The sequence below is a fragment of the Macaca fascicularis genome, chromosome 17 (assembly GCF_037993035.2).
Source record: "Macaca fascicularis isolate 582-1 chromosome 17, T2T-MFA8v1.1".
Taxonomy (NCBI): Eukaryota; Metazoa; Chordata; class Mammalia; order Primates; family Cercopithecidae; genus Macaca; species Macaca fascicularis.
This window is the reverse complement of record NC_088391.1, coordinates 77,476,075-77,548,163: the sequence shown is the minus strand read 5'-3', so window position 1 is coordinate 77,548,163 and position 72,089 is coordinate 77,476,075.

Genomic DNA, 72,089 nt, shown 5'->3' with positions numbered 1-72,089 from the left:
ACACAATTGCTTTTCATGTCTTGATGACTGTTAATAAAACAGCGTGTGCTTCACCATTGAAGCAAATGACTCACAGAGAATCTCAGAACACATGCTGAAATGCCACCTTTTAATGAGTAAACGATTTCTGAGTTAGGATCCTCAGAATCTTCTATGTAAATTGAAAGCATACTGCATACTTCCTTCTCAAAAACAGTTTCACATTCTTAAATTATATTGAATGACCTCCGATGCCTAGAATAAAGATAGCCAGGATTTTAATTTGATTAAAAATGTTGACTTTATTATTATTATTATTTTCCTCAAAAACAGTTCATCTTGGAAAATATTACTTTGGAAATGTTTATATTTCTCTTGATTTTATTATATAGACAACATAATAGGTCTTGGCATATTTATTATTGTCTAATTAAGTGCTAGTTCTAACTGCTCTAACCAGGACATGACTTTTGTGATGGCTATTAAGGCAAAAACCAAGATGTACTTTTTTCTCACCTGAAAAATGGGGATAATAATGGAAACCAAAGTGAACATTAAAAACAACAATGTATGTAAGCATAGCAAGTGTTTGAAAATAAAAGGTAGGTTAGAGGAAGGCATCATTTTAATAAAAGTAATCTTAGATATCATACATGCAGATTTAATGACACCTTTTTTATATAATTAGCTATTACAAACTCTCAACGATAGGATGTTAATGTAAATTAAATATAACTCCAAAATTTCCCCTACTCCTTGAACTATTCTGGCTGTCTTTTAATTCAGATGGATTGCTGTGATGCTAGGTTGTAAAAACAAAATAGTACAAAAAATATTCAGAAGGAATATTGATATTGTAATAATCCTTGCATTTAGAAATAACTCAAATAATACATTCAGATATAAAGTGATGGGCTATTTGTAAGAAGATACATGTTATCATGACTTTTATTCACCTTTTCAACTAATTAATATTACAGAACATAAATTTTAAGAAGTACCTCCTGATACGTATCAGAAAATGTTTACCCTTCACTCCTGTCTTATTATTTTATTTTTATCTCCCATACTTCCAAATATTATGAACTATAACATTATTTTTTGTAATATTTATTATATATTCATTCTTTAAAATTTGATTTTTATGCTTTACATTAGGTTAATTATAAAACTGAAAAAATATTATAACAGTAGATTTGTTATTTATGAAAGCACAAATAATTATATGGTTTTCCTGAACTCATAAAAAGTAATATCATAACATATAACTTTCAAAGAAAAAAATGAAGTATAAATATTCAATACTTTTTCTTTTCTTACCAAAATTTCTCAGAAGTGCTCTGAATGTCTTTTCATACCTGAACGATTAATTACTTGTGTATTCCCCTCAACATGGTTTGCCTCAGCATCATCATCTTTAAACCTCTGTAAATATATCATTTATAAATCCCAACCCTTTATTAATACTATCAAATTATATAGATGTTCTGATTTATTTTGTTTAACACAGAGGATACTCATTCTGAGATGCCTGTCATTGCCCTGTTTATTTAAGGGCCCTGTTTATGTTTCAAGGACAGACCTTGAAATCATGATTTAATCTTTTTGAGGTTCCATTTTCACTTTACTAGAAGGTGTTTTTAAATGTGGTCTTTCTAAGGAAGAATGTATTTAAAATCAAATGCTTTAATGTATGAATACTTGGTTATTCACGGGTCTGTACTCATAGATTCAACCAACTGTGAAATGAAGATAATCAGGAAAAAAACTCAATGAAAATAAGACTACAATAATAAAAAATAATACTAATTTAAGAATACCGTGTAACAACTATTTACAAAGCATTTACATTGTATTAGGTATTATAAGTAATCTAGAGATAATGTTGTATGTATCTGGGAAGATGTGTGTTGGTTATATGTAAATACTATGCAAATACAGAGCAAGAAGGTGACCGTCTGCAAGACAGAGAGAGAGACCTCAGAGGAAACAAAAATATGCTAACAGTGCTTGGACTGCTAGCCTCCAAAACCAATAGAAAATACCTTTCTGCTGGTTAAGTCAGTCAGTCTGTGGTATTGTGTTATGGCCATCTTAGCAAACTGAAACACTGGCATTGCCACAAATTGTTGACAAACAGGGACCTGTACGTTTTGGAAATAGAGAGAGGTTTACAAATATGTAGTATTTTCATTTTCCACAAACCTACCGGTGCTAAAGAAGCATCATTTTTGTGGAGGTATTTGAAATGTATTTATTCTTTTACTCATTTGTTTACTTGCTGACACTCTAATTAAGTAGTATTTTTCTTCAAAAGTTACAATATTCTCTGGCAAAATATATTTTTTGTCTACTGTGAGAGCAAAAGAGAGTGTGTTAAAAATAAGAAAAAAAAAGAGAGAGAGAAAGAAAAGTTTAATCCGCCCACCTGATATGCAAAGGAAAGAAGAAATGTATGAGAAAAATGGTTAATGAAGAGGAAAGATATAAACATTTAAACAAGGAGTAGCAGTCCCGAAAAAAAATTAAGAAAAAGAACCATTTTTCACATGATTGTAACACCGTGCTTAGTGATAAATGCAGTAAAGTTTTCAGAAATAACAGCTCAGTAAAAGAAACCAGTAAAGACCTGGTGAGATCAATTGGTAGATTTGAGAAGTGGCTTAAATGTCATTATAAGAGGAGAAAACATCCTAAAGAAATTCCCAGTTGTCTGTTTTAAATTTTGTTATTTTCATGTTTAGCAGTTTGTATATTAAATTCTTGTCAATAAAGTACTTACAGCAGCCTCTTTTAAAATTATACTCCCTAAGTTTTAAATGAAGTCCCAGTTGAAAACAGAAATGCAAATACAAATTCAAAACACATTTGATATTAAAATTATTAATTATGCAAGACTATTTGCAAAGAGAAACAACAATCTGATAAGTCAACTGGTACCCTGCAAGGGACTGAGAAAGAGTAAGTAATGGCGCAGCATAATTTTATTCATTACGTTTATCCATAATTATTGTATATCTAATTGTATCTGCAACAAGTAAACACTGGTTGTGACATATCTTCAGAGAGCAATTCCTCAGCAAACATGACCATTTTACACAGGAGTGAGGGGGTTACACAGCCAACTTTCAGAATGAAGACATTGTCATAGGGTAGGCTGGGACTGCCTATCTGAGAAACAAGTATTTTTCTGTGTCACATTCAAGGATTTGGAACTTTAGGTACTCATGAAGTCCAATTGTCTAGTCGGTTTAGTATGTGTTATTAAGACTATTTTGCTCTTTAAATCCATGTTGAATAGTCTCGGCTATTTTTCAATAACCACTGAATATTTGTAAGTTTCCAAGTTTCACATTTGTAGTTCACCTTCCCCTTTTTTTATTTTGTTGACAAAATAAACCTATACAATAATAATTAAATGACAAGCATATTCAAGTTATGGCTTGCAAGGCATCATTAAATTGCATTTATGATATAACTGTTAGTTAATGAGCAATAAAAGAGTATAAAATATGGTGTTCATGTTTGGAAATATACATATCCAGCAAAATTAAGTTGGAATGTCTTAATTTTATTAAGACAAAAACTGATTACTATTATTAACAGCATCTGCTATTGTTGTCCGGTTGAATTGTTTTACCATTTAAGAAGACTGAACTCTTCTTTGAAGTGATAATTTGCAATAAAAAGTCATCAATAGGAAAATACTTTACTTCTGGGATGTGATTAATTTGAGTAAAACAACCCCTGTCATACTAAAGTAATGTTAATACAAATTTTATTTTTTTAATATCTATTTTTGTAAACAAACAGTATGTTTTATTGCCATAAGAGCTTGAGTTTAAGAAAGTTATTTCTATTTATATGTGTATAATTATACAATATGATAGAACTGCAAATTACCACCAGGATCCTGTGGTACACAATGATACACAAGGATACACAAAATTTTGTTTTTCCTTTAATTAGCGCCCTTACCTTATTTGACTTGAAATTAGTCATTGATACAGTCAATATTAATCCTCTATGATGACCTTTCCATTTTAAACTTTTTACTGACCTATAGCATATTCTTTTCATATACTTATTTTTCATACACATTGTATTAGTCCATTTTCACCTTGTTATAAAGAATAAGTGAGATTGGAAGTATATACAGAAAAGAGGTTTATTTGACTCATAGTTATGCATGGCTGGGGAGGTTTCAGGAAACTTAAAATCATGGTGGAAGGCAAAGGTGAAGCAAGGCACATCTTTCATGGTGGCAGGCAAAAGACAGAGTGCAAGGGAAACTGCCACTTACAAAATCATCAGATCTTGTGAGAACAGTATGGGGCAGCAGCCCCCATGATCCAGTCACCTTCCACCAGGTCCATTCCTTGACACGTTGGGATTACAATTAGGATTACAATTCGGTACAAGATTTGCATGGGGACACAGCCAAGCCACATCATACACACACATGTGAGCATGTACAAATCTTAAATATAAAGCTCAGTAAATTCTCAAAAGTAATTATAGCCATGCACCTTCAAAATGTGCAACAAATACAATCAAGTTAGCAAGTTAAAGCCCCCTTATGACTTCTCTCAAGTATTACTTCTCCCACTTTACCAGCATTCCGATTTTAACCCAAATTATTAGCTTTTCATAATTTGAATTTCATGTAAATAGAATTATACAGGATGAATTCTGTCCCATCTGTCCTTTTAAAAGAAATGTTCAGGTTGTAACATAAAACTGAAGTACATTTGATTTCATTATCTGTCCTGCAGAAATACTCAAAGATACAATAATTCACATACATTTTGTTATTTCTTTTCACATAGTAAACCTATTGTATTTTCATATTATATACTGTATGTAGCATGAGATAAAATGTCAACATTGATCTGTAAATGAATTTGAGTTAGTTATTTTTAACCTGTTTTCCCAATTTTTAAATATTGATAGATAATATAATGGACTTACCGTGTACAACATAATATTTTAAAGATATGTATACATTGTGGAATGACTAAATCTAGCAAATGAACATATGCATTACGTCAATCATTTTGTCATGAGAACACTTGACATCCACTTTTTTGCATTTTGTCAAGAATACAATCTATTGCTATTACTACAGTCATCAACTAGTGCAATAGATCTCGTAAAGTTACTGTTCCTGCCTAACTGAAATTTGGTATCCCTTAACTAACAACTCCCCAACTGTCTTCCCATCAAACCTCTCTATCCCCTGCTATCCACCTTTTTAAATTCCAGATTTTAAATGAGAGAGATAATTAGGCATTTGTATTTATTTGCCTGGCTTATTTCACTTAACACTTTATTCTTAATTGGTATTTGGCTTTATATTTCAGTTACTAACTATTATGAATGATGTGCTAAAAATACCCTTTTATAAATTTTCTACAGATTTATTTTAGGTTCAAACGTACATGTGACGGTTTGGTACATAGGTGAACTCACATCATGGGGATTTGTTGTACAAATTATTTCATCAGCCAGGTACTGAGCCCAGTATCCAATAGTTATCTTTTCTGCCCCTCTCCTTACTCTCATCCTCCACCCTCAATTAGGTCCATTGTCTGTTGTTCCCTTCTTTGCACTCATGATTTCTCATCATTTAGCTCCCATTTATAAGTGAGAACGTGTGCTATTTGTTTCTTGTGTTAGTTCACAAAGGATAATGGCCCCAACTCCATCAGTCCCTGCAAAGAACATAATCCCATTCTTTTTATGACTTCATAATATTCCACAGTGTACATGTACCACATTTTGTTTATCCGGTCTGTCATTGATGAGCACTTAGGCTGATTCCATGTCTTTGCTATTGTGAATAATAGTGGTGGAATGAACATTCACGTGCATGTATTTTAATGGTAGAATGATTTATATTCTTCTGGGTATATACTCAGTAATGGGATTGCTGGATGAATGCTAGTTCTGCTTTTAACTCTTTGAGGAGTTTCCATACTGCCTTCCACAATGATTGAACTAGAATACACTCCCACTAACAGTGTGTAAGTTTCTGTATTCTCCACAACCTCTCCAGCGTAGTTTTTGACTTTGTAACACTAACCATTCTGACTGGTGTGAGATGGTATCTCATTGTGATTTTGATTTGCAGTTCTCTGAAGATCAGTGATATTGAGCTTTTCTTCATATGCTTGTTGGCTACATGTGTGTCTTCTTCCAGCGTAGTTTTTGACTTTGTAACACTAACCATTCTGACTGGTGTGAGATGGTATCTCATTGTGATTTTGATTTGCAGTTCTCTGAAGATCAGTGATATTGAGCTTTTCTTCATATGCTTGTTGGCTACATGTGTGTCTTCTTCCAGCGTAGTTTTTGACTTTGTAACACTAACCATTCTGACTGGTGTGAGATGGTATCTCATTGTGATTTTGATTTGCAGTTCTCTGAAGATCAGTGATATTGAGCTTTTCTTCATATGCTTGTTGGCTACATGTGTGTCTTCTTCTGAAAAGTGTCTATTCACATCCTTTGCATACTTTTTAATGGGATTGTGTGTTTTTCTCTTGTAAATTTAAGTTCTTTATAGATACTGGATATTAGACCTTTTTCAGATGCATAGTTTGTAAATATTTTCCTCCATTCTGTAGGTTGTCTCTGTTGATAGTTTTGTTGTTGTTGTTGTTGTTGTTGTTTGCTGTGCAAAAACTCTAAAGTTTAATTGGATTTCATTTGTCAATTTTTGTTTTTGTTGACATGTTTTTAGTTTCTTTGTCATGAAACCTTTGCCTGTGTCTATGTCCTGAGTGGTATTGCCTAGATTTTCTTCAAGGGTTTTTATAGTTTTGGGTTTTACATAGAAGTTTTTAATCCATCCTGAGTTGATTTTTGTACATGGTGTAATAAAGGGGTCCAATTTCAATATTATGGATATGGCTAACCAATTATCCCAGCACCATTTACTGAATAGGAAGTCTTTTTCCCATTGCTTGTTTTTGTCAGTTTTGTCAAAGGTCAGATGGTCGTAGGTGTGTGGCCTTATTTCTGGGCTCTCTATTCTGTTCCATTGGTCTATGTGTCTGTTGTTGTACCAGTACCATACAGTTTTGGTTTCTGTAGCCCTACAGTATAGTTTGAAGTCAGGTAACACAATGCCTCCAGCTCTGTTATTTTTGTTTAGGATTGCCTTGACTATTCAGGCTATTTTTTTTGTTTCATATGAACCTTAGAATAGTTTTTTCTAGTTTCATGAAGAATGTCATGGTAGGAATAGCATTGAATCTGAACATTGCTTTGGGCAATATGGCCATTTTAATGAAATTGATTTTTCATATTCATGAGGATGGAACGCTTTTCCATTTGTTTCTGTCTTCTCTGACATGTGACCATTATGGAAATAAAATTTTCCACATTAAATTTTTAAAATAAAATCATCTAGAGGGAAAGAGATTTTAAGGATTTGGCTATATGACTATGTGGCTGGAAAATCCATAATCTGTGGGGGAGAACAACAGGTTGGAAATTCAAATGTCTATTTTATAGTCTTGTGGCAGATTGCCCTCTTCTCTAGGAAACCTCAATTTTGCTCTGAAGACCTTTAACTGATTGGATGAGGTCTATCCAAAAAATGTCATTTAATCTATTTACTTAAAGTCAGTAATCTATTTACTACAACTAAAGTTTGACCAAACAGGTACACATCATAATCTAGACAAGTGGACACTTTCATTAACTATCACAATACTATGACATTTTTGCTACCTATAACAAAATTTATTTCTTTCATGATATAAATTTTGGATTTTTTAAATTCTTATGCTTGTTTGTCATTTGATATATATTTTAAAATTTTAGTACCACTTTAAGTCCTCTCTTTTTATTTTTCCTATTAATTTTTGGATTCTTTTGTATTTTTTATACTTCAAACTTTTAACATTTCCAGTCATTCACAGACATTACATGTTATATTGTCACTATTTTAATGGTTTCTGTTAATAAAAAATAATTCTTCATATTTGATAGCTGTTGTTTTATTTGACCTATTTAGAAAATTTGGCCAAATGGCAAAATAATGAAGATTTTTCTGTATTAACTTCTACTGTCTTTATTGTTTCATCTTTTACATTTTTATATACAATCTATAAAGAACAAATTTTGTTTGTGGGATGAGGAATTGGTCATGTTGTTCTTTGTAAACTAAAAATAAACTTCTAAGACCCCTGCCCCTGAACAGATCACCTATTGGTCAAGGGGATCCCAGAGAAGCCTTACAAATGGAGATCCCAGCCATAACAGGACCGGAGGTCAGACATGACTCATTATACCCCTCCCTTTTACAGTTTAGACACAACTGACCAGCAGTAATGCTAAAAGAGCGATCATAAAGCAGAAGAAAAAGACTTATTGTGACAATCAGATACCGAATAATCAACAGGATCTAAGGCTATGTCAAACAAATGTTAAGGCATGCATCCATACGTGTAAAGAAAAAAACTATATTTTGACTGCCTGGAAGTGGTCATATATCATGGTTTACATCCTGTGCTTAAATACAAATTCTTACCATGAATCTTCACATTTTATCATGAGTTTCTCAAACTATTAATATATTGATATGGTTTGGCCCTGTGTCCTCAACCAAATCTCATCTCAAATTATAATCCCACATGTCAGGGGAGGAACCTGGTGGGAGGTAATTGGCTTATGGGGGTGTTTGCCGCGTGTTGTTCTCGTGATAGTGAAGAAGTTCTCAAGAGATCTGATGGTTTTTAAAAGTGGCAGTTTCCCTTTCACACACTCTCTCTCTCCTGCCGCCTTGTGAAGGAGATGCCTGCTTCCCCCGTTTACCTTCTGCCATGATTGTAAGTTTCCTGAAGCCTCTCATCCATGCAAAACTGAGTTAATTAAACTTTTTTCTTTATAAACTAACCAGTCTCAGATAGTATCTTTATAACAGCATGAAAATGGACTAATGTACATACTAATTAATACATATCTACTAACCTTTAAAATGGGACTAATTTATTTCCAAATTACAAAGTTATACTCATTGTCTTGTGCATAAAACATTTTAGCTTACCTGTTGTCTTCTACGTAAACAGATGTTGTGTGAATGTATTTCCTTGCCCTTAATCTTTATATTATACCCTCCAATAAAAAAGGACAACATTGATATGAGCAGTCCTTCACCCTTCTCCTAAACTTTTTTGTAAAAATATTTCAGCTTATAACAGAGGTTATAACAAACCTAGCTTAGATGATGTATGTTCCAGAGTCAATCTTCAAACTTGGCTTTCAATAAACCCCTATCAAATTATTTCTGCCTCAACAATTTTAATTTCAGTCAACAACTTTTATCCTACTTTGATCACTCAATGAACCCTACACAATTCACTACAGAATTTTTCATCTTTTCACTAATTTCCATCCCCAACTTGTCAAAAATAATGGGTTCCTGTATGCATGCATCATTTCCATTGGCTAAGTTTCAAATCCCTGCACAATATCACAATGACATAACTTCTGTTTCTTCATACTAGAGTTCTTTCTCCTCTAAGTTTTCAGTTGCTACAAGACATTCTAAGTGTTGCTCTCCTTGATAGTGTTTCTGGGTATCAGGGTTTCTTTGAATTTTCATATAAATATTAGTTTGGCCTTATCAGATTCCACAAAAATTTCTCCTGAAAAATCTACTGGATTAATATCAAATCTAAAAATCAACCTGGAAAGCATTGTCACCTTTAGTACTTAAGGCTATAGGTATAATTATCCTATGAGTATTTTGCATTCATTGCATGTACATTTTAAAATATAGATGAAATTACATGAGATGTAATCTCTTCTATAGGATTTATTACTTTGAATAAAATATATGAAGATTAATCTTTCCTGCATGAAGTTGCAGCATGTTTATTGTATTATTGCTCTGTAGCTTCAATTAAATTAATTAGATAACTTTAAAACAATTCACTTTATGTGGAAAAATCTGAGGTAATGTAATATCAAGAACAACATGATTTAGATGTCAAAATGTATTTTCCTACTCAGATCATCCTGATATAGGTCTATAAGTGACTTAATTTGGCTTTCCGCTTATCATCCTTCTGAAATATTGTTTTCTCAAAATCATCATTTTTTTCTAATATAAAATACTTAAAATATTTCTATGAATTTCTAGCATTTTTAGCCTTTCTGACATTCTTGTTTAAATGGTTTTATTCTTATGTTGATGGATTTATTAATTTGTAAATTGCTGCCTGATATTCCTTTAAATTTTAGGTTAGATCTCAGGGAGAAGTGTTTACTTTCTGCCGTCTTAATCCTGTATTCTATGCAGTTCTTAATTCTACTTTTGCTTTTCTACTTACTCATTACATTTTGGTAATAATTATAGCTTGTATATCCAAATATTCACTACAGCTCTTTCTCCTTTCTTCTTTTCATGTTTTTGATATTTTTATAATATATGCAATAGAAAGAGACACAGTAACTACAGTAACACAAAATTTTGTATTAATGATCCCTGAGAATGCCTTGAAAATTATTTGCAACATATACATATTATCATCAAAGAAGCCACACATTTGGCTGCACTGAAATATATTATAGAAAGTGTGCTTACTGATATATTTAACAGCATAATCTTACATGAATATTTAAAGTGTTAATATATTACATTAGGCAATAAAAAAGTAGAATAAACTTGCAAGAAGTTACTGTTATAATTTTTATACATTTCACACTGAATGTTTAGTGAATTTGAGCCAATTTCACCACTTTGAATACGTTATTGAACAATAACAGTGCAATGTATACATCTTTTAGTTAATAAAATCTACTCTGATCACAAATAGTAAAACCCCAAATAGAAAATAAGCTTAATCTCATACAGCATTCTAAATCTATTTTGTTTATTTAGTTTTTTGTGTGTAGTTCCAAATATACACCAATTTCCCTCAGATTCTGGAATTTATCTTGTGCAAAAGCCATAGTAAATGCTGTAAATTTAGCATGAAACTATTTTTCTTTTTGCTGTTCTCATTTCATCATGCTTCATCTCTTCTTTTCCTATATTTGAACTTGAGAAAAGATGAAGGTAAATTGAAAAATTGAATACTGTCTAACATTTCAAAATATCCTTAAGAAAAACAAGACCTTTACCCAGGTGGAAGAAGGAGTTGAGATTTAGTGGATTCTGCAATTTTTATTCTCTAAAATATTTACAGATATCATCTTTGGTCTCACTGTCTTGTTTTCTTAGCAATAAACTTTCTGTACTACTTGAGATATTGAATCCAAGACAAGTGCAAATTCCATTCTCCTTTTCACATTCTGTTGCCTGAAACGCAAGGTTGTGAATCTTCAACATTTCTTACAATTTTCAGCATGATCTAGGCATTGTAGTTGAGTAGATATTCATTGATAGTGTCTTCAAAGCACAGTATTTTCTTATTTTCTTCAAGGATATTATATTATGGCAAGTATTTCTTCTTTCAATATTTAATTCCATCAAGTAAGCATGCCATAGTTTTGAAAAGCAAAGTTGAACTTACACATGCATTTTATTAAAAAGCTTTTCAAATACTGACAGATAAACGCCTAAATGACGATGTTGAAGTAATATAAAATTGCCTTGCATTCTCTTTCCTTTGTCCAGTTTTTCAGTAATCAAACTTCTCTAATAATTATTTTGTAATTTTTTATTGAAATATAAATATTTAATGCTTTATATGATACCTGATGGAACCTGTTTTCTTAAAAATTAATATAAGTTGTTTATGGCAGCTTTGAGAACTCCATTTAGCAGGTATACACATGTAATCTGAAGAAAAGTGTGAGAATATGTTATTTCAAAAGTTGATCAGTAGCATTCTATTTAATAAGATGATGTTATTAATTATTCAGAAAACATGATGCTATGTAAACTAATTCTCGTGCTTTCCTATTCTTGATGGTGATATGTATATTTGTAATCAGTGTTAATTTTAATTGAATTATATTACACTTGTTTACTCAAGAACACATTTATTTGAAAGAAAATTTCTCTAATCAAGTGTGAGACATGCATCTGAAATTTTAGTAACTATAATATCGTGGTATTTATTTTAAACTTTGGGATAAAATCCAACCTTTTTTGTTGTTGTTGCTTTTTTTGTTGTTGTTCGTTTTGTTTTGTTGTTGTTGTTGTTGTTGTTGTTTTGAGACGGAGTTTTGCTCTGTCGCCCAGGCTGGAGTGCAGTGGCACGATCTCCACTCACTGCAAGCTCCGCTTCCTGGGTTCACGCCATTCTCCTGCCTCAGCCTCCCGTGTAGCTGGGACTGTTGTTTTTTAACGGAGTCTTGCTCTGTTGCCAGGCTGGAGTGCAGTGGCACCATCTTTGTTCACTGCAACCTCCTCCTCCTGGGTTCAAGTGGTTCTCCTGTCTCAGCCTCCTGAGTCACTGGGACTATAGGAGCACGCTGCCAGGTCTGGCTAATTTTTTTTTTTTTTTTTTTGTATTTTAATGGAGACGGGGTTTCACCATGTTGCCCAAGCTGGTCTTGAACTCGTTAGCTCAGGCAATCCACCTGCCTTGGCCTCCTAAACTGCTGGGATTACAGGTGTGAGCCACTGCGCCCGGCTCAGGTTTTTTATTTTGTTGCTCAAATTGTCCCAAGCTTTTATTGGCTCTTCCAGTTGACTTAATGGAGAACGGTGTTAAAACCTAAGATATAGTTAGGTTGATTTTTTTTCTTCTTTGGTGTTTTCTTTATCAGAGCATGGCACTAAACCTAGTAATCAAAACTTAGATTTATAAGAAACTGGTGAACTCTCTCCTATCATAGTGGCTATACTATTTCCAACTGCCCCCATCAAATGGTAATGACTTCCCTAGGCTTTTGTTGGACTAAACTTCTTAATTTTTCCTTTACTTCTAAGAATAAAAGTTCACTGGATATAGAATATAAAGCCTAAAGATTTCTGCCCACACTTTTTTCTTTCTTGCATTGTTTCCAATGAAATTTTCACTGTAATTCCTCTGCATATACCCCTATAGATAAGGCATTTCTGTTTGTTTGTTTAACTCTGACTTTGATCCAGATTTTCTCTTTATATTTAATTTTCTGCAGTTTGAATATGTTATGCCTTAGGTGCAGTTTGCTTGATATGTATTCTAACGGTTCTACGGGCCTGTGATCTGTAGTTTTGTGTTTGTCATTACTTTGGGCAAACTTTAAACATTTGTTAATTCAAATAGTTATTCTGCCCTTTGTCTCTTTCTTCTCTTTCCTCGTTACCATTTTGCATAAGTTGCACATTTTAAAACTTACCTGCAGTTTATGGATATTCTTTTCTGATTAAAATGACTGGTGTTATTATTATTATATCACTTTTTTCACTTAAATTTGGGTAGTTTCTATGGACCAATCTCCAAGCTCATTTATTTTTTTCATGGGCAGCTCAAGTCTACTGGTGACCCCAACAAAGGCATTCTTCACTTCTGTCAGAGTGGTTTGTGATTTCTAGCATTTCCTTATGTTCTTTCTTACAGGTTTCTATATTTTTTCTTTAGCTAACCATTTGTTGTTTCATGTTTTCTGCATTTTCTATTTGTTATTTATCATAGTTATTTTACATTTTCTTCCATAATTTCAACATCTGTGTCATATCTGACTCTGATTCTGATGCTTGCTTTGTCTCTTCAAACTATGTTTTGCACTCCATTTTACCATAACCTATAATTTTTGTTGTTGTTGAAAGCTAGAAATAATATATTGGAAAATAGGAATTGAGGTAAATAGCCTTTTAGAGAGAAGTTTTATGTTTATTTGGCTAAAAGTTGGCCTGCATTTAATGTTTGCTCTACATTAGATTCCAGAGGCTTCATATTTTTATACCATGTTTTCCTTTCCTTTTTTGACTTAAAGCTTTTCAAAGCACCCTTGCATCTCCATCTTACAGCTCTTTCATGGTAATTTACTATTACTGTACTGGAGCCCTATTCCTGTGGTGGTAAGGTATCGAGGGAGTGTATTATTGGATTAGTCCTGTCTCTCATTGCTATAAATAACTAATTAAGACTGGGTAATTTATAAAGAAAAAAGATTTAATTGACTAACAGTTCCACAGACTGTACAGGAAGCCTGCCTAGCAAGACTGTAGGAAACTTACAATTACAGCAGAAGGTGAAGGGGAAGCCAGCATGTCCTACATAGCTGGAGAAGGAGAAAGAGAGAGCAAAGGGGGAGATCCAACACACTTTCAAACAACCAGATCTCATGATATCTTTATCATGAGATAATACTAGGACAATGGTGCTAAACCATTAAAAACCACCCTGGTCATCCAATCACCTCCCACCAGGCTCCACTTTTAACAATTAAGATTACAATTCAACATGAGATTTGGGTGAGGACACAGAGCCAAATCATATCATTCTGCCTCTGGCCTCTCCCAAGTCTCATGTCTTCTCACATTGCAAAACACAATCATGCCTTTCCAATAAACCCCCAAAGTCTTAACTCATTCTGGCATTAACTCAAAAGTCCAAGTCTAAAGTCTCACCTGAGACAAGGCAAGTCCCTTCCACCTATGAGCCTGTAAAATCATAAACATGTCAGTTACTTTCACAAAACAATGGAGATACAAGCATTGCACAAATCCTTCCATTCCAAAAGACAGAAATTGGCCAAAGTGAAGGGGCTACAGTCCCTAAGCAAGTCCAAAACCCAGTAGGTCCATCACTAAATCTCAAAGTTCCAAAGTAATCTCTTTTGACTCTATGTCTCACATCTCCAGACCACACTGATACAAGAGGTGGGTTCCCAAGGACTTTGACAGCTCTGTTCCTGTAGCTCTGCATGGTATAGGCCCCATGGCTGCCTTCAGAGGCTGGTGTTGAGTACCTGTGGCTTTTCCAGGTGCATGATGCAAGCTGTTGGTGGATCTATCATTCTGGAATATGGAGGATGATGGCTCACTTCTCATAGCTCCAATAGGCAGTGTCCCAGGGGGACTCTGTGTGGGGTCTCCAACCCCACATTTCTCCTGTGCACTGCCCTAGTAGAGGTTCTCCATGAGGGTTCTACCCCTGCAGCAGACTCTTGCCTGGACATCCAGGTGTTTTCATACATCCTCTGAAATCTAGGTAGAGGCTTTCTAACTTCAGCTGTTGCCCATTGTCTATTCACAGATTTAACACCATGTAGAAGCCACCAAGGCTTATGGCTTGTACTCTCTGGAGCAGTGGCCTGAGATGTATCTGGGGCACTTTTAGCTGGGGTGACTGGGATATAGAACGCCATGTCCTGAGGCTGCACAGAGCAGTGGAGCCCTGGGTCTGGCTCAGGAAACCATTTTTTCCTTCTAGGCGTCTAGGCCTATGATGGTAGGGGCTGTCACAAAGGTCTCTGAAATCCCTTAGTGGCATTTTCCTCATTGTCTTGGATATTAACATTCAGTTTATCTTTACTTATGCAAATTTCTGTAGTAGGCTTGAATTCCTCCCCAGAAAATGGGTTTTCTTTTCTACCACCTAGTCAGGATGCATTTTTCAAATTTTTATGCTCTGCTTCCCTTTTAAATGTAAGTTCAGTTTCAGATAATCTCTTTGCACACACACATGAGGATATAATGTTAGAAGCAGCCAGGCAACATCTTGAATGCTTTGCTACTTAGAAATTTCTTCTGCCAGGTACTCTAAATACTATCTTGCAAGTTCAAAGTTCCACAGATCTCTAGAGCTAAAGCATAGCAAGACTGACCTTTACTCCAGTTCCCACTTGGTTTCTCATCTCCATCTGGGACCACGTCAGCCTGGACTTCATTGTACACATAACTATTAGCATTTGGGTCACAACAATTTAACTAGTCTCTAGGAAGTTACAAACTTTCCCTCATCTCCTTGTCTTTTACTGAGCCCTCAAAACTGTTCCAAACTTTGTCCATTACTAAGTTCCCAAGTCAATTTCACATTTTCAGGTATCTTTAACTTAATGCCCCACTTTCCTGGTACCAATTTTCTATATTAGTTCATTTTTGCATTGCTATAAAGAACTACCTGACTCTGGGTTATTTATAAAGAAAAGAGCTTTAATTGACTCACAATTCCACAGGCTACATAAGAAGCATGGCTGGCGAGGCCTCAGGAAACTCACAATCATGGTGGAAAGAGAAACTGTCATGTCCTACATAACTGGAGCAGGAGGAAGGGAGAGCAAAGGGGAGGTGCTTCATACCTTCAGACAACCTGATCTCATTACAGCTCTATCATGAGACAGAACTAGGGGGATAGTGCTAAATCATTAGAAACCACCCCCATGATCTAATCACCGCTCACCAGGCTCCACCTCCAAAACTGGAGATTAAATTTCAACATGAGATTTGGGGGAGAACACGGAGCCAAATCATATGAATTATATCCTTTTAAAAATGTTCTCCTCCTTATGTGATACAGGAAAACTATAGGATACCTATAAGAGAATACCCTACCCTCAAGCCAGATAAGACTCAGGTAATGTATTTTTCCCTTTAGAGCAGGCCTTTAAATGAAAAACTTCTCTCATAGTATTTCACAGCGACAAGTTCTGCCACTTCCCAAACTCACTGGTCAGGATGCAATTTTTATTAGTTCTTCAATGCAGTGAACTGGTGGGGTATCCGAGGTAAAACACACAAATGTGTGGAGACCTTCTAAGGCCACATGCCTAAGGAGCTTCTCACTGTCACCGTAGTTCACAATTCCCCTTCAGCATTTGGTCAAAATTACCATTTAAGTCTCGGTTATGATTTCTGGAAACTCTGTTCCATGAAAAGGGATCTTAGCTGTGACTTTTTAGATTTGCCTGTGTCTCCAGATTTTTGGATTCTAGTTTGTGCCTGTGTCCTTAATTTTCTCATGGGTAGAAGAACATCATTGATATTAAGTTTGTTCAGATTTTGCTTATAATAAGCACGAGTAAAAAATATGTTCTGTTCAGCTCTTTATATGTGGGACCTGAAACGAGTCCAGAAACTCCAAGCATTTTTAACAAGATTTGCTTCTTAAAATATTTTAATTAATCCCCATGTATTAGTCAGGGACAGGACTAATAGGACAGATGTATACATGAAAAGGAGTTTATTAAGGAATACTGACTCACATGATCACAATGTGAAGTCCCACAATAGGCTGGCTGCAATCTGAGGAGCAAGGAAGCCAGTCCAAGTCCCAAAACCTCAAAAGCAGGGAAGTGAACAGTGCAGCCTTCATTGTGTGGCCAAAGGCCTAAGAGCCCTTGAAAAACCACTGGTGTAAGTCCGAGAGTGCAAAAGCTGAAGAACTTGGAGTTTGATGTTCAGGGTCAGGAATCATCCAGCACAGGAGAAAGATGAAGGCTGAAAGACTCAGCCAGTTTAGTCCTTCCGTGTTCCTCTGCTCACTTTTATCCTAGCCATGCTGGCAGCTTACTAGATGATGCCCACCCAGATTGAGGGTGGGTTTGCCTCTCCCAGTTCACTGACTCCGATGTTAGTGTGCTTTGTCAATACCCTCACAAACACACCCAGGAATAATACTTTGCATCCTTTAATCCAATCAGACTGACCATCACTGGTCCATCCCTTATAAACTTGAACCCATACACATCTCCTGAAATCAAACATAATCTTCAAATAAAGACAATAAGTCACAAGTACGCCTAACATAATACAACTATCCTTCGTACAACCAGAAAGTGCACCAATTCCCAACAGAAATGCCATTACCTACATTTAAAAACATTTAAATACTGATACAAAGTCAATAAATCTTATGTCAACATGATAAAGAAAAAAGAAAGGAAATAAAATGAAGATATATTTTTAGTACAAGTGGATACATGCACAAACATGTTCTTAACAAAAATAGGAGGAAATACTCGTGACAAATATAGTCGTTGTTTCTGCAAGTGGTCATGTGGTCATAGCTGGTATTGATGACTACCTTCTTCTACTATTCATTCTGTATTCCCCTTGCCTTCAGCAAGCACCTCAGCAGGTCATGGCTTTTTACATGGTGAAGTGACCCAAGCCTTGATTCCTGAAGGGTCTGGGCCATTAGTAGTACTACATGGATTGGGCTATTGTAGTTTCCCATTGACATTAATCACAGGGCATGACAATACTAAGAGATGCCCTAAAAGATCTCCTGTATTCCATGCATACTCTTCCTTGCCTCCATTGTGAAGTAGTAGACTGATTGCCTCCTGATAGTCTGGGTCAATCACCCCAGGCAACACTGTAACTCCCTTCTTAGCCTGTTGACTTCGAAGTAGAAGGAGCCCAAAATGACCGGGTGGCAATCTTAACTTTCAGCTTAATGTAATTGTTGTTGTGTCTCCTGGTGGCAGCACTACTCTCTCTGCAGCTAAGACCTCTAGGCCAGCAAAAAATGATGTCATGGGAACAGGAAGTAAAAACTTTACTAGTGGGTCACTAGGGGTGATAGTGAGTGGTGCCGCTTCCACGATCACACCTTGATTCCTGGACCCATGAATCCTGGCTATGGGAGAAACAGTACCATATATTGGACACTGATTCAGAGCATACACAGCCTTCTGGAAAACTTTTTTCCCAACCCTGCAAAGTATTGTCACCTAATTAGTGTTGTAATTGTGACTTCAAAAGATCATTCCACATTCTATCGATCCAGCTGCTTCAGGATGACGGGGAACATAGGAAGACCAAATTCCATCAGCGTGAGCCCACTGCCACACTTCTTTAGCTGTAAAATGAGTGCCTTGGTCAGAGGCAATGCTATGTGGAACACCGTGAAGCTGGATAAGGCACTTCATGAGTCCATGGATGATAGTCTTGATAGAAGCATTGTGTGCGGGATAAGCAACCAATATCTAGATTAAGTTTCCACTTCAGTGAGGAAAACCACTGCCCTTTCCATGATGAAAGAGGTCCAAAATAATTAACCTGCCACCGAGTAGCCAGTTGATCACCCTAAGGAATGGTGCCATATTGAGGGCTCAGGGTTGGTCTCTGCTTCTGGCAAATTGGGCACTCAGTGGTGACTGTAGCCACATCAGCCTTGGTTGGTGGAAGTCCATGTTGCTGAGCCCATGTGTAACCTCCATCCCTGCCACCATGGCCACTTTGTTCATGGCCTCATTGTGCAATGACAGGAGTGGCTGGGGAAGGAGGCTGCATGTTGATCACAAAATGAGTCATCCTATCCACTTAATTATTAAAATACTGCTATGCTGACATCACCCTTTGATGAGCATTCATATGAAATACAAATATCTTCAGTTTTTTATCACTCTAAGAAGTTCATCCACATACCGTTTCCCCAAATTTTTGTCTCAAATTTTCCAATCATGCTACTTCCAAGTCCCTCACCATCCAGCCAATATAATGGCTTCAGCCCATGAATCAGTATATAATTGCACATCTTGCCATTTCTTTTTCCAAGCAAAATGCACAACCAGGTGCACTTTTTGAAGTTCTGCCCACTGGGAAAATTTCCCTTTGCCACTGTCCTTCAAGGATGTCCCAGGATGGGGATGCAGTGAGCAGCTGTCCACTTTCGGGTGGTGCCTGCATATCATGCAGAGTCATCTGTAAACCAGGGCCTAGTCTTCTCTTCCTCTGTCACCTGATCATAGGGAACTCCCCATGAGGTCACTGATGCAGGCTGGGAGAGAGAAGGTAGAGTGGCAGGAGTGGGGACCACGGGCATTTGAGCCACTTCCTCATGTAACTTACTTGTACCTTCAGGAGCTTCTCAAGCCCGATTGTGTATATATCACTTCCATTTGATGATGGAATGCTGCTGTGCGTGACCTGCTTTATGGCTAGATGAGTCAGAAAGCACCCAGTTTATGATAGGCAGTTCGGGTAGCATGGTTACTTGATGACTCATAGTCAAACGTTCAGTTTCTACCAAACGTTCTTGGCCTACCAGTAATAGGCCAAGAGCTGTCTCTCAAAAGGAGAGTAGTTATCTGCAGAAGATGGCAGGGCCTTGCTCCAATATTCTGGAGGTCTCCGCTGTGATGCACCTATGGGGTCTGCCAAAGGTTCCAAGCAGCATGCCTATCTGTCACTGACACCTCAAGCACCACTGGATCTGTTAGGTCATATGGCCCAAGTGGCAGAGCATCTTGCACAGCAGCCTGGAACTGTTGCAGAGCCTTCCCCTGTTCTGGACCCCACTCGAAACTGGCAGCCTTTTGGGTCACTCAATAAATGGGCTGGAGTGACACACCCAAATAAAGAATATGTTGCCTCCAAAATCAAAATAGGCACACTAGGCATTGTGTCTCTTTCTTGGGGCAGGAGGGGCCAAATGAAGTATGTTCCTTCACCTTAGAAGGAACATCTCAACAGGCCTCACAACACAGGGCCCCTAGAAATTTTACTGAGGCAGAAGTTCTCTGAATTTTAGTTGAATTTGTTTCCCATCCCCTGGCATGCAAATGTCTCACCATTGTTACTTCTTGCTTACTGGATCCAATCAATTAGCATAATCTCATCAATGTAATGGACCAGTGTGATATCTTGTGGAAGCAAAAAGCAATCAAGGTCTCTTCGAACAAGATTATGACACAAAGCTGGAGAGTTGATATACCACTGAGGTGGGACAGTAAAGGTATACTGCTGGCTTTGCCAGCTAAAGGCAAATTGCTTCTGGTGGGCCTTGTGGACAGAAATGGAGGAAAAGGCATTTGCCAAATCAATGGCTGCACACTAAGGACCAGAGATGTGTTTATTTGCTCAAGCAATGTAACCACATCTGGTACAGTAGCCGCAATTAAAGTGACAACTTGGTTAAGCTTATGATAATCCACTCTCATTCTCCAGGATCCATCTGTCTTCTGCACAGGCCCAATGGGAGAGTTGAATGGGGATCTGGTGGGAAATACCACCCCTGCATATTTCAAGTCCTTGAAATATGCAAATCTCTGCAATCTCTCCAGGGATGCAATATTGTTTATGATTTACTATTTTTCTAGGTAGAGGCTTCCATTTGACCTTTCCCAACATAATACCGCTCATCCTACCAATCAGGGAGCTAATGTGGGAATTCTGCCAACTACTAAGTATCTATGCTAATTATGCATTCTGGAACTTGGGAAATGACCACAGGATGGACTCACTGTAAATCAGACCTGAGCGAACACTCCATTAATTATCTGGCTTCCATAAGTCCCTACTTTAACTGGAGGACCACAGTGATGTTTTGGATTCCCTGGAGTCAGTATCAGCTCTGAGTCAGTGTCCATTCATCCCCCAAAAGTCTGATTATTCCTCCTTTTGCAATGCACAGTTACTCTGGTAAAAGTTTGGAGGTCTTGTTGTGGAAAAATATTTGTTTGTTCAGCTCTTGCTTACAATAACTAGAAGTGTAAAAGGGTCTGGATCTTTATATGTAGAGTCTGAAACTGCAGTTCAGAAACTCTAAGCATTTTTAAAAATATTTTCTTCTTAAAATATTTTAATTAATCCCCACAACCAAATTCTAATGGATTCACAATTATATCTTTTATTATAAAGATGAGAAAAAATAAGGCCCGGTAATGATTAAATAACTTTTTCACAGTGAAATAGGTTATAAAAAGTAGAGCCAGATAAAACTACTGGTTGAAATCCAATGCCCAATTTCCCAACCATGATGCTACAATGCTTTTGAATTCTCTATTGCCTCTCAAGCATCTCAAGAGGTATTTTCACTAATAAGCACTTAATCCAATAAGGACAGAGTAAAGCTCTTGTCTTTAAAACGTCATGCAATCTGTACACTAGATAATTTGAAAGTCTATTCCTCCTCTAAATTGTCATGCAAAAGCATTTTCTTCATTTAGCACTCTTGAAGAAGCTTGTGTTGTTAAAACGTACCATGCCACTTTTGAATCTGTTTAGTAAATGCCACATACATTTGGATCTATGAGAAGAGGAAAAGTGTGGTCATGCATGTACTCAGTCATTTGTATTATATGAGCTTATGAAAATGTAGTATGGTAAAATATAGCAGTGTGTAGTCAAGTAACCAATATTTTCCAACATTTTGAATGAAAACTTGAAAAAAACTGCTATTTTTAGAGCTAGGCAGTGTGTAATGTCTGTAGCGATTATCTGTACTAGACTATTATTTGGAAGTTTATGGTGTTTAAATTTTAGAGTGCAAAGATTGGGTTGGTTTCCAAGAGTCTAAAAAATTCTTCACTTTGTAATCATTTTTTAAAGTACCAATTAATAAAGTAAAAACAATACTGATTTGTTTAGAACCTTTTAATGTACCTGAAAACAACAATGACAACAAGAATAAAATCAACAATACAAAATGTTCTATTAAAAGTGGAAAAAATAAATGCTTCTTGCACTATGGAATTGCCCAGAATTAAAATAAAAAATGTTCAAGGATTGCATAAGAGGGTGATTATGGGATGGAAGCAAACAGTGCATGTAGAAAAATTATTAATATCTAATGGCTACTTCTGAACAATCAATTTATATTTAAAATTTGAAAAGGTATTGATGAAAAAATTCAAAACATAAAATACGATGTTATATGTAATAGTCAGAAAAAGAATAGACATAAATACACTGTTGGAAGTAAAGGAAGGAAGAATAAATTAATTGATCTCAATAATAATGTTGTGAAAATAAATACTAGACCTTATTTTTAAATGTATACGTTAAAATAAGATGAAAAAAATTAGAAGCCTTAATACAAATAAATGGTCTGTATTTTGCTCATTTTTATTTTGTTTCAGTTAAGGTATATATGACTATTCACTCTGACAAACTATTTGTTTTTAAATGTTATACTTTGTAATTCAAAGGCATTTAAAAATAATATTGTTAAGCTAACCCTGTATTTGATTCTATTTTGGAAAAAGAAAGATGGTTAATCTCTTTTCTTGAAGATTCATTTGATATACAAATTTAAACAGGCAGTATTGTCAGGTTGTGATTAAGGTTCTAATTTACTAATGCTGGGAAGGTACTACATTGTAATTTTCAAGGTAAATTATGAGCAACATGTTTTATCAGATGGCGTTTCAAAATGGAGTCTCATTTCTACAGATATCGAGAACACAAGTCATAGCATTCGGTGTCTTTGACACTGATTTCAGCATAGCAAGAAAAATGCTACAGCAGGACATCTAGAATGTTTCCCAATGTCAAATCCATAAGATTTTTTTTTGTAATATATTGGAACAAAACACATATGATATATATATATGTGTGTGTGTGTGTGTGTGTGTGTTTTTTCATAAATTACATATAGTTTTGATTTTGCAGCATATATTTTGAGTAAGAGCATAATAAAATACTAGGAATATTTGTGATTTGTAACAAGGTTCGTGAAGCAAGAAGCAAGCTATGTAATGTGGAAGATAAATAAATAATATTAAATAATATCCTGGATAATTAACAAAAATGAGGAAAATTTATTTGCCTTTACTAATTAAAAACTATAAGCAACTCTTTAATAAAAATTATAGATGATTAGTAGTGTTTGTGTTTGATGCTATTGTTTATGTTCCCCCAAAATTCAAATGTTGAAACCTCACTCCACACCTACCTGCTGGCAGTGGAGAAACAGAATAAAAAAGGAAGGAAGGAAAGAAGGTAGAAAAAATGGAGGAAGGAAGGAAGGAAGGAAGGAAGGAAGGAAGGAAGGAAGGAAGGAAGGAAGGAAGGAAGGAAGGAAGGAAGGGGAAGGGAAGGGAAGGGAAGGAGGGAGGGAAAGAGGGAGAGGGGAGGGGAGGGGAGGAAAGAGGGGAGGGGAGGGGAGGGGAGGAAGGAGGGCAGGAAGGAGGGAGGGAGGGAAAATAAAGAGATATAGCAAAATGGGTATTGAGGAATTAAATGTGGCAACATCTTCTGAAAGCAGTTATGGAGAAAAGGAAAATAGACAACCCAATGTATCTCTCCTTAGACTGGAAATTCTTCATGCCAGGACAGCAGAGTACACCGTTAGGGTTAATCCTAAACCTCCAGACACTGTCTCTGGAAGAAACTGAGGATGAGGGGAGGTGAGCACCGCAGCCCCTACTGTGACAGGAAGGGCAAAGCTCCCCTCGAGATATGGTCATTCAGGGAGACCAAAGGCCCCATGTGGAAATAGTGATTCACTTGTTCCCTTGAAACAAAGAGTTTAGGCTCTGGTAGATACTTAGCTGCATATACTCCAATACATGGTAATCTTCACAAATTTTCTGGACACCTAGTTTATATAGATGGATACAGAGATGCAGCCAGTCTTGTGAGATGAACACATTAACTGTTGCAAATTAGGCATGCTTCACCCACCTACCATGGGTCAACATCTCCCCAATCCCAGGAAACATGTTGGGGATAGATACTTTCCTGGGAGCTTCCTTTGAAACAATTTGCAGTAGGCAAATTCCATCTCTGGGTTAGAATGACAGAAGATTTGCTCCGAAGGGGAGTTAAATGGAAGTCAGTAGCGTTACCCTGCTCTGGACTACTGGTGTATATATAACATCATCTCCCAGGAGGGCACTGAGATAGAGGCCACTATTCAGAAACTGGAGAAGGTGGGTATTGTGCATCCTGCACAGAGCCCATACAGCATCACTGCATGGTTGGTACCAAAGCCTGATGGCACCTGGAGGACAATAGTTGATTTCCAGCAACTAAACAAGATGACCTTTGCCATACATGCTGTTGTCCCAAATGTGACTAAAATATTAAAAAGTTTGATTATTTGATTAGGTAGTTCGCATACTGTCCTGATTCAGCAAATGCTTTCTTTAGCATACACTCAGACCCAAAGTTCCAGGACATGTTTGCCTTCACCTTGGACGGTCAACAATGAATTTTTCAGGCACTCCTTCAGATGTACTTACATAGTCCCACTATCTGCCATGGTTGGTGGCTGGGGGACCTGGCTGTTTTGAGTGACATATACAGAATTCACTGGGAGCATTATGTGAATGATATGAAAGCTACAGGTTTGAGTCTTGCAGAAGACCACCCAGTAAGTTCTAGAGCACCTGTCATCCAGCGAATGGGATGTCAACCTGCAGAAAGCCCAGCGACCAGGAGGCACAGTAGAATTCCTTCATAGTCTGGTTGGGTAATACTGGATTGTGCCAACAGCCACGATGGACAAGAAACCCGGATACCCACAGTCCCTAACAATTAAATAATTACAAACATTTGTAGGTCTGCTAGGATATTGGAGGACCTTGTTTCCCACTTGTTAGATAGATATAAGAGGATAGATAGATAAATATATATATATATATATTTTTTTTTTTTTACACAGGGTCTCATTCAATTGCCCAGGGAGGTGTGCAGTAGTGTCCTTGTCATAGCTCACTGCAGCCTGAAATTCCAGGGCTCAAAGGATCCTTCTTCCTTAGCTTCTGAAGTAGCCAGATATTTTTATCTCAATGAGTGTAACTGGATTTGCATGTTTTTTTTTTGTTTTTGTTTTTTGTTTTTCTTCTTTTTTTTTGTGAGCAACATAGCAAATATTATTTTAAATGCATATAAATAATTTATGAACATTCACCTTTCAAACATAAATGTATAAGTATGTTTTCAAAATTATAAAGTATCACCAGAGTGACCCCCCTTATAGTTTTGGTGAATCTGAAAAACACTATTTAGGAAAATTGCTGATTAATGCAATATAATGCTGTTCATGGCATATCATCGTAGTGCTTATAAGTGGTTTGTACGGTTTATGCTCACGAGTCATGCCAAAACTGACAGGTGTTTCCCATAGCCTGTTTCATCCTACCTCCCAGATTGCTTCTAAACTAGATGTTGTGCTTGAAACTTCAACAGTGCTAAACTAAATTAAATTCGAAACCTCACAGATTGTATTTTGGCAAGAGCTAGGTGAGATATTGCAAATTGGATGATTACTTTTTCACACAAATTATACAGGAGGTGGAAATACTTGAAACAACAAATATATAAAATAAAAGCAATCTAGGATAGCTTTGTATCTAGAAAACATAATAAAGTTTTCCTTTTAATAAATATATTTTTGAAAAAATATAATTCCTTAGTAAAATAACTTTAAAAGTACATGGGTCTTTATCTTGATTAAAGGTGACAAAATCAACTTCGAAATAATTTATACTAGTTTAGTGCCAACTTTAATAAACAAATTTCCTCGTATCTTAACTGGACCTAATTTGTGGGTACAATACAGTATCTTTCTCAAGAAATAAAACTGAACAAAAAACATCTTTAAACAAAGCTTAACACTTGAAAATATAAGAAGACTGACATTGTAGAAGTGGTTACATTTTTATTTAAATTTTCATTATACAATAATTTTCAAGAAGCATTTATAAGATCCAACTGTATTATGTCCAAAAATCAAATTGAATATATAATTTAACATGCTCATTTTATAGGTAACTAGATGTGTTTGAGAGGAAAATATAACAGTTTAGATGGAGAAGAAAGAGCAATAAGAATAAATTCAAATGTGTATATGAGAAAGGTTACCTGTGGTGAGGGGTTTCTGAAATCTGAGGTACCCATTAGAAAAATAAATAAAAGCTATAAAAACTAGTTGAAGAATATACATAAGCAAGAGATACAAAAGCCTAAAGTGAGTTTATTAAACTTTATGAATTTAGCCTGTTTATGTAAAAATTTATTTTTACATAAATATTTTTAGTAGTGTGTATAGCATGGATGCAATTTAATAAAAATTGTAATTTCTAGTTATTTTCACAAAATAATTGAAAACAGGTGACTGTGATATTTGAATAGATATTTGAATACCTATGTTCATGGCAGCACTATTGACAATAGCCAAAAGATAAAAGGGACTAAAGAGTCTACCAAGTTAAATGAATCAACAAGTTGTGGTATACAGTATACATACAAAAGAGTATCATTCAGCCTGAAAATAGAAGGCAATTCCTACATATGCAACAACGTGGATGAATCTTGAGGATATTATGCTAAATGAAATAAGTCAGTGTCACAAAAAGACAAACATGTATGATTCATATATTATGAGGTACTCAGTTTAGGCAAATTCATAGGGACCAGAAGTAGAAGAATAGTTGCCGGGGTCTATGCAAAGGGGAGAATAGGTAGTTGTTGTTTAACGGATATAGAGTTTCAGTTTTGTAAAATAAAAAGAGTTCTGGAAATTTGTTGCATAGCAGTATGAATGTACTTAACACTACTAAACTCTGCAGGTACTAACTTAAACATAGTTAAGATGGTAAATTTTGTGTTAGGTGTATTTTACCACAATTTTCAATCTAAGGAGATTTTAAAAGTAATTTTAACTGTAATATGTCCTATTTTTTCTAGAAATGGGCAGTTTTATTATATAATATTTAAATTTATTTTTCTAAATACTGATGCAAAAGTTTTAAAATAAGCTCAATGACTTTTTATCATTAAATTAGGAAAATAATGAGATGCTAGAAAAGTTAAAGACATCACAGGGCAATTTAAGTATGCAATTTAAGGACAAACATATGTTTCCCTTTTCTACAAATTGTGAAGTTTTATCTAATTTTTATGAGCACATAAGGTACAGTGAGAAAAATTAATATGTGTGTAATATTCGCTTTATATGTAAAATGTGCATTTTCATTGTTTGATATTGCTATTTATAAATATATTAGTTCTTTCTACATTATTGGCAAATATTTAGTAGAATGTGTTCAGCTGTGTACTATTTTAAACTTTATATAGTTCTTAATTGTCCTATACGTTGTCTGGCAATTGTTAGTTCTGATGGCCATAGATTACCATGAGCACTAACTTGTCGTGTATTAATACCTCTGAATTCAGTCTGCACTTGTAGAAAGTTGTAGAAGAGTGAAAACATAATATTGTTTTCTTGTGAAAATATTCTCTTTTTTTGTTTTCTTTTTACAAAAAACCACTTCAATAATAATTTACATGTCATTGATAACAGGAACATTCCATCATCTTAACAACACACAGTTATTTAATTGCTTTATCCTATTGGCATTATTTTATAAGGCTATTTTACCCTGTACATAAATGTTGGGTACCTGCCCCCTCCATTATTTTCACTATGATACTTATATGCAGTAATGATCAACCTTGTTCTTTCTTTTCTATTAATGACACATTTGGCATCCATAAATGTTTTATGCTTTAATACCTAATTAACTCCTATAATCTGACTATATGCTTCTTATTTTATTTCATTTTAACATCTGTAGAAATACTTCGATAAATAGTAGAGATATGAATAATGAGAAGCCAAAACATATGATTAAAAGTAAGTTGAGACTGAAAGGGACATATATTAAATTTTATAAAAATTGATTTTAACTGTTAGATAAAAAGGAATTTCTTATGGAGTTTTATTTTCTATTTGCATGGCCTAATAGTTTCACTGCAATATTCTCATTGCAATAATAAAGGGCATTTAATTACTTTTCTTAAATCTAGCAGGAAATGCTCTAGTTATTTTTCACATATCTACCCATAAGCTCATAGAAATACTCAAGAAAAAGATAAGAGGAAAGCAATGAATGAAGGATGGAAGAAGAGAAGAAGGGAAAGAAAGAATGAAGAAAGAATGAAAAATGGCAGAAAACTATTTTTTTTCAGAAGAAGCCAATTAGTTCATGTAGAATGAAAGACTGAAAAGCCACCATTTTGCAAATTACAATGAAATAACTAATTAGTGTAGTAATTATAAATGGAAGCTAATGGCATAAATGGAAAGATACTAAGGCATAGGTTATTCACATTGTTTAAAAGTATCTCCTCATTAATTATTTTCCAATAACAGAGGAAAAATATACATACACAGTAAGGAGATAAGACACCGTTTTATGCAGCATATAGAAAGTTAGACACCATCTGAATACAAACTGTCATCATGTGTCTGCTGATATGATGCAGTAAGAATTATACAACTTCATTATTAGTCACTGCTATTAAAGGTATATAAAAAGACTTGAATCATAAGAAAACATTCAGATAATTCTAACATGTGGGACATTCTATTAAAAATAATGCCAATGAATCAATGGTATAAAGACAGACAAACAGAAATTCCCACGGGTCAAAGGGGATCAAAGAAATATGGAAACACAGTGGCAACTTCCATTGTTTCCTGAATAGGGAAACATAATTATATGTATTTCTCTGTGTGTGTTTTGGAACATTTTTGGAACTATTATGAACCTTTGTGTATGGATTGTGTATTAATTACACAACGTTATCATTATAGAACTGTACTTGATTTTCAGTTATAATAATGCTAATGGTATTATTTTATGATATCTATGCAGATGTAGTCATGGTTGAAGTGTCAAAATACCTGCAACTTATTTTTGAAATACTCAGAAAAAAATAAAAAGAGGAACATTTGGAGAAAAACACTAAGAGAGAGAAAAAAAGAAAAAGAGAAATGCTATCTTCTGAAGATAGCTTCTGTGGCACAGTTTTTGAAATTTCCTCAAGTTTCTCCAACTCCTCTCCAAACTGAAACAAGTTAAACAACTGTAGTTTAAAAAAAAATTGTAAAACATACATTTATAACAAAATTAAGCAAGTAAGTATCCCCAATGCACCCCAAATGATGCAAACCTGTGGGTCAAACCACTAAAAGCAATCAGAACCCTAGGTTATTATCAACTGTTCAGCAGAAACAAGAAGGAAGGCAAAGAGACTCATGATAGCCTCACAAATTTACAACAAAGAGTTACCATGTAATTTGAGAGACCATTGCTCCTTCTAGTAAGCGTGGAAAACCAAGCTGAGAACAGCTGCTGCTCCAACAACGAGAGGCTTCATATTCAAGGATAGGGCACAGTTAGAGTGGGAAGTATGTGAAACCTCTGGATCCTATGAACTCTCAAACTTTCTGAAGGTCACTTCCATTTGAAAGCTATACGTTGAGGAGAACTTGTTAGGAGTAGAACCTGAATTCAGCAGGATAAAGTTGAAGTGAAAAATATGCATATATAACAGCAGTTTTCAGACACTGGATAACAGACAACATAGAAAAGTTATTTCAGATAAAAGTGAAAATAAACAAGATGAGCTCTCTTGTTGACCAAGCTCACAGCCTAGAGGTGATTAATACGTTTCAGGACAGGGAAGAAGAAAGCAGGTTGAGTTCAGTGACTTACAGAGACAGAGTTCGGTGTTTGGAGAGGCAAAGATGTCGAGAGATTACAGGACAAAGAACGAAATAATAGAGCTGTACAGAGAAAGTTCTATAGAGACTTTCAGAGGATGCCCCATGAATCTGAGTAGTAATTAACACAGGAATATAAGGAACATTGCCAAGGCCAGGAAAGGAGCCACCCAAATGAAGTAGGTGAATCAACTCCTGCGTCTCTCGCAGGAATACAATAACATTTTTAGCATGCAAAGTGAAACATAAATACGTGACACAAGGAACTTCAAGTAAATAGTCAGAAGAGTATTACCTCAATGGTGGGACAAAATTATTACTAAACTGAAGGCTGTTGTGTTGTTGGATTCCTGTGTAGCAAACCTGTGAAACAACCCTGCCACAAATATTTTCCAATAACTTGACCATGTTGAAGGAGAGTGCTCAAGTTCTCCCAATGAGACATAGGAATCTGAATAGCCTTAGTTGTTGTTTTAGTTCAATTTGTAGTTAACCTCCTCTAATGAAGAAACCACCAGATCTCGATATCTTTTTTTTTTCTTCTTCTTTTTTTCTTTTTTAAGACGGAGTCTCGCTCTGTCGCCCAGGCTGGAGTGAGGTGGCCGGATCTCAGCTCACTGCAAGCTCCGCCTCCCGGGTTCACGCCATTCTCCTGCCTCAGCCTCCCGAGTAGCTGGGACTACAAGCGTCCGCCACCTCGCCCGGCTAATTTTCTGTATTTTTAGTAGAGACGGGGTTTCACCATGTTAGCCAGTGATGGTCTCTATCTCCTGACGTCGTGATCCGACCGTCTCGGCCTCCCAAAGTGCTGGGATTACAGGCGTGAGCCACTGCGACCAGCAGATCTTGGTATCTTTACTGGTAAATTCTAGTAAGCATTTAAAAAGGACATAGCACCAAGAATACACACCCACATAAACTGTCACACACTCTTACGCAGTTCATACCAAATATTCATTTCTTACTAAAATTCATTTTCGTTATTAGTATATTAGCAACATTAGCAGAGGATACAGACCACCAAATGTGGGATTTCTCCATGGCTTTGGCTTCTATTATTTCACTTTTTAAAAAAAATTCTCTCTCTTTCTACTTTGTCCACCTTGTACAAGAAATCCAATTTGTCTTCTTGTATCTTGTTGTTGTTTGTTTGTTTTTGTTAGTTTGTTGCCTTGTCTAATATTGCTAATCATTCTTATTGGTTTGATCATACCTTTGTAGAATTTACCCTCCTTTCCTATCTGCTCATCAGATTTTTCAGCCAAACAAATGCAACAGTTTACTTAAATATAAAAAATTCACCTCAGCTACGTGCCTTGCTAAAATTATAAAACCGACAGTGTGGAAAGGAGAAGCAGAAAGAGATAGCAAGATACAAAGAAATGTTAACTGAAAGTATTGCCTCTTTATTTTAGCATACCATAGGCATATGCCATGAATTTTCATCAATAGCATCTTCCACTTGTATAATAATATTGTATTATATAATACAAAAATATTCAGATTTAGATGTAGTCATTTATTTTAGAGTTTTATTAACTTGGTGGATTCTGAATTTTTGATATTCTTTAAAGTAGCAATTGTTGAAAATATAGACTATTCTCTGTTGTTGCTTATTGATTAACGAAGAAAGTGTGGGTTTTGAGACAAGTCAAATTCTCGTGTCTATTTATTCGGAACGTCATTCTTTTCTTAATTATATAGGTCATAACTCTCAGATTTCTCCTAAGGTTGTATTTTGCCTGAGTGAATAAACAATTATAATTATATTCTGTGTTAAATGTTAGAACTATGAAAAAAATGACAAGACAAGACTTCCCAAACTACTGAGGCTTGTAAAATTAACTCTGGGAATTTTTGGTTTGCTAACTCATGACAACTCCAGATGACTAATGTGTCATATAATGGTGATGCTTAGATCCCTGGAGTCATATGTTTAACAAACAAAAATATGTAACCAGCTCTCTAATGTTCTGATTTATACTGTTTGTTTTATGTGATTGCCTTTGTAGTTTAACATTACTAAATGATATAGTTTATTTATTTTTGAATAAGTTAAATTTAAAATAAAATTTTTGATTATATGAATAGTACGAAAATGTATATTTCAAATATAACAATGTCTTCAAGTTCTACAAATGATAAAACATATGGTAGTCAGAAATTACAGATCTTTAAAAAATAATAAAATGCTAGTTTGTATGCATATGTGCAAATACCTACATATTGATATAATCGTTCATTTTCTCTCCTCATCTAGAAAGAGACCTACATGATCTTTCTGTATGAGGTCCAAACTCTTTCAGGAGTCAATCTGTGGTCTGGTGCGTGGCTTACACCTGTAGTCCCAGCACTTTGGGCATCTGAGGCAGGCGGATCACTTGAAGCCAGGAGTTCAAAACCAGCCTGGCCAACATGGCAAAATCCTGCCTACTAAAAATACAAAAATTAACCAGGAGAGGTGGTGGATGCCTGTAATCTCAGCTACTCAGGAGGTTGAAGCATGAGAAGCACTTGGACCCTGGAGGCAAAGGTTGCAGTGTGCCAAGATCATGCCACTGCACTCCAACACTGACAGCTAGTGACTCCCTTGTTCTGGATGTCTCAAAAAAAAAAAAATTCATTATTCTTTTGCGAATGAATAAATTGTTCCATCTCAAGCTCTAAGACTCTATACAAACTGAGGGCTATTTTTTCAGACTTTGTAAAATAAACATCCATGATAATTTAATTTGCATTATCTCACATATTTCTGCATTTTGTACAGGTATTAACTTCTTCGTAGCAATAATGTTTGGTACCTTTATTTTTATGTGCATTAAATAATTTTTTAAAATTTTAGTTGATCTTTACATCATTTGCCATTTGTTTAAAACACCATTCTTTATTAAACTTCTAAATATATGGAAGACTTCATGCATATGAATATTCTAATTATTCTGATTATTGTCATGTGTGCTGATAACTACATGTTAATGGGTTCTAATGGGAGGATCAGAGAGTCCAATTTAAATATAAACATGCAAATAGGTTAAAATTAAGAGTATAGAAAAAGATATATTAAGCTTAACGAAAAGAATGCCGTGGTGTCTATATGAAAATTGGTGCCTATATGAAAGTTAGTGTCTTAGTCCCTTCCTGCTGCTACAATGAAATGCCTTAGATTGAATAATGTCTAAAAAACAGAAATTTCTCACAGTTCTGAGACAGGGAACTCCAAGACCAAGACTCCAGCATATTCAGTGTCTTGTGAAAGCACACTCTGCTTCAAAGATGGTGCCTTGTTGTGGCGTCGTCAGAAGGCAAAATGTAGGTGCTGTGGCCTCATGTATCAGAAAGGCAAAGAGGGACAGAGGACCTAGCTATTTCCTCTAATGCTTTTACAAGGTGCTAATCCCATCAATGAAGTCAGAGCCCTCATGGTCTCATCACCTCTTAAACGCACCATCTCTTCACACTGATGCATTTGGGGTTAAGTGTCAATATAAATTTTGGAGGGGACACGTTCAAAACCATTAAAGAAGCCTCAAAGATGCTTAAATATATATTAGGTCGACTGCTATATGTATAGAAAAAGTCTGAGAACTTTACAGAAATCACTAAATAACTGGGGAGTCATCTTGCTTCTTATCTCTATAATTTTGAGGTTAGCTTATTTTGTGTATGTAAAATATTAATTTAATTTATAAATTAATTCCAGAGAATGTCTTCTCAGTTACTCATTTCTATTGAGTTTTGATAAGAATTCCCTTAAATTAAGTAGCCAAGGACAGCTAAGGTTATACTGAATAAACTATAAAATGTGAATTTTTTTCAGAAGAGAATGATCAGATCATAAATTATTACTAAAATTTGTTCACATTAAAATAATATAAAATTGGCATTAAAATTTTTTGTAAAAATATTTTATGTGTGGTTAAAACTGAAAGATATTTTAAGAATATTCTTCCCTAACTCAGCAAAAATCATCTAATTATAAATTTAATAGCATCTCATAAATTTTAGTCTAACAAATTTATTAATTATATTTATTTAATTTTAGTAGTTTATATGTCATAGAGTTAAAGAAATATGTGTATGTGTCTATGTTTGTGTGTATTTTTTTCATTTTATTCCATTGTATTCTAATTTGGCCCCCAAAAGGAAGTCCTTTGCTAGGAAACAAGTTGTCCAATGTATTTATTCCAATGTATTAAATGCATAAAGCCTCACATGGGGGGCATAAATTAACCTAAGTCTTATACATGGCATAAGTACAATACTATGTAAAAATGCTGAGTTTCAAGAAGAAGAACACTAGTAAAATATAAAATTTTATAAAATGTAATAAGACAACTTTGAATCATATGTTGGAATTTCTAGTAAAGAATATAATTTCAAATTTATGTGGGGAAGAAGAAGAAACAACATATATTTATTGTCAAAGTTCAGGAGAGCAATGATAAGGTGAACAGACTCCTTTGTCAGAGGAAAGAAGACAGAGGATGAATAAAGAGTATTCTGAAAGGTAGAAGAAATAGAAAATTAGTGATTAAGTTTATATGAGGTATAGGATATATAAATAAGATTATATTTGTTTCCAAGCTTTTGTCATGGGATATGCTGCCACTGTTGACTCAGAGACAGGTGGATAATAATTTGAAGTATGGACAAAAGTTTGATGGGTAACCAATCTGGCTTCATTTATTTTAAAATATGTCTATACGAATGAAACAAATACCAGACCCCAAACTTGCTGTAGAAGGAAGCAGCATGAGAAAACTTCATGTCACACAAAGAGCAAATATTACTCCAAAATAGATGTATATAAACAGAAGTGCTTCTGGACTCTATTGTGTATTTCTTTTGTTTTTATCTCCTTGCCTATTTCTTCTTATATCTACACACATTTTTATAGTTATAGATGATTAAAACCTTTGCAGCTGGGTCTGGTGGCTCATGCCTCTAATCCTGGCACTTTGGGAGGCCAAGGGGAGCGGATCACCTCAGGCCAGGAATTCTAGACTAGTCTGGAAAACATGCCAAAATGCTGTCTCTGCAAAACATACAAAAATTAGTGGGCGTGGTGGGCACACTAATTTCTCCCAGCTACTCAAGAGGCTGAAGTGGGAGGATAGCTTGAGCTCAGAAGGTGGAGGCTGCAGTGAGCCATGATCCGGAATCTGCACTCTAGTCTGGGCGACAGAGCACTCCAGTCTGCCTCAAAGAAAAAAAAAAAAGTTAGACAGAAAGAAAACCTGACACAGAGACATTTTATCTAGATTCTTTTTAAAAATTTAGCTTCAGTGCTCTCACAAATTCATTGATCCATAATCCTATCACCTTGTCAAGTTCCAGGAAGAGTATTATTTAGATGATAAGTAGGAGTCATTTGAATTCATCTATTAATTCTCATACAATAGCAGCATCACAAAATTGAAATTTCTCATAAAGGTTTTGGTGTGTTTCTCTGATTCTTTAAGAGCATATTATTCCTCAGAGAAAAATTTTAGTTATTTTTAATGAGTCTATGTGTACCAGTTGCACAGTGTACTTTAAATGTGATTTTTATAGTTACATGATATTCAAATATTTTAAGATTATTTTCTGGTACCTAATTGTTTATCCATGGACAGGATGAATAAAGCATTATCAACTACTTGTTTATGATTATTACTTTTCTATATTCAGAAATGTAAATAAGTTTGTGATTTACATAGCTTTCACCTTGATAAACTTTTATTGCTAATATTCTGTATAGTTAACATAGTTGATTAATATTCTAATTTTGTGCCATTATTGCATTATTGAGGTCAATTATACTAGACTCATTTATAATAGTCTTTAAATGCATTATGATTCAATTCACACTCTTCTGTGCACCTAAAGTATGACATTGATAGTCTATGTGTTTCTTTCTTCTTGTTTTGACATTACAAGTATGCATTAGTAATAAACAAATTAATAAAATGCTGAGGTGTGGTGACAACTAGTGCATGGCCTTATAAACTCTTTCTGGCTATAACTCCGTTGCTGTTATTTTCATAGTGTTGAAGAGTAGTGTCAAATGCGAGTGCCACATACATCTTTCGTGGCAACTAATTACCTCAGATATTATAGCACAAAAGCAGCCATGGGTAATATGTAAATAAATAAGTGTGATTATTTTCTAACAAAGCAGTAGTATTGATACAGAAGTTGAATTCATATAACTTTTATGTGTCACAAAAAATTAGACCTCATTCGAAATTTTCAATAATTTTAAATTTTTTAATAAAAGCATTCCTAACTAGGGGACAATACAAACACAGGTTGTCAGATCTGAGCCACAGGCCTTTGTTTGTCAATCCCTGTATCAATTTAATCTCTTCCTGAAGACAAGGTCCTTTTGACACAGACTTCTTTTTCCCCCTTCTTTTCCTGAGTTGTAGACAAAGACATTTTAATGAGTCATAGGAACTTGAAATCTTTCTCTAAACCTCAAGCTTGACCAACGTGGACACTGCCTAACAAATTATCACAGTCATTACTCTTAACAAACGTTTTGCCAAGGTATAGTGGCGTTTCATTTTCAGTCTCTATATCAACTTGCTTGGTGTACAACTTCTGACCACTGAATAACATCCTGAATTTCACTTTCTGTATTGTCATTATAACATATGTTTTTCTTGGAGCACTGTCCTTCAAAGTATCCATTTCAATCAAATATAAACTAGGTTAAATTGCTTAAAAATGCCAAAAACCTATAATTACTTATTGCAATAGAATTTTGTATCTTTACTCCAAATAAAGGGAAAGGCCATCTTTAAATACTGCCTTTGTCATCATCGTCTCCTTTATGACCCACATATAACAGAGAAGAATAAGGAGGTGAACACATAAGAGGCTTCATCGGTGATGCCTAGAAATGGTGCATGTTTCTTCCGCTGCCTTTCCAGCAATTAGCCATATGGTAAGATTAAAGTAAACTCAGAGTTTTATGGACATCTTTCCTCACAGCAACTAGAGGTTTCTTCAGTATGCAATCTGATTAGTAAGTTATTTTTTGCTTTCCATGCCAAAATAAGTGACAATTTATCCTGAAATGCCAAAACTGTTAGACCACAATAGTGCTTTTTTTCCCCAATTTATTTAGAGATCAAATGATTGACGCTTTGCATGTGTGTAATTCCAGATTTTCAATTACTCTGATCACTAATATCGTGTGCACAAAAAAGTCGAAAGGAATTCCATAGTCTTTCCACTGACAAGCGTTTAATTCGACTTAATTCAGTTCAATTCAATTCAATTCGATTTAACTCTTCTTTCCCAAAGCTTCTCCTGGTGTGTGTTATTGCCAGATCTGATTGTAATGCATTCCGAAGTTTGGCTGGAAAAAGGGACTCCTGCTTTGACTACATATTTATTCCCCTACTATTCTTCTGGGCCTTACATCTAATAATTTTTGTCATTGGTCACTAAAATCTCATCAGTTTTGTAATTTTTTGAAAATTTAGGAAAATGTATAATTTGACTTTGATTCTTTTTTTTTTTTTTTTTTTTTTTTTGAGACGGAGTCTTGCTCTGTCGCCCAGGCTGGAGTGCAGTGGCACAATCTCGGCTCACTGCAAGCTCCGCCTCCTGGGTTCACGCCATTCTCCTGCCTCAGCCTCCCGAGTAGCTGTGACTATAGGCACCTCCCACCACGCCTGGCTAGTTTTTTGTATTTTTTAGTAGAGACGGGGTTTCACTGTGTTAGCCAGGATGGTCTCGATCTGCTGACCTCGTGATCCACCCATCTCGGCCTCCCAAAGTGCTGGGATTACAGGCTTGAGCCACCGCGCCCGGCCTGATTCTTTCATTTTAAATTAAATATTACGTTTCTACCCTATTCTTTTGATAGTACTTGGGGATGCAGTGGAGGAGAATTTGTGCGTACTTTTCCATCTCAAAGATATGTTTGCCTTTGAGTAAATTCAGAGTAAAATATTTTTTAAAATACATTGTTCACCATTATAGAAAAATTCATGAATCTATTAGGATTAGATTGAAATAGAATAATTTGTGAAAGTAGAAGTAGTTGGAGTTACGACAATGTATTACTCCAAGTTCTTTAAATAACAGTTTTTATATGTAAGTATTTTACATTACAACTTAATAAGATGTGCCACTACCAAACACATATGCTTTTGTTACTAATCCTTCCAAAAGTTATCAAGAAACATTTTTCTTAAAATAAATTTCAAGCAAAAGATAGATTTATAAAAGATGGATTTACAGATATATTTCTTAATTATTTCAGTTTCTAGAAGTGACATATTTAATGCTTCCTCAAATACAGTTTAGGAATTCAGTGATATGTAATATATTTGTTCAATGTCAAAATTTATGTGTGGCTGATTGAGTTGCATCCCAAATACAGAATACAAAGTTTACCTAATGGAAAATATAGTTGAGTTGTCAGGAGTGCAGTTTATTGATCGGTAGTCATTATTAAAAGGAAACACCAACAAACCAAGCAAAAACAGATGCAATAATAAAACATACAATGTCATAAAAGAGAAAGATTGAGACACCATCCATCTAACAATTTCTCTTTAACTTATATAAATGATAGGCCCACAGAGTAGAATAATTTGTACAAAATCACATTACTCAGTAATTGAATGAAGAAAACAAATATCTCCTTATGACATTACCATACACTGCTTTGCTTTTTATTTTATTACATTTTATTTCTTGCAAAATACATTATTTTTAACTACAACAATTTTTGTGCAGGAGACTGGAATCTGAGACACTGGACCTTGTCAAAAGCCTCACTAATCCATTCAGACACCATAGCCAGAGATATGCATTGACACACAGGTAAAATGGATGGTGAAGCACCAGGAGAAATAACAGCAGGAGATTAGTAAACACATTCAGGCCTGAAGGGATAAAGGGAGTGAATGGTGTTGCCAGAATATGACTATTTTTTTTTTCCCTAGAGCGTTGTAGGAATATTTCATTTATGTTTTATAATTTTTGTAAAGTAAATTTGTATGTTTTGCTTCAAAATTTTGAATGTATTTTTAAGTCCATTTTTTATTTTTATTTTTCGAGATGGAGTCTCACTCTTTCACCCACGCTGGAGTGCAATGGCGCCATCTCGGCTCACTGCAACCTCCGCCTCCCGAGTTCAAGCAATTCTCCTGCCTCAGCCTACTGAATAGCTGGGATTACAGGTGCATGTCACCACTCCCGGCTAATTTTGTATTTTTAGTAAAGACGGGGTTTTGCCATGCTGACCAGGCTGGTCTTGAACTCCTGAAGTCAGGTGATCCTCCCGCCTCGCGCAAGTCACAGCGCCCAGCCTCCATTTTTAACATATAAAATAATACATGGTAGAGACAATGTCATATTTTTGAATTTTTCTAATACTGAAGATGTGGTTGTGCTCATAGTGAGTGCCCAATATCTATTGATTTCATTACGTATTACATATAAATAATATTTACATTTATTTGCATTTCAGAAATTATATTTTATAAAGCTCAGGTTTATCAAAGTATTCGTGTTTTGAGAACTATGATATTAAACAGATGTTATTTCTTAAAGTTCTTCCCAAACATGATACTATTGTCAAATAAAATTGTGCACCAGCCAAAACAAACAGACAAGAAGGACTTTAAGACTATTGCAATAGGATTTAGGACTACTGCAATAGGGAGGAGATATTGAATTGAACTCAGTTGAAACCAAAAAAGGGAGAGTTTTTAAGCACTGGGGTGAGCTATTGAAAAGTACTGGACATAATGAGAGAGGCTGGTAATGTGATGAGTCATTCTGTCTTTGCTAATTGGCAGTTTTCAAGTTTTAGCTCTTGCTCTCTCACAGAGAAAGAGTTGCTACCTGTGTTGATTGCATTTCAAAGAGATGGCCCCTAGGTCCTTAAGAAAGGCGTTGCTTGCTTGTAAAACCAGCAGAAGGCTGTCAAAAAAATTATATGTCAATGGAACAAAGACAAAATTTACAATTCACCTTTTCTAAAAATAAATGCTCTTTTAAAAAGGGAGGTCAGGGACCTGTAATGAAGAAAAATTCTGTCTAAAATTTAGTCGATCTTAGGGGAATATTAAGTCTGTTTTGATTACTATATAACATATATTGCGTAAATAAAATTGAAAAAGCAAGTAGTTATTTGCTTTAAAAAAACAAATAATTATTACAGGTAGAATTTTTAATTAATTTAATGTCAGTATTTGTCCACAGAGTTCTTTAAGATAAATAATGTTCCATGGTGAAGGATTAGCAAAAATTCTGACATAATTTATATGGTTACTGATAAAATTGCACAGATCTTATGGAAAGAAGATAGTTGATATCTTTCTCCCAGAAATAGTTTTAGAATATAAAACTGAGTATAAAAATATAATACTAAGAATAAAACCATCTGAATCAATATCTATTCCTAGTATAACACTAAAACGTACATAATGAGAAAAAACATATTAATTCTTCTCAATAGCATTTCCTACAACTGCTATGTGATTTCTAATTTCTTCTCATTATTACTTATACGATTATTCATTTGCATTAAGGACAAAAACATAGCTAGAAATGGAAATAAAAGTAGGAGATAAAATAGGAAATGAGCACATTCAAAAAGAGAACATTAGCAAATGGGTTGAGAGAAAATAAATAAAACAATTGCATTTACATTCATGTATGGTTTAATGAGAGGAACACATTCTGAGCAATGCATCCTTAGGTGATTTCACTGTGCGAACATCATAGAGTCATACAATGTAATTATAGAAACCTAGATTGTTTAGCTGACTATACACTTGGACTATATTGTATAGCCTATTGCCCCTTGGCTACAAGCCTGTACAACATCTTACTGAACAGAATACTGTAGGCAATTGTAATATGATGTTGAGTATCTGTGTATCTAAATATGCTTAAACATAGAAAAAGTACAGTAAAAATATGATACCATTTTTGAGGAATCACCATCATATGTGTGGTCTATTATTGATTGAAATATCATTATGCAGCCAATAACTGTATTTCTTGTCATACACAGTCTACTAATTTCGAGCAATAATTTGAAAGAAACACTATATCTCTTATAACGTCATATATATATATACACACACACACCTATATATACAGAAAAGCATTCTACATGCACTGTACATTATATACTGTGTGCTCTCTCATTTATAAATGAATTCACTTGCTAGATGTATTTTATAAAGAGAGTTGAAAATATATTTGGATTAAAATTGGAAATATCTGTATTAAGAAATTTTCATGTGAATGAACACATTAGAAGGAAAATGTCTTTAGAAAATATAACTGGTAGGGTGAATAGAGAAATGTGTATGAATACATTTTAACAACGGTTTTAACTGTACCTTAAAGATATCTCTCATACTCATACGAAAGGTATATGCTATTATTGTTATTTTCTTTGTTGCATTAAGGACAAAGTTTATACTTTTTGTATTCTTCTGTTTAGTATTATTACTATAAACTAAGCAACAATTTACAAAATGAATTTTGATCAGAAATCTTAAGGACCTGGACAGCTTAGAGCAGCACAGCACAGACACTTGCCTACTTAGCTGTAATATTTCTCCAATTGCCATATCCATTCTCTTTCCCTCAGATTGAAAATATGTATATTCTGAACTGTATTTTAAAAAATGTATGGAGTAAAAATTCTTATTAAAATATATTTTCTGAACTGAACTTCAAACTTTTTGGGGCATACAATTCAATCTCAATTGTGCTAACAAGAATATAAGCATAAATAGGAAAAGATTTACAAACAATTACAAGAATGAATTAGAAAAAATTGTATAACAGATTATTGAGTAAAATTCTGAAGGTTATATTTTCCTGGGAAAAATTACCAGTGATATGTACACAAATATCATGTATTCATAGCACAGAATAAATGTAAAAAAAATAAAAGACAAAATTATAAGAACTGACAAAAATTAAGGTGTCAATATTGGATGGTCTAGGGATTTCAAAACCTCACAAAATAGGAGACAAAAAAGCTCACTCTACATACTTTAAGAAAATAATCGTCTAATATTGAAATTAAAATATAGGAGAAAAAAGCACAAAAATGTTATAAACTAATATTAGCCTAAACACAACACAAATCTCACAATGCTTTAACAAGGTGCAATTCTATGAAGTAGTAAATTTCTAGACACAAAGTTCAACATCAAAATATTAATTAATTGTCCATCAGTATGTCAAAAGGAAATGTATATTAAATACTGTATAAAATTATTTAACAAAATTATTATATTGAGTAACAATATGGGGTAATTTGTGAAGGTTTTTTTTTTTTTGGTTGGTTGGTTGGTTGGTTGGTTTGTTTTTAATTTAGACAAGCTCTTTTCACCTATTTCTGAACATAGGTATGATTAGTCGTTAGAAAGCAATGCCTTTATTATCTACTCCTGGAACAATCAACTGTAGACAGACATCCATAGTTATACATTCTGAAGCCATTGGCAGAACATTAGAGTTGTAAAAGGGAAGTGGGTTGGAAAGGGAAGTTCATGTTCTTAAAAGAGATACTTCTGCTTTCAGAGTAACAGAAAATTGCTAGGCAGAGTCAAGAGTAGACACTCAACAGAGGATAAAAGGTGTGGAAATATGTCCAGCATGTATTTTTTCCAAAATAAAATATTTTAAATCTAGGAGAATTGCTATCCACATGCAGTATAATACCCCACATTATCTCTTAGTGCTCTGGCAGCATAAATGGTTGCATGTTTTATGTGGAGAGTGATAAAGAGTAAAGATGGTGCAACAACAAGGGTGGGGGCAGGAAAAGTTATCACTGAATTAAAAAAAAAGATTGAAAGATAAATAGGTTAAGAATAAAACACTTTATTTTACAGAAGCAAGCCTGCCTGTTGCTTTACCAGTATTTTAATACATTGAGAAAGAAAATGATTTCTTTGAAAACCTTCCTCAGATAGATTTGTAGATCCTGCTAATGTCAGAAAGAGGTTGTGCCTTTTCTCTTTATATACTGCAGACTTGATGATGAAACTACACCCACTTATCTATAATTTTACTTTATAATAATGTTTAAACTTCCAGAAAAAGAAAAGGAGTGTCTTTTTTCTTAATGAGGCTATAATGGGCAAGGTTGAATGACTCAGTTGAATCATGGTTTTGATTCTTTTCCTTTTGTAAACAGCTCAGTTTGCACAACAAAATGCTCAGTCAAGACACAAATTTATCTCTTCTTTAAAATCACTGTCTATAAAAACTGTGATTTTATGCACTCACTGTTTCCAAACTTTCCCTCTAGGTTTCTGGTAACAGCTTTCATGTAGGATAAACTGTGACACCAAAAATGGGCCATGATGCTGCTCCATTTATTTTATTTTTTATAATCAGAAAATTATGCTTTTTAAATAATTGCTACATTTCCATGGTCGCTTTTGCAAAGTCGAGTAGTACTCCCATATACAGAATAGAATTCAATTCAATTACCAAATAGATTATTTAAATATCTGATTATATTTTACATATAAATCCATATAAGCACTTTCTTCCGTTTGATGTTTTTTCAAGATATCTGGAATAACTGTTTGAATGTTATTTTTTGCTTATTCCACATTATTTATTTGCCGTCATATATAAGACTACCATGCTATTTAAAATTTTTAGATATTTTGGGGTTTTTTTGCATGACTTAAAATATTTGTGACAACTCTTTTTTTTTGCATGTATTCATATCACTGTCATCAATTTCAGTGTGTTGAAAACTATTCCCTAGCAGTGTATGTTGAAGTCTTAATCTCTGGTTCCTGTGAATATGACCTTATTTGGAAAGATGGTCTTTGCAGATGTATTTGCATTAAGAGGCAATAATAAAGTTAAGTCCTAAATCCAATGACTAGTGATTATATAAGGAGAAGGAAATTTGGAGATTCCTTGAAACACAGGAAAGCAGCTCATCTGAAGACACAAGCAGATACGAAAGAGATAACGCTACAGCTCAAGCAATAACAAGGATGGCTGGCAACCATCAGAAGCTAGCAACAGGCAAAGATAGAGTCTCCTCTAGAGCCTTCAGAAGGAACATGACTCTGTTGACTGTGATTTGGGGCTTCTAGGCTCCAGAACTGTGAAAAAGCAAGTGTTTTTGTGTGTCAAGCCACCACATTTGTTATTGGTTTTGGCAAGACTAAGAAACTAATAATGGCAACTATCATTTTGAGGCAGGAAAATGAACATAGAAAAATAATTCTTGGAAAAAATCATGTTTTGTTAAAAAGTAATTAATTTTGCTGTGATCAATAAAATACACAGGGAATTATAAAGACACTGTCCTTAAAAAGGTGTGTGTGTGTGTGTGTGTGTGCTTTTATATCTATGTATATTAGAAGGACATGGATAAGGGAAATAACTTACATACTCAGTTGTGACAACTTTGTTTTGACCCACAGTATGAAAGAAAGAAAAGAAGCATCTAAGGATGCACTTAGAAAAATGTGATTTTAACTTACTATTTAAATATATAGTTATTTGTGGACTAGGTTTTAAAATTTCAAGTTTTGCTGGCCCAGGGAAGAACTTATGGCTGCTCCAGGGTAAGATTTCAATAAATATCTTCGCAGTTACATATATATATACACACACACACACACACACACACACACACACACATATATATGTAGAGAACAGTTACATATTTTTTATATATAATATATACATATATATACCCATAATAGTTATTAAATAGGTAAATTGTGAGGAGTATTCAAATAAAATATTACATGAATAGTAATTATAGAAAATCTCATTTTTCAAATTAGAATAAAGGAAGAGAAAATGCAAAACCACCTATTCCATCTAGATATAAATAAAGCCGAGTTTATTAAACCATCTCTACCACAACAAAGGCATATGATCTCTTCCTCCTCTATAATCCAACAGCATCATTGCACTTAGAATGAGAATTATTTCTGCCTGTTGTCATTTGTACATATCCTTACTCAACTATTTGTATTATATCTGCAGCTGGAATTCAAAGTTTTAAATTTAGTTTATGTCATCAACATTAAATTCATAGAAGTGTATCATATAGACTGTGTTCAATATATATTGTTAATTGAGTAAGCAATAACTTTTATAGCCACCCTCTAGAAACAACATATATAATGAATATTGCTTACAGCCAATGCCATGTGTTTTAGAACTTTACAGAATAATAGTCATTAATAGTTTGCAATAGGCATCATCAGAATTATTTTAACAATACATTATTTCTAATTCAGTTAGAAAAACATGTGAATGTCTGTATCATAAAGTTCACTTAGGATTTCCTACTTTGTCAAAGATTAGAATTGGGTCATGCATGAAAAGTTACCCCTTTTACATTCCATATTTTTTCTCTATCAAATAATTAGGAAGATTACTTCAAGTAAGTTTTGTGACATGTTGAGTGTTAAATAAGACATACCTTGCAATTTGGGTAACTGTTCCTTATGTAACTGTTATTTGCTATTTGCTGACTCATACATTTGCTGAGTTTATTTAATCTCATGTATTTTATTTTCCAAGGGATCAATTTGAGTATTTTGAGTTTTGAAAGTCTGTTTAACATAAATGTCAACCAGCAACATGTCTACGTGTTTTCGTAAAACTGTGATGCCAAAAACACAGTAGATTTGAAAGTATGAAAAACTCTAAAATACTGATATCACTTTTTATAGCTTTTAAACTAGTTCCCGGAACAGATAAGAAATAACATATTTCAAAATGCTCATTCTACAGATGCCAAATATAAGTATATGTAATATTAAACATTGAACAAACACAGAATTGCAGGATCATTTGAACTGACCCTCTTGACCCTCTTATTTCCTTTTGCTTATGTGAATTTTAACATGAATGGGAGTTTTGCAAAATTAAAAGATGTTGTAAAATTAAAAGAAGATTTCTTAAGAGACTTTGTAAAAGTTTTTTTTGTTTATTTGTTTGTTTGTCGAGGTTGAAGCAGCAGATTCCCTGTTTTCAATAATATTGCGGATGTCATGTGGCTAATCAAACTCTCAATTACTAATTACTAATAAAATTCAGTTCCTGAACATTTTAACTTGGAAATTATTAAAAATGAGAGAGACAAAGGCTGGTAGGGTATTATCCTAGTACCAGTAATAGATACATTAAAAAGTTTATTGTTAAAATTAAATAAGAATAACTTCTATGTTAAATAGATAATGAAGAAAATTCTGTGTTTACACTGCATATTATATAGCTCAGGAAACTATTTTGCTTCATAATGTAGAAATTTCATTAAAAATACAACCAAGACAAATTTTCCAACTCAGCAATTTATTCATTAAGTCATTATATTTTAATGCTTTGACATTATTAAATGCATTTATTATATACATTTTTATAATAAGATATTTATTCTAATAATAGAATGAGACATTAGGTTTTCTTCTGTTCATTAGGATGTGCATTGTGATCAAAATTGCTGCTGTTTTAGGTGATCATTTTTATATATATGTAACAGTGTCAACAGAAAAATTCATGTCAAGTAGTTTTTCACGGCAAAATGCACAAATATATTGAAACAGATTTTGCATATGTGAGAGATAAATTTCTACCTGAAGAAATTTAACATCTTTAGCAGTTGCTGCTTCTTTTATTTGATGAAAATGTGAGAATAATATTTGACATGCTGCAAGTCACATGACCCAAAATAGTAAGATTGAATTAGGCATGAAAATGAGTCACTAATAGCCAAATTAGTTAGCAGATTGTTAAAAGAGATGTGAATATGCATGTTGAAATACTAAATGTATTTTCAAGAATTCACGAAGTTAAAAATATCCTGAAATGTGTCAATAAAAAACTGAGGATTGGCTGGGCGCGGTGGCTCACGCCTGTAATCCCAGCACTTTGGGAAGCCAAGGCGGGTGGATCACAAGGTCAGGAGATGGAGACCATCCTGGCTAACACGGTGAAACCCCGTCTCTACCAAAAATACAAAAAAGTATCCAGGCGTGGTGGCGGGCGCCTGTAGTCCCAGTTACTTGGGAGGCTGAGGCAGGAGAATGGCGTGAACCCGGGAGGCGGAGTTTGCATTGAGCCAAAATCACGCAACTGCCCTCCAGCCTGGGCTACAGAGCGAGACTCCGTCTCAAAAAAAAAAAAAAAAAAAAAAAAGAGAGAGAGAAACTAAGGATTTTAAAAATCCATCTTGTAAAATATTAGATAATATAGGCAATTTTATTTTCACAAAATATGACTAATTTCAATGGTATTATAGTATCAATCATAAATTATAGACTCCTTTAATATTAAGTAACTTTTTGTTGCTGTTTTTAAGACGGGGTCTTGCTCTGTCACCCAAGCTGGACTGCAGTGGCACAATCATGGCTCAGTGTAACCTAGAAAACCTCGACTCAAATGATCTTCCAATCTCCGCCCCTCGAATTGCCAGGATTACAGGTGAAAGCCACCATGCCGGGACTAATATTTTAAATCTATTTTTTTTTTTAAATATCGAGAATATTTTTTAAATGCACCTGAAAACTTTATTTATAATGGCCACGGATTTGGTTTAAATTTGTAATATTATTTAATTACAAATAAAATATTTCATAATTTTCAATTATCTTTTAAAACTGGGTATTATAACTATATAGACTTTACAGAATGTGTGATATTAGCCTTAAAGTGTGTGTTTCACCTGAATATGTAAGCTAATAAATAAAAATTTTGAGCAATTAACAATAAAAATACTGTATAGCCAAATTTTAAAATTTTCTAGCTTTATTTTCAATTCATAATTGTTATATATTTCAAATACTTTAGATAATCTATGTACTTTTTAATTGCCTGTTATCTTGAATATTAAAATGAATGAGTTTCACACAAAAAAAAAAACATTAGCCTCGTTTAAAATTTCTTTCGGAGCCATTTTTTCTTAGTACTTTTGTTTTTTTTTTTTTTTTTTTTTTTGCAAATTAGTACATGTAGGGTATATCTTACTTTCTGCTTTCTTTGTCCCTGGTTGATCATCACTACTAAGAAAAGCACAAAATTGTCCTGACTGATTCCATTATTGATTAGTTTTCTAACCTCAGGCATGCCTTCAGATTGTTCTCAATGTCTAACACCACATAACAAATTGCCACAGAACATAGTATGTTAAATGATTGACTATTCACAGCAGGACAGTTCTCTTCTGGGGTTTCTTAAAGGCTTGCAGACTAAAGGCAACTGGAGTTCAAGTCCCCTGAAGGCAGAATTGAGCCTGATGTGCAAGATGTCTTTTTCATTCACATGTCTGCTGCATGGGCTGGAAAGGCTGTAACAGATGCAGCTGACTAGAAACTAATTTCTTTCTCTTTCTCTCCTCTTCGCCTCGCTCCCATCAACTCCACACAGCATCCACAGCTGCTTGTATCCATTCCGAATGTTGTTTGTTTTGCTGGCATTTTTTGATGTTGATAAATAAACAAGTACTAACAGCTATTCGTGACTGTCATCTGGCCTATGGTTGGTAGACATCACGGAAGACATCATCTACTCTAATCATATGCCTTTTAAACACTAAAAACGCACATGTTTTTTATACAGAGCTATATTAAAATGAAATTGTAATATATAATTCAATGTCACATATATCCATTTATTCTTCCATCTTTTTTCTTCTATACTTTCTTTTATTTCCTATCTTCCTTTCTTTGTTATATATTATAATTTTTCTATTTGAAATATTTTTATATGTATATAAATGGTAGTCTTAAAAATATTGTTTTCAATGTAATATAAATATTCAGCATTTCAAAATAGCCTATCGACAAATTCTTCTTTATATGTCAAATTATCAAATAATTTATAATATCTCACCACTTCAAACATAGAAACATGATTTGTTTCTTACATTTCCACCTTTATTTTCATCTCTATGTCTTCTGTACTTTTCTTCCTTTCTTCTTTCTTTCTGTCTTCCTTTTGAAACATTACAAAATTGAGCTGAGCAAGATGTACAAGAATGAAAAAAACCAGTCAAAAATAATGCTTTTAAATTATTTAAATATTGGCTAGACCTCAAGTAAGCACTCCTAACAGGAAGATACATGTATCAATAGACAATACATATGAATATAGAAAGGCTTTAGAAGACAGTAATTTTAGATACAAAAATGACCCATGTCTTAATATGGAGTCTTACTACCTTAATTTAAATAAATACATATATTGATATAAATATGTGTGTTCATATGTATATAGGAGGGTATGTATATATTACAGTGTATATATGTGTACACATTACAAAGCATATATATACACATATTATCATCTTGCACATGAAATATATATCTATAGATATGCATAGATAGTTATTCCACACTGTAATCACAGGGAAAACCAAGGTTTATTCATATAAATATAGAAAACCCATGTTCAAATAAAATTAGAAGTAACATAATTTTTCTCAAAGTAACACCTTAGGCTGGCAGGAAATGGCTTATATTTGATACTTCCAGTTCTGAATAAGACTCTTAAATATTTTCTTCATATTGTTTTTGAATATGAACAAAGCCCCATTCATTTGAAAAAGACTTTATAATCCTCCATTGTTTGTATGGGATGAGTATAATATGCTTAAAAACATACTAAAAGTAGAATGTAATTCATCCAACAAAGAATTGCCCTCATTTTTGAACTCTATTTACCTTCGTGTAAAATTATAAGTAAATAGCATGCTTTATTTTTCCCAGCACTTCAAATAAACAGTTATATTGTATTTGATTTTAGTCTTGCTATTAAGATATCAGCTAACAATCTAACTTTTGTAATTTCTGCTTTGCTTTTGTTTTGTTCTTGTCTTTTATGTTTGAAATCCCTTTATGATATGCCTACGGGTGTGTGTGTGTGTGTGTGTGTGTATGTATGTATAATCATTTCTGGAACTTGACATTGAGAGTTATATGTATACATTCTGCATAATATACTTATTTTCCTCATTCTCTCTACTCTCTCCATTTGCAATAATTTTAATATAAATGTTGTGTTGTAAAAATGTAGTCTTTACATTTCTAAACTTTAATAGCAGTGTTTGCTGTAGCTTTTATAATTTTTGAGAACTTTACTAAATATCTGCAATTACATCTAACATATTCTTATATAATGTACAATAAGATTCGAGTTTCAATGATTATATATTCATATCTAAAAGTCATATTTCTGCTTGGTTTCTTTGGACATTATTTCTTTCTCACTCATAATTATTAATTCAATTTTAACATTAATTCAGGGATTTCTTATACCATTAAATTGAATTAATTTGTCATAAGGCTGCCTCTTTACTTTGAGTTTCTATGTACAGAACTGCAACCTAACATAGTAGGTAAGCAAACTGCAACACAAACTAAGCGTATATTCTAAAATAAGTAGCCAAGTCTCAAGTAATCTTAGCAGCCAAACTTTAGCCAATCACAGAATACCAACCGAGAAGACCATGTCCATCTAAAGTGAATGACTCATCTCACCACATCTAAACAAGGAAAATGCCAAGCTATTACCAATCAAGCTGTTTCTCTACATCTATAAAAGCACACACCCTTTTTCTGTCTTTTTCTATCTGTACATATGGTCTTCCTTTGTTGCTAGTTGAAGCTCCTTGAACCTCTCCTGGTTTTAAGTGCTGCCCAATTCATAAATTGTTCTTTTCTCAAAGAAACTTTACTAAATTTAATTTGTCTAATTTTTTTAATTTAATAATTTGGTATCAGAAGTTGAGTGAAGTAGACCTTCACCGATATTCAGGAGCATTGAGTGAAAAAGCAAATGTACCTAGCCAGGCCCATTGCATTCATTGACCTCTTTAGCAACTGGGTTCTTGGGTGAATTCTCTCTCAGATTAGAACTCCATGAATTTGTGTTTTGAGCTCTCTGACTTTAGTTGAACAATTATTATTGGACTAGATACAGGATCAGATTGTATCTGATAACTTACTGGATTGGATCAGTTAGAAGCCTCAGGTAGATACATTATAAAAGTGATTTCTTGCAACTATCAGCAGTCAGGGACACCAGGACTGCAGGACTACAACTCCTGGGATACCTGCTAACATTGTGTACAAATACTGTGGACCCAGATCCTATGCATTTTTTAAAAAAAATAGGTTAACCTTACCAAGAACAACTTGGAACTACAGTGGTCACAGTGGGGAAGTTTTAACCTAGATAAAATGTTTACTGGTGAAGTGCATTAGAAAAGAAAGAATCCAAAATGGGACAAAAGCCATGGAATGCATACTTTAATTGCTATGCAGAGTCATCTAAAAGATTACGTGAATCAAAAGATATTCTACAGAAGGCAAATAAAAAAAATCCTAGAAGTCTTTTTCAGAAATACTAGTTAAAAGCTTTAACCATCTCGACAGGACATCTTGTTCACTTGGGCACAAAAACAATTGAGATCAAGTTATTGTTTAATAAATTAGTGAGTTTTTTATTTTTATACCAGGAATAGGCTAAATTTTTAAAATGAAAGCTATAAAATTAATTTTTGTTTATATTTTAACACGTGTTTGTATTCATAATAATTTTTTCTTCTTTTGATATCACTAAATTTAAAAAAACATTCTTTTGCTTTTTTAAAAAAAATAAGTGCTTATATAGATCAATTATTCTTTCAATGAAAATGAGAACTAATCCAAATGCTTTTCAAGATTTTATGACTTGGGTAATCTTTATAGAATAAACAATTCTTAATAAGAATATTGTTGGCATAATTAAAACAGGCATGTACTTAGACTTCTCAATATTAAATATAATACAAGCCTACAACTTTTATTTCTATTAAATATTTTTAAGGATCATCAAACTACAAGTTTAACCTAAGAACAAAGATTTAAGTGAAAATGCAGTGTTCATTATATCATGTATATCAAGTACAGTATTCAAACAAGAAAAAACAAGTCATGTATTTAATTCTTTAGATTCTTGCTTCTGTGATGACATCTAACATGTGCATACACTTACAAGTAGTAACCAGGAAAATAACTTGATGGCAGCTAGCTTGTTTTTTGTTACAACATAAGTATTTAAAATTAGCTTCCCAATCTCACTGGTAACTTACAGGCTCGGAGTTTTGCTAAGTTAATGATGAATATTCATTATTTATTATTCAATATTATAAATAATATTTGTTTACTATAAATTTATTTATATTATTTCAAATAAGATAAAATATGAAAACATTAATTGTTGAACATAAGTTCATGTTTATATGCTTTTGACATCTAGATTTTATTATGATATAGGAAATCTAAATATGTTTGAGTCTGTCAATAAATTTTTAAAAATAGCTTCAGAAAGCATCTATTTTTATAAATTATGAAATAGTGTTAATCTACAGAATACTAATTCATAGTTGCTAAAACTTAAAATGATAATTAATAGGCTGGGTGTGATGGTTCACCTTGTAATCCCAGCATTTTCAGAGGCCGAGGCAGGAGGATAACTCGAAGACAGGAGTTCAAGACAAGACTGGCCAACGAGGTGAAACCATGTCTCTACTGAAAATACCAGAATTAGCTGGGCGTGGTGGCAGGTGCCTGTAATTCCAGCTACTTGGGAAGCTGAGGCACAAGAATCACTTTAACCCAGGAGATAGAGGTTGCAGTGAGCCAAGATCATGCCACTCTACTCCAGCCTGGGTGGCAGAGCAAGACACCATCTAAAAATAAATAAATAAATAAATAAATAAATAAAATTATAATTAATATATGGTATATAAAACTAAAAATAATGAGGAAAAAACTCTTATTTTGTCCTAACATAAAGTGACTGGCTGTTTCAAATGAGAACGAGAAAAACATAGGACAAATAACTAGAAGGATACAAGAAAGTTGTAGAAATTTTGTAGAAGATGATTCCTGTGAGAAGAATTTTATACATGATGAAGATGACTGAAATTAAAGAGGAATTATTTATAAGTTTTTCTAACAGTTGAGCATTAATATCAAAAGTACACCAATGCAAAACTAAAATTAGTCTTTTCTGTTAAAACAGCAAGGTTTTCTTGGAGTATTGATTTGCTGTTAATAAAAGGTTATGGAAAGTTTTTCTTTTCTTTTTAAATAATTAGCCTAGGAAACAAAGATCCTGTTTTGTCAAAATAATTTCTTTCCTTTGTTGCATGATGAAAGATCCTGTTTTGTCAAAATAATTTCTTTTTGTTGTTGCATGATATCTTTATTGAATTTTGATTACTTAAGGAAATGGAGTTCTCTATGTTAAAGAACTAAAGTTTTTTTGGTGTACAATTACATAACTTACTGTTTTTGTCTTTGAATTTTTAAAATTATCCCATTGGTTAATTAAATGACTATTTTTTCCACAGTGACCTATGATTTTATTTTGATGAAATGCTTACGAACCATTGATAATTTTGAAAATCTTCCAAAAATGAAATTCTAAACCAAGCATTTTTTATGCCTAAAATTAACTTTGGGGTTTTCTAGATGGGCCCTTGGAACATTTCAAAGAGACATATCACCTTATAATAAAGAGATATTAAATTATTTGGGCTAATTTAATATAATAAATATATGAGAACATTGTGAAATAATAAGTGATACTAAACCTTCTTTCAGTCATAGTTGTATGGCTATGTTATAATGTTTTCTAGCAATTTTGTGAAATTCCTAGTAAAGTGAAAGTTCTCTATAATATTATTAGCCAGAATTCTAGTTATTATCATAAAATGTGTTCCAGAGAAATAACCAAATTTTCTTGTCAATTATATTATTATTGTAATTAATTCTCATGAAACTTTTAACGATGACAACGTTAAGTCAATTTAAGCTTCAAGTGTTTTGTATTCGACATTCATGAAAATAACTCTTACAAGTTTTTGTTAAATTTAAGATTATGCTATTGGACTGGGTAAGAATACCCAGAACTCTAATAAAACTGATTGGTTTTATAAAACTGCTAACCCAATAGAACCAGAATTAACTGAATACCAAGAACATGCCTTGAGGGATTTTTAACTTAAATGTACCATTCTCACTCCAAGACAAATTGAAAATTGAATACCTCTTTATCTGAACGATCAAATAAAGACGAATTTGTCAGCAGGCATACATCTCTCTGAATGGACATTTTTTGGTCATCTTCTAATAGTCTTTTCTGATTTGATGTACATGTAGAAGAGGTTATTATTAGACTTTTGCTTCAAACATTGGCTACTTTAACTGACTCTACTGCAAAGACTATGATTTTTCAAAGAATCTTAAACTCTCTTGCTTAAATTGTTTTAGTTAGCATGATTTTCTTTGAGCATTTTATTGGTAAACAGGGGAGTGTGTGTACAATAACTAACACTTTCTGCTTCACGTGGATAAGTCCATGTATCTACTATGATAAAAACTCAGTTATAAGAAATCAACAAAGAAGCTAATTGATAAAAACAGATAATTCTTCTGACTCATTTTCAATATATTTTATTTTAATTGTCTCGATTTGCGGTGGCTCCTGTAAAAGAGTATACTTTAGTCTTTTCATATTATACTCCTGACAGACATCATATTTTTCTTCCTGGCATGCTGTATTCTCTCAATAGTTCTAATTTTCTGATGTAGCCATCCATTATACATCAAATGGTCTCACAACATTTGAATAGTGAAGACATAAAGAAAACATAATCATTCAGTTGATGTTGCGAATTGTGAATTCCACACTGAAACCAAGCCAGCTCACTGTGATGATGTCAAAGAATAGTGTCAATGTCCAAATTTTCATCAATCTCTCAAAATTGAGAGGCCAAAATTAAGGGAGATTGTTAAATTGAACTAAATTTGGCTTACGGCTGCCTCAATACTTTGAGTTTTTATGTAGAGAACTGCAACCTAACTTAGTAGGTAAGTCACCAGAAACATAACTTTGAATATTCTTATAATAAATAGGTGAGTCTTGTCAAATCATGACACTGAGTTTAGCCAATCACAGATTGCCAATTAAGAAAATCATGTCCATATAAGTCACATGCCTTATCACACCACTTGCAAATAGGGCAAATGACCAGCCACCAGTCAAGCTCTTTCTCTGCATCACTTCCTTTTTCTGTCTATAAATACTGCCTGCCCATATTTCTGGGTGGTATTCTCTGAACCTCTTCTGATTTTGAGGATTGATATCATTGTTTAAGTTGTATCTTCACCTTTCCCTCTAAATGTGCTTTTTACAGTGCCATTATTTTCTCCATAAGAAAATTGAGTCAGCTGGGAGTGGTGGCTCATGACTCTAATCCCAGCACTTTGGGAGGCTGAAGCAGGTGGATCATCTGAGGTCAGGAGTTCAAGACCAGCCTGGCCAAAGTGGTGAAACCCTATCTTTACTAAAACACAAAAATAAATAGGCCGTGGAGGCTGGGATTACAACTGTACAGCTACTTAGGAGCCTGAGGCAGGAGAATCACTTGAACCCGGGAGGCAGAAGTTGCAGTGAGCCAAGATTGCACCACTGCACTCCAATCTGGGTGACAAAGCAAGACTCAGTATCAAAACAAAAAAAAAAAGAATATTGAGTGTACTACGTTTTAAAATGACTGTGTTGGGAAATACACAATTGTAGTATGTTGGTAAAATTGATCACACATACATAATGCAGGCCTCCAAAGAATACACTAACTGTAACTTAGGTAACCAGATACATCAACAAATGATTCTGTCATCCAAGTATTGAGCATAGTACACAAAAGTAGTTTGTCAAACCTGGCCTCCCTCTTTCCCACCTCTAGAAGTCCCCAGGATCTATTGTTGTCATCTTTATGTCCATGAGTACCCAATGTTTAACTTCCACTTTGCAGTATTTGATTTTCTGTTCATGCATCAATTAACTTAGGATAATGACTTCCAGTTCACTTAGGATAATGGTCTCTAGCTGCGTTCATGTTGCTGCAAAGGACATGATTTTATTCTTTTTTATGGCTGTGTGGTATTCCATGGTGTATATGGATTACATTTTCTTTATCCAATCCACAATTGATGGACACTTAAGTTGATTCCATGTCTTTGCTATTGTGAATAGTGCTGCCATAAAAGTCTGAGTGCATGTTTCTTTTTGGTAGAATAATTTGTTTTCATTTGAATATATACTCAGTACTCAGTAACGGGATTGCTGGGTCAAATTGTAGTTCTTTTTCAAATTCTTAGAGAAATCTCCAAACTACTTTTCACAGTGGCTGAACTAATTTAAATTCCCATCAACAGTGTATAAGCATTCACTTTCCTCCTCAGCCTCTCCCGAATGTGCTGTTTTCTCTTCTTCATTTGAGTAGCTCTGTTATTTTATTTAATTAATACTGTATTTTTAGAATAGCTTAGTTTGCAGAAAAATTGAGCATTTAGTGCAGAGAACTCCCATGTAACCCCCAGCCCCATTTTCTCTATTTTTAACATTCTGCATTAGTGTGGCAAATTTGTTACAGTTTTTGAACCCGTATTAATATATTAACTAAAGTCTTATAGTTTACAATAAAATTCACTATTTTTGCTATGTAAGTTCTGCTGGTTTTGGCAAATGCAGAATGTCATTAATGTGCCATTAGAATGTAAAGTAGAATGGTTTATTACCCTTAAAATCCATGTGCTCTGCCTATTCGTTCCTCCCTTTCTTCAAAATCAGGACAACCAATGATCTTTATCTATACCATCTCTATCATTTTCCTTTTCCAGAATGTCATATAGTTGGAATAAGATGGCATGATCTTTTGCAAATTGGCTTCTTCTGCTTAAGTCTGTGCATTTAGAGATACTTAATGTTTTTTCATGGTTTGATAGCTCTTTTTAAATCACTCATTGTATGAATCTCTTTTAAAATCTCAGTGTATGAATACAAAGAGTTTGCCCAATCAACTATTTCAGGACATATTGACGACTTCTCCTTCTCCTTCTCCTTCTCCTTCTCCTTCTCCTTCTCCTTCTCCTTCTCCTTCTTCTTCTTCTTCTTCTTCTTCTTCTTCTTCTTCTTCTTCTTCCTCTTCCTCCTCTTCTTTTGCAATTAGAAATACAGTTGCTATCAACATTGATGTGCAGGTTTATGTGTAAATGTACATTTTTAACTTAATTGAAGTATATACCTGTAAGTGTGATTGGTGGATCTTCTGGTAAGACTATGTTTAGTTTCCTAAGAAAATACCAAACTATCCTTAAAAGTGCTGTGTACCATTCTGGATTTCTACCAGCAACCAAGGAAGGTTTCTGTTATTCTCCAACCTTGCCAGTCTTTGAAATCACTGCCAATTTTATTTTCACTGGAAACATACTTTCACTTTTGAAATTTAAAATAAAAAGGAAGCCTCACAAACAATAAACTAGAATAATATTTAAATTTAAAATTAGGTTAAGTTTATTAGGGAATTGTTCTCTTCTAGAATGTTTTACTCAATTGATTTTTTATGATATAAAATATAGTGTATATATGTTCAAATTACAGTTCATACTTTAAAAAGTGGGCTATTTCTAAAATGTTCCTTTGTAAAGTTATTAAAATTACTAATTTAAACAGCCTCATAAACATTGTTTTTAATTTCAGGGATTTTAATTATACAGAATTTTTATTTACAATAAATTAATATAACTTTTCTATGGCTCTTAAAGACATCCACATTTAGCTGTAAAATATTATGTGTCTTGACTTAAAGGGAGAAACATGAATATTAACATTACTCTTACTAAAAGTTGTATTAAAAAGAATTAAAAAAAGAAATTTGTTCTAACTGGAAGTATATTTATAGAAAATTATACCTCACCCAGTGAGCTTGCAGGCTTCATAAGTGAAACAGAATAAAATGAAATTTTATTATGTGCATTGTTTTAATAATCTAATTTAATTAAAAATAGCTGATTAAATAGAAAAAAAAAGTTTACATTTCCAAATTCAGTCAACTTATTTGAGTATCTGCTCTTTGGGGAGAATGGGACCAGCATTTTGATGCTAGTCATATAGTCTGATATCTGTGAATATGCCCCTATATAACACATATTATAGTAGGAACTGAACTTTCTAAATGGTATGGAAGTAAAAAGAAATTAAGCTAAGTAATCTATTTACACATGATGAATTATTATATTTCAGAGAACAAAGGTGTTAATTATTATTCTTTATAATTTAGTGTCTTATAGAGTATTTAATCTGTGGTATTTGATTTCCTAGATTTTGCTAATTCTTTGCTTTAAAATTCAATTGAAAGTGCTAATAATAAATTTATCCCATGTAAAATAATATGTAGTTATTTTATAATAAAAGAAAATTTAAGAATGATAGTGTGATTAAAAACTGAGATAGAAACAGAAATTTCCAGCAGTCAGTGCTAAAAGGATATTTGTTCATTTAACAGTGGAGAGGTCATTCTTGGAAAGCAAATAAGCAAGCGCAGCGGGAGACACCTACAAAGGCATAATATCTTCAAATCAGATTGATGTAAGCTACTCTTGGTCACCCACAGGCACCCCCAATTATCTAGAATTACTATCCCAATTAAGCACCTGTCTTTACAGTTGAGTGTTACTAGGCTCGATTTTATAAGATGGGAAAGTCCCAATTAAGAGGGCTCCCTAATTAAGCATGCTTTGATTAAGTGGAGCAGCCTGATAACTCAAAAATGTCATTTTCTGTCCTACTTCAATAGCATCATGATCCATTGCTTAACATAGTTTATCTGTGTAAATAATTCTGGAATTTTTTAATCCTAAATATTTAATAATAGTTAAAAGGAAAAAAATCAGAAGTGTTGGCAAAAATGGTGCAAATATGGCAAAATCTTTTTCTCTTACCACCAAGTTAAAAGCAAGGCTAAAATTACGCATAAAACACACACACACACACACACACAAAATCACATACAAAATTCCATTTCCTGTAATTTTTCTTGGTTTTATTTTGAATATTCTTTGGAACATTTGAGTTTTCAATTACATTTAAAACCTCTTGATAATCATAAGTAGCAAGTATCTTTTGTGTGACTTCTGGGAAGTTAATGCAATATTGTTCACCTATTACATATTTCACTCTGTTGTAATTTACAATTCTATTCTTTTTCATTTTTCATCAAAAAAATTACTAAATTTAAAAAAACATGCAAAGAATTGTTTTATTGCTATAATAGGAGTGATCGGCTCGAAGACAAGCTTAATAAATATAATTGCTTATTGAGTGTAATGAAGCTAGTAAATATACTATCCATGATTCATAAAAGAAAAAATAATGAAATGCGTGATGTCAGATAGGAAGGTATTTTTTATGGATGGAGAATCAAAGTGTATATGACAATTACAATTGATAATATTATTATTCTGAGTTTACCAACCTTGTATATTTGCAAAAAATAAAAAACTTAAAGGCTATGTTTAGTAAAGTAATTATGTTGCAAAATCAATTTTTTTATTATCAACTTACATATTGCCACACTTCGAGTATATATGTATTCCGCCATGTAGCTACACACACACACAAACACACACACAATATATATATACATACCATGAAAGATTTATGAATCAGTTAGAATATTTAAACAGATCTGAGAATAATTGGAAATATAAAGTTAATGTCAAACATACCAACCAAACTGAAGCACAGGTTTTTGGTTAAGTGACAACAAAAACCACAACAACACAAATGCATGCATACATAAAACCGGTGTTTATTCCCTCCTAGTTTAGAGAGTGATTTAACTTACAACTTAGCTGAGTATTGTGAAAGATGTTTTGAGCAAGTACTCTCGTCTTCCAAATACACATTAGAGCCATGCTCACATCTCCTTCCCTTTTCTTATTTTCTTCAACTTTAACCCACTAACATTCAATATTCATCTAGGTTTTCAATTATTGAGGGCTGTGGTTTCCAATACATAAGGCTTTATCTAGCAGGAGGCTTGATTAATAGGGCTAGTCAACTATTTATAGAATGAATAGATCAAGACGGGCTTGTAAGTAGAATTACTCCATTAACATTGTCACGTCAAATCATTAAAATCTATACTGCATGACCTGCACCCAATGAATTGATTATTCATATAAATTTTAACATAGTCATTTAATCGTCCCATCACTCATAAAACTTATTAGTTTTAATAGAAAAACCGTCATGTACTACCAGCCACTAAATTTCATTTTTTTACCTGTCTGCCATCTAATTTGGCATCTTTTAATTAAATTACAAAATATAATGATAAATGCCATGGAATAAAATAAACTAAAAGAAAAACAGTGATTCTATGAAGAACACTTATTTTTCAAAAGTATTTTTGAAAACATTTCATTGACATAATGCAACATTTAACATTATATATGTCTAATAACATAAGTAAAATATTAGAATGTGCAGCTGTGTTCTGGATAATATCATGCTGTTTCAGATAGCACTATTCCCTATTCCTTTAGCTACTGGATTACCAGGAAAAAATGTATCTCAAAATCTAACCAAGTCATTTAAAAATATGTCATTTATATTTTTATTTTATCTCACAATCAACGTTTGTGAAAACTTCAGGAAGTAAATTGATAGAATGTGTTTCAAACAACTAATATTATGCTGTGGTCATTTTTCATCAACAAAGTAATAAAATATTTATTACTCTCTACTTTATCTCTTATGATAGATACATACATAGATGATAGATTATATATTTGCATAGACATATATGTAAATATATCATACACACACACACACACACACACACAGAGTCCTTGACTTACAATGGTTTAACTTATGATTTTTCAACTCTATAGTGGTATGAAACTTTTGGGATTTTAACCTAATGTACAGCGTTCAATAAATTATATGAGATATTTAATACTTTATTATAAAGGAGGCATTATGTTAGAAGATTTTGCCCAAATGTAGGCTAATATAAGCTTTCTGAGTGCGATTAAGGTAGGCTAAGCTAAGTTATGATGTTCAATGAGTTAGATTTATTAATGGCATTTTTTACTTGAAATATTTTCAACTTATGATGGGTTGATAGAGATGGAACACCATAGTGTGTTAAGAAGTAGCTGTAGATATATAGATAACACATATGTATGTACCTATATATACAATTGAATATTTCTCATGTTTCTGGTACTGATAAAATGCAAGTGAATCAAAGGTGTATAAAATATATAGAAACAATGATTCCTATCATCAAATATTCAAGAGTAAAATTGGAAAAAAATAGAAAATTAAGAATACATTTTAGGATTTTCAGTCAATAGAATATTCAGTAGTTATCCAAAAATTTAGGCATTTGAACATATAAGTGACGATTTTATATATGTGTGAGTGTGTATATATATGTATATGTGTATGTGTGTGTATCTATCTACGTATCACCATGATGCCATGGTGATTTCTTAAAAACAATAGAATTTATATCTCAGATAAAAATATGTATTATAACTTATAGAAAATTGAGTGCTTACTTGCTGATCAAGGTTCTCAACGTATATGTCAATGAGAACAGAAAGAATGGATTTTTTAATATTTTAATAAACAGTAACTTAAAAGAAGGAGATCTAGTTAAGCTATTATAAAGGTGAGAATTAAAATATTAAAAAATAATTATTATTTTATATTTAACTAAGCATTTATCTTTTCTATTTTTTATTTATTTGGGTACAAATAGTTTTTCATTACATGGATGAATTGTATAATGGTGAAGTCTGCGATTTCAGTGCACCTGTCACCAAGTAGTGTACATGGTACTCAATATGTAGTTTTTTGTCCCTCATCTCCCCCATTCTCCTGCTTCTGAGTCTCCATAGTCCATTATATCACTCTCTATGTCTTTGTGTACTCAGAGCTTAGCTTCCACTTATAAGTGAGAACATACGATATATGGTTTTCCATTACTGAATTACTTCACTTAGAATAATGGCCTCCAGCTCAGTCCAACTTGCTGCAAAAGGCATTGTTTTATTCTATTTTTATGATTGAGTAGTATTTCATTACACACACACACACACACATATATATATATCACATTTTTTAATCCACTCATTGGTTAATGGGCACTTAGGTGGGTTCCAAATCTTTGCAATTTTGAATTGTGCTGCAACATACATATGTGTGCAAGTGTCATTTTGATATAAAGTCTTCCTTTCCCTTGGGCATACCCAGTAGTGGGAGTGTTGGATTGAATGGCAGATTGAATGGTAGATCTACCTTAGGTCTTTAAGAAATATCCGTACTGCAAAAATAATTTCTTCATAGTATAGAAGATCAAATTAAATCAGTTACTCTTAGCATGACAAAAATGCAAAAAAGTATGTGAATCCAGAGAATTAATGCTAAAATAAAGGAGTCACTGATGAAACATGTGGAAAAGTAACAGTTAAAACAGAAACATTAAATAAAATACAATTAAAAATACATAACTAAGTGTATATAAATTATTTTTCTGAACAACAATAAAAAACCCACAAGGCAAATAATATTTTATATTTCAAGTGCAGGTATATACCAATGAAAACATAATCAAACTGGGATTATATTTCTTTCTTCTTCAGTGTGAACTAGCAAACACAAGACTATTTTTAGGAAATTGTATCAAAAGTTCTTTTATCTAATAATACACTACTTGAAGTATAAAATAGTCTAATATACCAGCCATCATACATGAGTTAGCAAAACCAAAACTTGCTAGACCCCAAAAACTTCAGATATAAAATGTATTTGAGGAATTCACTTAAGCAATAGATAAGCTCTGTAAAAACCATAGCAGAAGTATACAATAATTATATAATAACTGTTTATATATATATATATTTACCAAGACAACATACTGTATTTCACACATAATGTGTGGAATTTAATTTGTATTAAATTTTTCACAAAAATTATATAATAAAAATTTATCGTTATTACTATTTCTCAAATGATAACAGACTTACGAAATTAAATATCTTCCTAGGACTTGGGAACCTAAACCTTGTAAAAAATGCCATCTGCCATCTGAATTTTGAACCTTACACTTCATGCACAGACAAAACAAATAGAAAGCAGCAAGCAAGATAGTATACTGAAATCTAACCTTATCAATAATTACATTTAAATGGCCTAAATATTATAATCTTTTATAAATTACAAATTAGAAACAAAGCAAAACCTAGATGTATGCTTTCTACCATAAAATAGCTTGAAATATAAAAAGACACACATTAATAAATATTGAAGTATGACAGAAGATACACCCTGCAAAAATTAATTAAAAGAAACCTAAGGTAATTCTATTAACATGAGACAAAATAGACATCAGAACAAAGACCCTTGCCAAGGACAAAAGAAAATACCGTATAAAACAAAAAGGTTCAATTAACCAAGAGGGCATAGTAACTCTAAACATGTATCATTAATAGTAGCTAAAACTACAAAATATAAAAAGATTGCAGAAAAATCCAAAATTATAGTTGCAAGTATCAACTTTAATATCTCAGGAATTAATAAAATGACTAAGCAAAATTTCATTAAGAGTAACTGTTAGAACTGAGCAATATTGTGCTTCTGTTACAACTGGATAGCCACATGAAAAAGAAGAAAGTTGGATCACTAACTCACTCCATAAATAAAACTAATCCAAAAGAGATCAACAACCTAAACATGATAGCTAAAACTATAAAACTATTAAAAGAAAAGTAGGGACAAATCTTCATGAATTTAATGTTGGCCTTGGATTTGACAAGAAAAGTCTGGGCATGGAGGCTCATGCCTGTAATCCCAGCATTTTGGTAGGCAGAGGCAGGTGGATCACGAGGTCAAGAGTTTGAGATGAGCCTGGCCAACATGGTGAAACCCTGTCTCTACCTAATCATTTCATTTAAAACTGGATTACCTCTTTAAACACCCCATGGCATAATATTATTTAAAGATAGGCTGTAATTTAAAATATCATCACATTCTGAGGCATTAAAACTTAAGACTTCAACACATTAGTTTTGAGTGCGGTGGCATAATTTATCATATGAGAGGTGGTCATTTTTAATCTATATTTCCTGGGAAAGCCAAGAAGATACTATCTTCATAAAGGCAACATGGAATGCACTGTAAAGGAAATTGTGGTATAATGCACCATCTTTGAGAGGACATATGCTTATTGTGTACTGTAAGTTTCAAATAACACTAAGAAATACTGCATGGAAATGGTATCCCTAATATCAATGAAAGTGATAAAATTCTGGAATGTCAATGACAATACATAACTGTCAAAGTAAAATGAATATAATTTCCATAATGGTCATCAAGGCAGGCATGGCAATCTGTATGCTTTGTCATGAAGGTATTAAAAAATTTCCTGGTACTCTAAGAAGTGAGATGGAAACAGAGAAAAACTCATGAGCAGAAGGCTCATCTGAGACACCAAGGTGATAAATAACATTACTGAACAAGGCTTGTCAACCTAAGATATTTTTAAGTGATTGAAGTAGGGACAAATCTTCTTTAGTAAAGATTTATCAATGCCACTGTATACACCTCTGATCCTTTTCCAGTAGAAGCTTTTGTCATTTGCCAGGGCAACTGTGTACTTTATTGATGACATTTAGGTTTAATGACTGAGTTGACACTGGAACCAAGTTTCATAAAATGCTAAAATGATATTCTGGATTGACAAATATGTGAATACTAAATAATAATGGTTTTGACTTAAGTTGATCCCATAGGGTATCAAATGTGTCCATGGGCACTCATGTTTTCTGGTCTGTGGGTATCTATTTGGGATAGATATACTCAGCATGTGGAAGAATGCTCACATTGGTTTCTGCATTGGACCTTTGTGCTAAAAAGCTCTAAAAGAAAGACCCTGAAACTACCAATCCTTGCTAGCATCACCAAAAGCAAAACCGCATTCTAGAAAGATTTACAAAGAAATCACTAACATCAGAAACATTAAAGATGCAGAAGGTCTTGTCTCCGTTGTTGCTCTTTTTAATTTTCTTTCTGAATCTCTGTGGAAAGTAGAAAAATGCTCCATTCCTAATCATTGGATAGACCACAATCTTGGTATGTCAAATGTTATATTTTTATTGAAACAGATCAATATAGCTTCTTACATGTTGTATGCAGCTCACATTTGGTGAGCTTTTTGTTTTTCTTATTACTCCTTTGCAAGGAGGATCAAAATCATCTCATCAGTAGAAGTCATATTTCAGTAGTGCATCCTCAGTCTTTTGCTACAAGATTGCATTTACTCTTCTGTATTAGACATAATATATTCTGTGGAGTCCTTGATCAAACTGATATTCTGCTGACATTCATGCTTGTTTCTGTATTGGTGACATTATACTATTTTAGGTCTCTGGAGTAGAAAGTGACAGGAACCCTAAATTTCCTAGTAAGTAGCATGCTTTTCAGAATGTCAAAATGATCTCTAAGAAGTTGAAGAGGATTGACATGGTGGTATTTTTATGGATGCAGTAATTTTGGATAATCTAGGACATTCCATTTTAGGTAAACCTCATTCTACTCCCAAGAAACTGACTTATTCCACCAAGAAATAGTTTATGCACCTCTTTGTGTTTACAAGGTAGTATTTACTACACATAAGACTATTATCCTATATAACAAGTGACTAGAAACCTGGCTAGTTCTGAATGCAGCCTGGAACAAGAGTTATCTGCAGTAGAAGTAAGCTGCAGAGCAAGCTCCTTTACCATCAGGACCATGAAACCAGCAGCACCAAGGTGATACGGATTAATTAGCAGACCATCTGCAACTAGTTGATGAAGGTGATTCTAAGTTTGAAAATGATATTCATCATTCCTCTACTATAAATTTAGAGCCTGTTGCACTATTTCTCATCCATCAGACCTAAACCCAAGTTAGACAGTCAAATGACCAGTTAAGACAGGTAAATAGTTCATTAAGAATAGCACAAGCTGATGGCAAATTGTCCTATACATCAAGAACTAAAATCTTAAAACAATCATTAAACACACAAATCAGAAAATATATGAATTAAGATAGAATTTAATAACCAAAGAGTAATCATTCAAGTAAGGTAACATGCTTTAATATTTAAATCAGTATAATTCACAAACTAACAGAATTTTAAAAATAATAATATGATTATTTTATTTGATGTGGCTTTGGTAAAACTGAATAATAATTAATGTAAAAACCCTTTTGAGTAACTAGCCAGGGGTGGTGACATACATATGTAGTCCCAGCAACTTTGGAGACTGAGAATCACATGTACTCACTTGTTCATAATTTTTTTAAGTATCCAACATCCCAGAAAAGAGATCAAAGCAATTCATGTTTGAAGTATATTGTTATTTGGCCAAATCCTGTATTCTTCCTATCAACTATTATAAATACTTTAAGAAAAAAAATCTAATAATGTTCCAAGTTATTTCTGTACGTTCACTTGTCTATTCCTCAAATGATTTTGAGTTTTATAATATGCTCGATCCCTGGCAAATGTTCAGAAATACAAAAATAACAACACAATATTATGCTTCCAAAGACCTCAAAATTTTGTGTGATAAAATGGTACCCCTGTAGTTGATATTACTTAGAAATAAAACAAAATATGCTTTTTTTAGTGCAGTGATAAGACTGCATTAAATTACCTTAAGTGACTCTAATACATTTTATATAATTTCCCTAAAAATAAAATGATACATAAATATATCAGATACAAAATCTAAGCTTTGTGTTCCTTCAAAATAAAATCACAACCTATCATATTAAGAATCTTAGACAGAGATTCCAAGGAGAAATACCAATTTATTCAAATACATTGTTAATTTCAAATAGCAAGCATATTTATCTTATCCATAAGAAGATTATTTCGATTGATTGAATTTCTTATTTTAGCTAATTTGTTTGATTCAGTATTTCCCTATATAACTCAACCTCATTCAATTTCATATTATACCATTTTAACATTACAGAGCCCAATGTTTCTATCACTGGAAATACAAGCAGAACTGAAATGTTATCTTCTCAATGTGATATATTAAATAAGTTTGAGAAATAAGCTATGTACCAATTGGTGGAGCAGGAAGTAAACATTATTTTCATCCAGTAGTCTCATCTTACATCTTTCTTTTTTTATGTGCCACGAGGTTTCTTATGGTTTGTCATATTTTATAAGCCCCAGAAATCCAATTATACTTTCTCTTCTTTATCATCATTATCATTCACAGCTTTACTTGCTATTATTTGAACCTCACCAGTTTGGTGTATTTGATAGCATTCATTTTGAGTTCTTTTTTCTGTTTTTCAAAAAAAAAAGTCTTTATTATTAAATTTAGATGCTCATGACAAGTTAACAGATAAATCATGAATGCTAAATTTTCAATCCAGAATGCTTTTACATTTTTATTCTAAAATCCATTGAAGAATTTTTCAATTAAATAATTCAGTTTTTAACTGTTATTGAAATACAAAATACCTCAAGAAGTATAAGGTGCATAAATTGTGAGTTCAATGAGTTTTTATCAATTCAACCCACTCATGTAACCAGTACCCAAATCAAGATGCTGACAATGGCTGAATCCCGAATGCCCTCTCCAATCACAGCTGAGACACAAAAGGGTAACCACTATCTGACTCTTAATCACACAGATTAGTTTTACTATATATACAGTAAATACCACCTATAAAGTCATACAGTATGTATTCTTTCCTGTCTGGCTTCTTTAGTTCAATGAGGAAAACTCTTGAACATACATTAATTGATTCTATAATTTGAAGCTCAGGATAAAGTCATGATTTTCATTTTTACCTTATAGTGTGACTAAAAGATAGTGATGCCATATATGTATATGACACACACACCCCCACATATTCTGTTGTCTATCACATGAGCCGTCCAAGCTAGCCACAAACGATTAAGCTATTTACTCTCTTCAATATTTGTATTTTACACATTTTTGAAGTTCAATACCATTTCATTATTAATTCAGGATGAAATATACTTACTCCCTTTTACAATGTAATGAACAGGGTATTAAAAATAGAAATTTGGAATATTTAGAACTATCTCCAGTAGCTTCCAGTGGCAGTAACTTTTCATCTGTCTATTTAGTCATTCATTCACAAAAATCCTTATTGATCCCTTGCAATTTGTGTGTGTATTCTATTGGCATAAAGGTTATTTTCAGATGAATCTGGCACTAATTTAACATGTTGTATTCAATCAAATGATATAAATAAACTCATAAGAATTTGAACACAAGAAAGCTATTTATCTCTCCACATAAACACATATATTTATTCTTTGCACAGTAGTGCATATTTGAATAAGTAAAATTTTAATCTGCAATATTTATTCTGCTAGTTAGACCTAGATATTTTTCATATTAGAAAAAAAATACATGCAGTCTTCTCCTGAAAATATATAACATATATATTCTGAGCACTTCAGAAATGAAAAGTCTAAGAACTTTATAGTTGTTTTCTTGTTCCTAACACTTTCAGGATACAATCTTACCCTAATGAATATAAGGGGTATAATGTCTTAACACAATGCATGGAATCTGTGGCCATACTGGTGATGTTGAAAGAATTCCATTTAAGGCATCTTTTTATATATTTCAGTAAAAGTATGAACTTTAACCAAATACACATATTTGTTGATAGTCACAAGATATCAAGGCTTTTAAGGAACAAAATAAGCTAATTTGTCCAGAGACACCATATTTTGATTCATTATCTGTCTTTTCCCCAATGCAACTACTAAACTGCTTGCCAGAAGTCATCAAACATTTTTGCTTCTGCAATCCACAAATGGATCTTAAGGAATAAAAGGAAACTTCACATACTTTTTATCAGTTTTTCAGTATAACATTAAATATTTGCAAATAATTGGATTTTCAGCATATTTGGGATTTTTACATTACTTGTTTAGATCTATATGGCAAATCCCAAAAAAGCCATCACCATATATAAATTAATTTCATGTTCATCATTTTAACTTTTTTTATTGAATTGACTAGTATTTTCATTTCACTATCACACAATTTTATACTAATGTACTGTATCTTTTATATAGGCATTATTTTGTTCTTACCATTTATAAGCACCTATGAAGTTGCTAAATATTATCAAACACTAAAGTCAAATTAAAGTAAAATAAAATTATTTTTTCATGTATCTCCATATACCTCTATGAAAATATGTGATTATTGCTTCAAGCTTTCATCATCTAGTTCTGCCATGATTATCCTTTACTTGCACTGCTTGGATTTCCCTTTGAAAAGGAGCTTGTTTTTCAGCTGTGAAGATGGCAGGTAGCTTACAGCCGCCAATTACAGCATCTTTAGGTTCTGTCCCAGCATTTAAGCAGAAACCACACATTACCTGAGAAGGGCCCAGGCAATGACTAAACTTAGCAGGATTACCAAGGCTGGTTATTTTTGTCCAATGCAGGACTCCTCTACTGGGCAATGTTTATTTCAGAGATCTTCATCATGGTGGCCAAGAATTTCTCAGGTCTGAATAGTGGTCTCAGGCTTTACGTTCTTGTCCGGCTTCCTTCCATCTTATGTTCAATGATTTTCACATCTGCATTGTGTTCTGAAATTTCATAATTTTATAAGGTGCAACTTGTCTATTTTTTATTTTGCTGCTAATGCTGTCATATCCAAGAAATCACTTCCAAATCTAACATCATAAAGCATTTGTGTTATGTTTACTTCTAAGAGTTTTATATATTGAAGTCTTACCTTTCAGTCTTATATTTTGAATTAATTTTTGTGTATAAGATTAGGTAATAGTTCAACTTCTTTCTTTTACAGATGGATATCCAGTTTTCCCAATATAATTTGCTGGAAATTTGTAAAAGATGGTCTTTCCAGCAAATGATATTTGGAAAACTGGATATCCATCTGTAAAAGAAAGAAGTTGAACCATTACCTAATCTTATATACAAAAGCTCAAATGAATTTTGAGCCCAGAAATAAGTCCTCATATATATGATCAAATTCATTCCATTGGACTATATGCCTCCCCTGATGCCAGTAACACACTATTTTAATTTGTGTTGCTTTGTAGCAAGTTTTTAAATCAGAAAGTATGAGTTTTCTAGCTTTGTTCTTTTATTTGAGCTTTTTTTAAACTTTTATGTTTAAGGGTACAGGTGCAGTTTTGTTATATAGGTAACTCATGTTGTGGGGAATCATTGTACAGATTATTTTGTCACCCAGATATTAAGCTCAGTACCCATTAATTATTTTTCCTGATCCTCTGCCTCCTCCTATCCTTCACCCTACAGTAGACCCCAGTGCTTGTTCCCTGCTATAAGTCCATGTGTCCTCATCATTTAGCTCCTACTTGTAAGTGAGAATATGTGTGTATGGTTTTCTGTTCCTATGTTAGTTTTCTAAGGATAATGACTTTATAATAATAATATAGATAATATTCCTTTCATGTTTCTGCAAATAACATAATCTCATTCATTTTTATGGCTGCATAGCATTCCATAGTGTATAATGTACCAAATTTTCTTTATCTAGTCTACCATTTATGGGCATTTAGGTTGATTTCATGTATTTGTTATTGGGAATGGAACTACAATGAACATAGCATGTATGTGTCTTTATGGTAGAATGACATATATTCGTTTGGGTATATACCCAGTAATGGGATTGCTGGGTTGAATGGTATTTCTGTTTGTAGATCTTTGAGGAATTGCCACACTGTTTTCCCAATGGTTGTACTAATGTATAATCCTACCAACCATATATAGGCATTAATTTTTCTCTGCAATCTCACCAACACCTATTATTTGACTTTTTATTAACCAGCCATTCTGACTGGTGTGATAACGGTATCTCATTGTGGTTTTGATTTGCATTTCTCTAATGATCAGTGATGTTGAGCATTTTTTCAATCTGCTTGTTTGTCGCATGTGTATATTCTGTTGAAAAGTTCGTGTCTCATGCCTACTTTATGAGGTCATTCATTTTTTTCTTGTGAATTTGTTTAAGTTTCTTATAGATGCTGAATATTAGACCTTGTCAGGTGCATAGTTTGCAAATATTTTCTTCTATTATGTAGACTGTCTATTTACTCTGTTGATAGTTGCTTTTGTTGTACAGAGCTCTTTAATTAGATTACATTTGTCAGTTTTGCTTTTATTGTGATTACTTTTGCCAACTGTCATGAAGACCTTTGACAGGTCTTATGTTCATTATGGTATTGCATACGTATGCAGATAGAGACGAGGAACTTGTTGGGAACTAAAGCAAAGGTGACTCTTGTTATGTTTTAGCAAAGAGAATGGCACGATTTTGCCCCTGCCCTAAAGATTTGTGGAACTTTGAACTTCAGAGAGATTATTTAGGGTAACTGGCAGAAGAAATTTCTAGGCAGCAAAGCATTCAAAGGATGACTTGGGTGCTGTTAAAAGCGTTCTGTTTTAAAAAGGGAAATAGCATAAAAGTTCAGAAAATTTGCAGCCTGATGATGTAGTAGAAAAGAAAAATCCATTTTTTGAAAAGAAATTCAAATAGGCTGCAGAAATTTGCATATGTAAAAAGAAGTCAAATATTAATTCCCAAGACAATGTGGAAAATGTCTTCAGGGCATGTCATAGGTCTTCATGGCAGCCCCTTCTGTCACAGACTCTTAAGCCTAGTAGGAAAAAATGATATTGTGGGCTGGGCCCAGGGTACCCATGCTGTGTCCAACCTAGGGACCTGGGGCCCTGCATCCCAGCCACTCTAGCCATTGCTAAAAGGGGCCAAGGTATAGTTCAGCCCATAGTTTCAGAAGGTGCAAGCCCCAAACCTTGGCAGCTTCCAAGTGGTGTTGAGCCTGCGGGTGCAAAGAAGTCAGAAATTGAGGTTTGGGAACCTCTTCCTAGATTTCAGAAGATGTATGGAAATGCCTGGAAGTCCAGGCAAATGTTTGCTGCAGGGGCGGGGCCCTCATGGAGGACCTCTTCTAGGGCAGTGCAGAAGGGAAATATGGGGTTGTGGCCCCAACACAGAGTCCCTACTAGGGCACTGCCTAGTGAAACTCTGGGAAGAGGGCCACTGTCCTCCAGACCCTAGAATGGCAGAG